This window comes from Cherax quadricarinatus, chromosome 6 (assembly GCF_038502225.1).
Source record: "Cherax quadricarinatus isolate ZL_2023a chromosome 6, ASM3850222v1, whole genome shotgun sequence".
Taxonomy (NCBI): domain Eukaryota; kingdom Metazoa; phylum Arthropoda; class Malacostraca; order Decapoda; family Parastacidae; genus Cherax; species Cherax quadricarinatus.
This window is the reverse complement of record NC_091297.1, coordinates 19,029,543-19,101,631: the sequence shown is the minus strand read 5'-3', so window position 1 is coordinate 19,101,631 and position 72,089 is coordinate 19,029,543.

Genomic DNA, 72,089 nt, shown 5'->3' with positions numbered 1-72,089 from the left:
ACTTTTTTTTAGAGCTACATCATGCACATGATTGCACTTTTTCATTTGCAAATTACAAGTTCACACTTTGAGGTCACTGTGTAAGTGTTTTTTTTTGTGTATACAATAGACTATTAGTTAAAGTGTGAGCTGTTAGCACTTTCGCTTTAACATGGTTGCAAAATTGTCTCATATTTTTTATACACCATATTAAGGAGTTAACATGGTAGGGTACATGTAGGGAAAAAATGTGGCACATACCAGGTCCTTTTCCCTCTGTCTCACCGTTTGTCTACAAGTGAGTATATTGGCTTACGGGGGAGGCCTACAGAATGTACACAACCTTCTTTTGCCTCTGTGCTCTGTTTGTACATGTCCAGCACCATACTTGGCTTGTATTAATGAATTGGTTTTTTAATCTTTTCAATGTCCTTTCTTGTCTCTGGATAGTAACCATGGCACCTAAAAGGAGTGACCCTTGAAGCACAAAAAAAAGCATAACTAAAAGTCTTGTTGTTATGAAGAAAATTGACATTCGAGATAAACTTAAAAGTGGTGCACATGTGGTGGAGACTATGAGTCTGTGGTCTGACTGAGGCATCAGTTCACACAATTAAAAAGAATGAGGTGAAGATACAAGCTTGTGCAGTTAGTAAGCCAGGTTGTGAACTGAAATGGACAAATAGGTCACAGCAGCTCAATAAAACAGTAAAATTATTGAGTGAGTGAAAAATCAAGAAAGTTGCATCACTTAATTGTGTTTTAGTATAGGAAAAAGACTTAGAGTACTATAAAACAACATGAATAAGGAAGGAAGGCCTGAACAAGAGTACTTGCTTAGCACTGGCTGGTTCCACAAGTTCAAAGTGCATAGCCTCTTGCACAATATATTTTCTGGTGAAAGTGCTTCTGCTGAGGAAGCAATTTTCCTCCTGAATTACAGGAAATTATTTCTTAGGGTTGCTGTGAGCCACAGCAAATGTTAAATGCTAATGAAACAAGTCTTCGTTAAAAGAAAATGCCAGCAAAAACTTACATCAGTCAGCAAGAAACAAGTGCACCAGGATTCAAGGTAGCAAAGGATCACTTCAGCTCACTACATTGTGGTAATGCACCAGATGATGGTTATTTACCACTCCAAGACTCGCAATGCTTTGAAAGGTGAAGATAAAAAAAACCTTATCAGTTACTTTGGAGGTCAAACCAGTCAGCATGGATGACAGAGGAATTATTTATTGACTGGTTTAGTTATCACTTTATTCCTGAAGTTATGTTTTAGGTGTGCAGCTTGGACATCCAGCAGGCTTGTGTGAGTATTAGACTGGAATGAATGGAGGCAAGTTGTTTTTAATGGACATGGTGTTGGAGTGTGAGCTTGGTAACTTTCATGAAGGGATTCGTGGAAACCAGTTAGCTAAATCTGAGTCTTGGAAGTGCAAATGGTAGTGTCTGCACTCTGAAGGATTATTATGTTATTCATGGGGAAGTGCTGAACCCCTAGGGGTCATAAAGCACCTGTGGAAATGGAAAGCATTCAGTCTCAGTTAAAAAAATTGGATCACAGGTTCAATTTCCTGGATCAAGAGCCCCTCACCAGCATCAAGGAACCTTCCTTGAGGGGTCACTCTGAAGGAGGAATGGGGATGTTACATTTGGAGGGTAATCTGATTATGATGTCGGCACACTTTGAAACTACAGTGGTTGAATGAATGACAGTGAATGCATTTTCTTTCTGGGTCACCTTGCCTTGGCAGGAGATGCACCCCTTTAACACCCCCCACCTCCCCCACACACAGCACCAGTATGGAACCCACACCTGGTCAAGCACCTCAAGAAAATAGAGAAAGTGCAATAGTTTGCAAAAAGACTAGTCCCAGAGCTAAGGGGTATGTCTTATTAGGAGAAGTTGAAAGATAAAGACGGTAAAGGTTACAATGTGTAATTACAATTTTGATTTGTTAAGTACAAAGAAAGTGACACTGGAGGACAGCAGGGATGAAGGGATGTGGTAATGACATAAAATACTGGGAGGAATTGACAAAGTGAGCAGGGACAGAATGTTTCAGAGATGGGATACAGGAACAAGGAGACACAACTGGAAGTTGAAAACTCAGATGAGTCATAGGGATGTTAGGAAGTATTTCTTCAGCCTTAGAATTGTCAGGAAGTGGAATTGTGGTTGCAGGGGTCGATTCACAGCTCCTGGCCCCACCTCTTCACTTGTCACTACTAGGTTCACACTCTCACTGCTCCATGAGCCTTATCATACCTCTTCTTAAAGCTATGTATGGATCCTGCCTCCACTACATCACTTTCCAGACTATTCCACTTCCTGACAACTCTATGACTGAAGAAATACTTCTTGATATCCCTGTAACTCATCTGAGTTTTCAACTTCTAGTTGTGACCCCTTGTTGTTGTGTTACATCTCTGGAACATTCTGTCTCTGTCCACCTTGTCAATTCCTTACAGTATTGTATATGTCATTATCATGTCCCCCCTCCCCCATCCCTCCTGATCTCCAGTGTCATCAGGTTGATTTTTCTTGACTTCTCGTCATAGGACATGCCCCTTAGCTCTGGGACTAGTCTCATTGCAAACCTTAGCATTTTCTCTAATTTCTGTATGTATGTACTCACCTAATTGTGGCTGCAGGGGTTGATTCACAGCTCCTGGCTCTGCCAGGAGCTGTGTTTGTGTGTGTGTGTATATATATATACAGTGGACCCTCAGGTAACGATGACATTGGCTAGCGATAAAATCGGATAGCGATGCGTTTTAGCATAAAAATATTGGCTCGGCCAATGATGAAAAACCCGGTTAAGGACAATCGTCCCGAATGCGTCCGCCTGTCCGTCCGGCCTGAGCGTGCCTCAGCTGCCCTGCCTTCAGGTAGTGTGCCATTGTTTATAAGCCACTGCAGATGGTTCCACGCATACATTCGATGCATTTTGTATTATTCAATTGTTTTTAGTGCTTGTAACTGCTAAATAAGCCACCACAGGCCTCAAGAAAGCTTCTAGTGCCAACCCTGTGGTAAAAAGGGTGAGGTGTACAATCAAATTGAAGAAAGAGATAATTGCAAAGTATGAGAGCGGAGTGCATGGCTCCAAGCTGGCCCGGTTGTACAACAAACCCCAATCAACCATCGTTACTATCTTGGCCAACAGAAAGGCAATCAAGGAAGCTGTTGTTGCAAAAGGTGCAGGTATGCTTACAAAACAGAGATCGCAAATACTCAAAGATGTGGAGAGACTGTTATTGGTGTGGATCAATGACAAACAGTTATCAGGAGATAGTGTTTCAGTCAATCATATGTGAAAAGCCAAGGCAGTTGCATGCGGATCTCATTAAGAAAATGCCTGGAACCAGTGCTGATGTTAGTGATTTTAAGGCCAGCAAAGGTTGGTTTTAGAGATTTAAGAATCGTAGTGGCATACGCAGTGTGATAAAGCATGGTGAGGCTGCCAGTTGTGACCAAAAAGTGGCTGAAAAATATGTGCAGGAATTCAAGGAGTACATAGACACTGAAAAATTAAAACCCCAACAAATGTTTAATTGTGATGAAACAGGCCTGTTTTGGAAGAAAATGCCAAACAGGACCTACATTACACAGGAGGAAAAAGCACTGCCAGGACAGAAGCCTATGAAAGACAGGCTTACTCTAATGTTTTGTAGTAATGCTAGTGGGGATTGCAAAGTGAAGCCTTTACTCGTGTATCACTCTGAAACTCCCAGAGTGTTCAAGAAAAACAATGTCGTCAAGGCTAATTTGTGTGTGATGTGGAAGGCAAACAGTAAGGCAGGGGTCACTAAGGACATTTTCCATGATTGGTTCTATCATGTGTTTGGCCCCACTGTGAAAAAATACCTCCTGGAAAATAAATTGGACCTCAAGTGCCTCCTAGTATTAGACAGTGCTCCTGCTCATCTTCCAGACTTGCCAGAGCGAATTGCGGGGGAGTTGAGCTTCATCAAAGTGAAGTTTTTGCCTCCTAATACTACTCCTCTCCTCCAGCCCATGAAACGGCAGGTCATTTCCAATTTCAAAAAACTGTACACCAAAGCAGTGTTTCAAAAGTGCTTTGAAGTGACCTCAGACACTGAATTGACCCTGAGAGTTTTGGAAAGATCACTTTAGTATCCTCAGTTGCATAAACCTTATAGGTAAGGCTTGAGATGGAGTGACTTGCAGGACTTTGAACTCTGCTTGGAGGAAATTGTGGCCACAATGTGTACAAGAGAGGGATTTTGAAGGGTTTGGGGCTAACCCTCAGGTGCCTATACCAGTTGTGGAATCTATTGTGTCATTGGGGAAGTCCATGGGGTTGGAGGTTAGTGGGGAGGATGTGGAAGAGTTGGTGGAGGATGACGATGAAGAACTAACCACTGATGAGCTGCAAGAGCATCTGCAACAGCAAGAGACCACAACTGAGGAAATTGCTTCAGAGGGGACAGAGAGATGGAGGAAGTTGCTTTCTTCAATGATTAAGGACATTTGTACAATGTGGACAAAGGTGCAAGCCTTTATGGAAGAACATCACCCTGACACAGCTATTGTAAGCCATGCTGGTGACTTTTACAATGACAATGTTGTGGCCCATTTTAGGAAAATCTTAAAGGAACCCCAGATACAAAGCTTTATGGGCAGATTTTTAGTGTGACAGAGGTCCAGTGACTCAAGTTGTTCCCAGTGGCATTAAAAAAAGAAGGGAAGTAACCCTGGAAAAGGACTTGGTACCTAAAGTCCTTATGGAAGGGGATTCCCCTTCCAAACAATAATACACCTCCATCATCTCCCCTCCTTCCATCTCATCACTCATCAATAAATCTTCAATAAAGGTAAGTGTCATTTATTCTTCCTGTAGTATTTATTCTTCATGTATCATTTTTTTCTGTGTAGGAAATTGTATAATTCATGTGAAAAATTTTTTTTTTAATACTTTTGGGTGTCTGGAATGGATTAATTGGATTTCCATTATTTCTTAGGGGGAAAATTAAAATTGGTTAAGGAGAAGCTCTCTGGAACGGATTAAAATCGTTACCCGAGGGTCCGCTGTATATATATGTATGTATATATATATATATATATATACATGTACAGTGGAACCTCAAATATCGAACTGCTCCTAACTCAACCAATTATGTAAGTGTATTTTTGTAAGTGCTTTTATAAGTGTATTTTTGAGGGTCTGAAATGAACTAATCTAATTTACATTATTTCTGATGGGAATAAATTAGTTTGGTAATGGCACTCGAACAGCCGTCTGGAACAAAGAAAGTTCGACATTTGAGGTTCCACTGTATATATATGTATGTATATATATATATATATATATATATATATATATATATATATATATATATATATATATATATATATATATATATATATATCTATATATATATTATTATTTTTTTTTTTTATTATCACACTGGCCGATTCCCACCAAGGCAGGGTGGCCCGAAAAAGAAAAACTTTCACCATCATTCACTCCATCACTGTCTTGCCAGAAGGGTGCTTTACACTACAGTTTTTAAACTGCAACATTAACACCCCTCCTTCAGAGTGCAGGCACTGTACTTCCCATCTCCAGGACTCAAGTCCGGCCTGCCGGTTTCCCTGAATCCCTTCATAAATGTTACTTTGCTCACACTCCAACAGCATGTCAAGTATTATATATATATATATATATATATATATATATATATATATATATATATATATATATATATATATATATATATATATATATATATATATATATATATATATATATATATATATATATATATATATATATATATATATATATATATATATATATATATATAATATATATATATATATATATATATATATATATATATATATATATATATATATATATATATATATATATATATATATAATTTATATTTATATTCTCCATGGGGCAGTGGAATATAATTCTTCCTCCGTAAGCCATGCGTGTTGTAAGAGGCAACTAAAATGCCGGGAGCAAGGGGCTAGTAACCCCTTCTCCTGTATATATTACTAAATGTAAAAGGAGAAGCTTTCGTTTTTCCTTTTGGGCACCCCGCCTCGGTGGGATACGGCCGGTGTATATGTATATATATATATATATATATATATATATATATATATATATATATATATATATATATATATATACATATATATATATAATTGAATCTTGTTTCATAAAAAGCAGTTTTGACAATAATATGAATATTTCCTTTGGTTTATATAAATTAGATCCATTTATAATTAATAGAATTTGGGAAGAATTTAATAATACACTGGACAAATAATTTTTAAATTTTCTTGAGTAGAATAGTTTGTGGGTGAGTTGTGCAAAGGACCTATCCAAGTTGGGTCGGCGCGCGTCAGGTGTTTAACCGTTGTGGGATCTGATAGTGAGGTGCTGGCCAGACCCCTTATATAGCTTCCTTGGATGCTTTACTTTCATAGTTCCTTGATAATGTGAGTAGTCACGAAAGCGCTTGGAATTTCTCTATTTTTTCAGAGCGGTTGTTTTGCATATTCCGAAATCACCTGTTTACTGTGATCTTATTGCATATATATATATATATATATATATATATATATATATATATATATATATATATATATATATATATATATATATATATATATATCTTTCTTCTTTCTTTCAACACATCGGCCGTATCCCACCAAGGCAGGGTGGCCCAAAAGGAAAAACAAAAGTTTCTCCTTTCACATTTAGTAATATATACAGGAGAAGGGGTTACTAGCCCCTTGCTCCTGGCATTTTAGTCGCCTCTTACAACACGCATAGCTTATGGAGGAAGAATTCTGTTCCACTTCCCCATGGAGATAAGAGGAAATAAACAAGAACAAGAGCTAGTAAGAAAATAGAAGAAAACCCAGAGGGGTGTGTATACATATGCTTGTACATGTATGTGTAGTGTGACCTAAGTGTAAGCAGAAGTAGCAAGACGTACCTGAAATCTTGCATGTTCATGAGACAGAAAAAAGGACACCAGCAATCCTACCATCATGTAAAACAATTACAGGCTTTCGTTTTACACTCACTTGGCAGGACGGTAGTACCTCCCTGGGCGGTTGCTGTCTACCAACCTACTACCTAAATATATATATATATATATATATATATATATACAGTGGACCCCACATAACGATCACCTCCGAATGCGACCAATTATGTAAGTGTATTTATGTAAGTGCGTTTGTACGTGTATGTTTGGGGGTCTGAAATGGACTAATCTACTTCACAATATTCCTTATGGGAACAAATTCGGTCAGTACTGGCACCTGAACATACTTCTGGAGTGAAAAAATATCGTTAACCGGGGGTCCACTGTATATATATATTTTTTTTTTTTTTTTTTTCAACAAGTCGGCCGTCTCCCACCGAGGCAGGGTGACCCAAAAAAGAAAGAAAATCCCCAAAAAGAAAATACTTTCATCATCATTCAACACTTTCACCACACTCGCACATTATCACTGTTTTTGCAGAGGTGCTCAGAATACAACAGTCTAGAAGCATAAACATATAAAGATACACAACATATCCCTCCAAACTGCCAATATACATATGTATATATATATGTATATATATGTATATATATATATATATATGTATATGAATATATATATATATGTATATGTATATATATATATACAGTGGACCCCCGCATAACGATCACCTCCGAATGCGACCAATTATGTAAGTGTATTTATGTAAGTGCGTTTGTACGTGTATGTTTGGGGGTCTGAAATGGACTAATCTACTTCACAATATTCCTTATGGGAACAAATTCGGTCAGTACTGGCACCTGAACATACTTCTGGATTGAAAAAATATCGTTAACCGGGGGTCCACTGTATATATATGTATATATATATATACATATATATAATATATATATATATATATATATATATATAATATATATATAATATATATACATGTATATATATATAATTATATTTATATATATATATAATTATATATATATATATATATATAATATATATATATATACAGTGGACCCCCGTTTAACGATCACCTCCCAATGCGACCAATTATGTAAGTGTATTTATGTAAGTGCGTTTGTATGTGTATGTTTGGGGGTCTGAAATGGACTAATCTACTTCACAATATTTCTTATGGGAACAAATTCGGTCAGTACTGGCACCTGAACATACTTCTGGAATGAAAAAATATCGTTAACTGGGGGTCCACTGTATATATATATATATATATATATATATATACATATATATATATATATATATATATATATATATATTACAGGTACGTCTTGCTACTTCTACTTACACTTAGGTCACACTACACATACATGTACACGTTTATTTATACACACTCATCTGAGTTTTCTTTGATTTTATCTTAATAGTTCTTGGTCTTATTACTTTTCCTTTTATATCCATGGGGAAGTGGAATAAGAATCTTTCCTCCGTAAGCCATGCGTGTTGTAAAAGTCAACTAAAATGCCGGGAACAATGGGCTAGTAACCCCTTTTCCTGTAAAGATTACTAAAAAGAATAAGAAGAAGAAAATTGTCAAAGTGGGAAGTCTGAATGTGCGTGGATATTGTGCAAATGATAAGAAAGAGATGATTGTGGATGTTATGAATGAGAAGAAACTGGATGTCCTGGCTTTAAGTGAAACAAAGCTGAAGGGGGTGGGAGAGTTTCAATGGAGAGGAATAAATGGGATTAGGTCAGGGGTTTCAAATAGAGTTAGAGCTAAAGAAGGAGTAGCAATAATGTTGAAGGATAAGCTATGTCAGGAAAAGAGGGACTACAAATGTATAAATTCAAGGATTATGTGGAGTAAAATAAAGATTGGATGTGAAAAGTGGGTTATAGTAAGCGTGTATGCACCTGGAGAAGAGAGAAGTGTAGAGGAGAGAGAGAGATTCTGGGAAATGTTGAGTGAATGCGTGGGGAGTTTTGAATCAAGTGTGAGAGTAATGGTGGTTGGGGATTTCAATGCTAAAGTGGGTAAAAATGTTATGGAGGGAGTAGTAGGTAAATTTGGGGTGCCAGGGGTAAATGTAAATGGGGAGCCTTTAATTGAGCTATGTGTAGAAAGAAATTTGGTAATAAGTAACACATATTTTATGAAAAAGAGGATAAATAAATATACAAGGTATGATGTAGCACGTAATGAAAGTAGTTTGTTAGATTATGTATTGGTGGATAAAAGGTTGATGGGTAGGCTCCAGGATGTACATGTTTATAGAGGGGCAACTGATATATCGGATCATTATTTAGTTGTAGCTACAGTTAGAGTAAGAGGTAGATGGGAAAAGAGGAAGGTGGCAACAACAAGTAAGAGGGAGGTGAAAGTGTATAAACTAAGGGAGGAGGATGTTCGGGCGAGATATAAGCGACTATTGGCAGAAAGGTGAGCTAGTGCAAAGATGAGTAGTGGGGGGGTTGAAGAGGGTTGGAATAGTTTTAAAAATGCAGTATTGGAATGTGGGGCAGAAGTTTGTGGTTATAGGAGGGTGGGGGCAGGAGGAAAGAGGAGTGATTGGTGGAATGATGAAGTAAAGGGTGTGATAAAAGAGAAAAAGGTAGCTTACGAGAGGTTTTTACAAAGCAGAAGTGTTATAAGAAGAGCAGAGTATATGGAGAGTAAAAGAAAGGTGAAGAGAGTGGTGAGAGAGTGCAAAAGGAGAGCAGATGAAAGAGTGGGAGAGGCACTGTCAAGAAATTTTAATGAAAATATGAAAAAATTTTGGAGTGAGTTAAACAAGTTAAGAAAGCCTAGGGAAAGTATGGATTTGTCAGTTAAAAACCTTTATTGAAGATGCAACAATGACTGATGAGACACTGTGTCCTGGGAGTGCCTTTTCCTCCTGAGTAATGTAGGTCCTGTTTGGCATTTTCTTCCAGAACAAGCCTTATCACACTGTGTATGCCAACCTTTGCTAGCCTTAAATTCACCAATATGAGCACTAGTTCCAGGCATTTTTTTCCTGCTCACCTGGGTGTTAGTCGACTAGTGTGGGTCAGATCCTGTGGGACAAGATTAAGGACCCCCAATGGAAATAAGATAGACAGTCCTCGATGACGCACTGACTTTCTTGGGTTATCCTGGGTGGCTAACCCTCTGATGTTAATTGTACAGCAGACGGTGGTGCAGCAACAGCTGACTGTGGTACAGCAGCAGCAGCAGCAGCTGACCGTGATACAGCAGCAGCTGACAGTGGTGCAGCAACAGCTGACGGTGGTGCAGCAGCAGCTGACCGTGGTATGATAGTATTTCGATAGTATTTCTCACCCTTTTTACCATAGGGTTGGCACTAGAAGCTTTCTTTGGGCCCAAGGTGGCTTATTTAGCAGTTACAAGCGCTAAAAACAATGGAATAATACAAAATTTATCAAATGTATGCGTGCAACTGTCCGCCCTGGCTTGTAAACAATGGCACTAGCTGAGCTGAGGCGCTCTAGCCAGACGGACCGTGTTCAGGACGAATGATGTAAGTTGAGTTTTTCTCCGTAGGTCGGGGAAATTTTTTTACGCTGAAATGCTTCGTAAGTCGATTTTATCATAAGACGAGGCCTTTGTAAGTCGGGGGGGTTCACTGTATATATATTATGTATGTATGTATGTTGCAGGGTATATGTGTGTATGTTCGAAGGGTTTGGGCATCCAGCAGGCACATGTGAGCATGTTAGGAACGAGTGGAAGCAAATGGTTTTTGGTATTTCACAAGTGTGTGATCAGGGTAACATTTGTAAAGGGATTCAGGGAAACTAGTTAGTCGGACTTGAGTCTTGGAGGTGGGAGGTACAGTGCTTGCATTCTGAAGGAGGGGTGAGGATATTTGCAGTTTAGAGGGACATCTGAACTGTTGTATTGGCATGCCTCTGACAAAACAGTGATAGAGTGAAGGATGGTGAAAGTGTTTCTTCTTTTTTGGGTTACTCTACCTCGGTGAGGGCATAAGTAAATGTTGCCATTTGCATTTTCTGTGCATGGAGATTTATATGCTTGTTTCCCCTCTACCTCGGTGAGGGCGTAAGTAAATGTTGCCATTTGCATTTTCTGTGCATGGAGATTTATATGCTTGTTTCCCCTCATTGCAGTTCTGTATCAGGACATGTCACTCTTGCATGCATTTGACATTTTCTGGTTACTTTCTTACATTAACTCATTCTAGGAAGCTGCAAGGTAGGTTTTCAATCTAAATATAAAGTAAATTGAAAATCAAAAATAAAAGCTCTCTGTAGTAGGCACAAAAGTTGAGTTGCTGTGCATTAAATAAAAATGTATACCTATTTTGGGGCAGTCCTCAAAATTAATGGTTTACAAAAACCCAGGTTCTTCAATGCTGGCTTTTACAGAGTTGACTGTGCAAACATTTTCAGAGCTTATTATTTATATATTGTATTAATAAATGTCTGCTATAATGACAAGAATTATAAAGGAGCATACTCGTTTCAAATCAGTGGGAGTGAATGTAAATGTGTGAAGTGTGGAGACTATAGAAAATGTATATTTTTGTTACTTTTGTAATAATGCGGACATATAGACGCTTAGACTTAGCTATATAAAATATATGCAGTATGTATAAAGTTCTTTAAGTAAAAAAATAATGCTTTATAATTAGCTAGTACTGTAATTAGTTTTATAATTTAGAATATAGTATGTATGTATATATGAACATACATGCATACAGCTTGTGCAATATAGTATTTTTTATATATATTTGTGTCTTATTTTGCTAATGTTTTATCATTTCTGTAATTAGTGAGATGCTAACTTGTTTTAATGACCTATGTATTTGCTAGGAATATTTGCAACATTTTGGCTCAGTTATGCCTTATTGTAATAAATAGAACCAAAGGAACTTTTTGGTACTGTGTGAGAGGTTGTGCATAAATAAATTGTTGAATATATACTTTTGAAAAAAGATTTTTGTGTATTCAAATTATTTCACCTATTACTGTATTCAGAATTGGGAAGTACATATGTACTTATAAAGAAAGCATCCACGAATACTTTGTGTTCTTGTTTGTTTATGAGGCGAGTTGCTGTAGTCAATGCCAAGACAAATTCTATATGTAAGGTACAAGTAAATGAGGAAACACTCATGAGGTAGCAACATAAACCAGTGAACATAATAGCAAATATTAGAAAGTGTATACCCTCGTATTATTATATTACTAGTATACTCCCTGGTGAGCATTAAACCCTTAGGGATTATCATACAGTGCCTGTGGAATGAGATTCAATTAGAGTTGATCTCTTATAGGTCTACATTGTCCACACAAATATATACACTGAGATTATGATGCCTATATGAGTACATACAGGTATATTTTGTGAGCACCTGAGCTACTGTGAATAACTATTTACCTACAATCATTGAATATACCCAGAACTCACCAGAACCTTCAAAGTTGGTTCTGTGGTGATGGTGGGAGGTTCTAGACTCAAGGAACTGGATTTATCCTCCCCTTCCTTGGATCAAACCTGATTGCTTCCCATTCTTGGATATTCTATGAGCTTATACTGGTTTACCATTTGCCAGAAATATAATAATTACAGAGGAATGGCAAAGCACCTACAATATGGTGATGAAGACACTGATTGCAGAGGAGTCTTTATTGTTACAACGTTTCACTACAAGTTGACTTTACCAAGTATGTAAAATACATCGGAAAATTATATCTTATACATATAGTATAGTAAATCCAGGCTAAGTTGTCAGTTGTTGAGCAGGGGAAGTCCAAGATGTTGGGTGATGAGTGGGAGAGGTCCTAGAAGCCTGCAGGTACTGCAGCAGGCCCACTGACCCATATTAGGCTTTTTCCTTTGTTTTAATACAATGGGTGTATTAAAATGAGTGTAGAAAAAGTAAGAACACCACTGTTTCATTTAATTATGTTAATACAGTGCAAGGAAGAGGAATCAAGACATTTGCATTTGAGCTTGTTATTTTCACAAAATTACTAATAGAGTTACCCTGTCCCAAGCCATAATGAATAAAAATAAAGAATAAAACAAGCAGCTCATGTGCTGTCACCCATTATTGCAACACTGTTTAACAAATCTGTTTTGTCTTCAACCTTCCCATCCATACTCAAGACAGCAAGGGTTACCCTGATCCTCAAAGGAGGTAATCCAACTGATGTGAACAACTATAGACCTATATCAAACTTGCCCTTACTTTCTAAAATATTTGAAAAAATAATACACAAACGACTTTACTCCTACTTTATATCCAAAAACATACTTAACCCCTGCCAGTTTGGGTTTAGACCAAAAAAAGTACTAATGATGCTATTATACAAATGCTTGACCCCACTGGAAATAAGATGAAGAATCCCTTGATGATGCACTGCCTTTCTTGGGTTATCCTGGGTGGCTAACCCTCCAAGGTTAAAAATCCAAACAAAATCTTATCTTAATGTGCTGGATACAAGCATTGAGTTGTCAAACCTGTAAGCATATTCATGTTCCTGCACATTGTACTGGGAGATTTCTGGCAGTGCTCCCAATGCAGATCTGATTACATCCTCCACAAGGTATGCTATAAATGCCTATGTCTTTTGGTTTCATGTTAGTTATGCAAATCCATGTAATGTCACTGATGATCTTGAGGATAGCAGTCCTGTTGCGTATTGTATCAGCTTTTTACTTATAATGGAATATTATATGATGAGGACTTCAGATTGAAAACAAGTATTTTTCTATGGATAGTAGTCTTGTTCTATTTTGAGAAGATCCTCAGATTCTGAGAGCTCGTACAAAGAACCTGATTGCCACATCTTTCTTGGTCTACAGATCATTATGTGAGTAGTACATGAGTTTGTTTACAATAGTGTTATGATTCTGTGAGTGATGAGTTTGTCCTTATTAGCAGGAGAGAAAGATACATGATAATATACACTTGGAAAATCCAAGAGGGATTAGTGCAAAACTTGTAAACGAAAATCACTCCCTATGAAAGCAAAAGACACAGCAGGAGATGCAACATTCCCCCAATGAAAAGCAGGGGTGCCAAGTGTACACTAAGAGACAAAATAATGTGTCACTGACCCAAGACTGTTCGACTGCCTCTCAGCATAAATAAGGGGGATTACCAATAGACCCCTGGCTGTCTTCAAGAAGGCACTGGACAAGCACCTAAAGTCAGTACCTGATCAGCCGGGCTGTGGTTCTTCCATAGGTTTATGTGTGGCCAGAAGTAACAACCTGGTTGATCAGACCTTGATCCACCACGAGGCCTGGTCTCAGACTGGGCTGCAGGGGCGTTGACCCCTGAAACCCTCTCCAAGTATACTCCAGGCTTCCTGTACAGTCTATTAATTGCTCATCCTGTTTTGTGAGTTGACATCCTGGAAACACAGTAAATTATCTGCTTATTTTTTCCTTGTTCGTTGGCATCTCAAAAGAAGATATGCATTTTATATGAATTGTATACAGCAAACCCACAGATATGATTAACCATTTGCATTACTCACTTCGTGGTCGTCAGACCAAGAAAGACATGGTGATTGGGTTCTTGTGAGCAAAACTCACCAAGGCAGAAAAAACAGGAAAGGTAAAGAAAATACAGAAGACTGGTGAAGAGGAAAGGAGAGAAGTCACAGGTCAGGTTAAGTTGCAAAAATTGTGAAGATCAGAGCATTTGACAACTTACCAAGAAAGGCAGGCATCTACAGCGACACAGCCAGGACTAAGTTTCATGTTAGGAATATTGTGTATAAGGGATGATTTGACATGACAGCTTCTGTGAAAAAAGGTAGACAGCTTTGGCAGAAGATCATATAATAGGATGATCATGATGTCTAACATAACAGAAAAGAGCACTGTTTATGTCAACAAGGGTGTTTGTTTGGCAAAAAGTATGATAGCTGAAGGATGGAATGTGTAGTGAAGATTTAGAAGATTGGAAATATAGGGAAGGTAATAAAGAGCCCTTGTACCAAATTCTCCCTCACTGTGTTACTAATCTTTTTTCTATTACACTTTACCAACAGCAGCTTGAACTTCTTGGTTTTGGTCTTTCCTTTGTCACTTCACTTGGTCCTCATGCTGGCATGGATCTGATTAGTTCTTTTGATTCCTTTCATCAGTTTTTCTCTTAAAGTACCCTTGATATGTGTACTATTCGTGCTGCTCTCATTCCTGCCTTTGACAGATTTTTTTTTTCTCTTACTACCTTCCTTGTCACTTTCAATTTGCCCTTGCTTTTCTTGTTCTAATCTTCTGAGCAGTCATTACATGATCTGAACTTTGCCTCCTCCTCTTCTTGATCTGTCTTCTGCATTTTCTTTACCTTCTGACTTTTTGCTTTATTGCTTCTTCTTCTTCCCTAGCTTGGGCCAACTGGTCTACTGCAGTTCTCTTTCCTCTTGGAGAAAGGTGTTATAGTGTTGAGATACTTCAGTCTCCATCACCTTGAAATCTAATTCACTCTTATTACTCTTCACTAGTCCTGCCTGGTGTGGGCTAGTAGATCTGCAGTACGTACTCCTCTGTTCTGCTCTTTTGTACTACTACTGTATTACATTGTATAACCTGTGTCACTACAGTTGATCCTACAGCTCAAGTCACAATGACTGATTTGTTAGGGCATAATATGAAGGTTAATATTTAACTCACACAGTATGAGTTTACCATAAAATAGGTGAACCAGAATCTTTTTATCATAGACAAAATATAACATCCAGGAAGGTAAATAGTCAAACATCAAGAAATTATTTGTAATTAGTTTAATGACTAGAGAGAAAAAGTACATACCTTTGTACATTTAGTAAATCAGTAATGATCATAATACAAAAACAGTGAGCTTAATCAGTTCTCAAGTAATAAGTTAAGTGTGTTTTCGGTATCTTATTTATAATACCCAAAGTAACCTATCCAAGATATATACATTTTGAAACAGTAGCCAATGCCTTGACACATGAGAGCAAACATGGAGCAGTAGTAGCAACTATCAAACACCCTAAGGTGGACATGCAAAGGCCCCAATACCAAAACAAAGTCCCAGTTCCAATGTTAGGAAGTGTAATTCCTATATGCTTTGACAGTGACTGTACATAGATAACTAACAACATTGAAAGTCTAGAGCAAATGTATGAAGACAGGAACATCCTATAACATCAAAAGAAGATAGCTAGGTGTATCCTATGCAAAATAAATTCACAAGCACACTTGTATACAATGATGCACCACCAGAATTCTGTAAGATATAAAAAGAAGCATGAGTAAACACTCATAAGTGAAGAGAAAAGAAGAACCAGACAAGGACAGCAACAGCACATCCAACCATTACCTCCAACTGACAGCCACATAGAGAACCCTCACTCCATGTCTTCTAGAAGCTTTTAAGATGGTGTCATGGTGAGCAAAATCCACACTCACAAAAAGCATGACAAAAGATTATTAAATGTGCAAGTAACTAATGAAAGCAGCGAGACAGGCAAGGAGGCCAATTTCCTTCACAGTGCTAGCCACTTAATGTGAATGTGGGAACAGGGAAGCCAGCTACAACTTGTAGAGCCCCCACAAAGCTGATGTCCTGCCTCATACATGAAATGAGTCATCGTAAATAAAGAACCAAATATAAAATAATTACCATCGTTTTTCTAGCAGAGGAGAATAGTAATACAGTGGTACCTTGACTAACAAGTTTAATTCATTCCATAACTGAGCTCGTAACTCAATTTGCTCATATATCATATCAATTATCATCATTGAAATTAACTGAAATATGTACCATTAATCCATTCTAGCTCCCAAAAAACACCCATTTTTTTTGTTATGGGTTTTTCAATAAGAAAAATGTATTTATAAATAAGAAATGATTTTTGCCTTTTTCACCAGGTCCCAGCAACGCTTTAGAAATGTTGGAGTATATATGAAACTCCATGCAGCACGGTGTAAGACGAGTGTCACTCCACTGCTGACAGTGCAGCAGTGGAGTGACATTTCATGACTGTGCACTGCCTTGGCTTTATTTTTCACTGTTACATACAAACATGTCTGTCTATCTATTTGTTTCTGTCTATCTGTTTGTTTCTATCTGTCTATTTGTCTATCTGTCTGCCTAGTTCTGTCTGGTGGCCTGGTGGTTAAAGCTCTCGCTTCACACAGCGAGGGCCTGGGTTCGATTCCCAGCCAGAGTAGAAACATTGGGCGTGTTTCTTTACACCTGTTATCTATGTTCCCCATCAGTAAAATGGGTACCTGGGTGTTAGTCGACTGGTGTGGGTCGCATCCTGGGACACTGACCTAATTTGCCCGAAATGTTCAGCATAACAAGGGGCTTTCTATATAGTAGTATGTCACTGATGTCAGCTATGGTCTGTATACCTTGTACATATACTTGTAGTAAACAAAGATATTATTATTATTATCTCTGTCTCAGCTGATCTGTCTTTCTGTCTGCCTGTGATTCTGTCTTCCTGTCTCTCTACTTGTCTCTGTCTCAGAGAGAGAGCCGCTCATGAACCAACAGGTATTACACACGATGCAGAGTCATCATGTAGATGAATGGTTCAGAGAACTGGCAAGTTGATAAATTAGACACATGTGCAACATTTGGGTATCTTTAACCCTTTACCAGGAGGAAACGTTTTGCCACACAGTGGCTTCATCAGTTCGTACAAAGGAGAATGGTGAAGAACAGGAGGAGCTTGAGGTAATCAGTCCCTCAGCCTTGAGTCGATGTGATCAGTTCATCAATCTTGAAAAGGTACCACCTACGACTGCTACACCTCTCCTGCCTACAGTATATAAGCCACTTCTATGCACATATGCTGTATTCTTTTCAAGATTGATGGACTGATCACATCGACTCAAGGCTGAGGGACTGATTACCTCAAACTCCTGTTCTTCACCATTCTCCTTTGTATAGACTAACAAAGTCACTGTGTGGAGAAACGTTTCCTCATTAAAGATATCCAAATGTTGCACATGTGTCTAATTTATCAAAGAGTCATCATGTCTGATTCCTGAACAAGTGAAAATGTGTATTACTCGCCAGTCATGCTTATTATGCCTTATATCTACAAGCTTAGTATAGCACTTTGCTGGATTCTTTAGGTTATCCTAGGTAATTTACACTATGTACGTATAACTGTATTAATGTGTACCTGTGAGAGACAGAGATAGACAGAGACAGAGACAGAAATCAATACAGACAGACAGAAGGAAATAGAGACAGCCAAAACAAATCAGCCAGCCAGCCAGCCTACCGAACATGTTTTACACGTTCCAGAATTTTCTCTTTACTTAAGGCATATGTTAACGAACATTCTGGCAGGATGACATTACCAGTGGTATCAAAAGTGAAAGGATGTTACACATTGGTTATTATCAAGGTTTTTTATATTTCCTTGGTATCTCCTGCAAGAGGCAGGGATTTTGGCTTGCAACTCAAAGCAAAAATTGACGGAGCGACGGCTCGTGACTCGGAAAACTCGTAAGTTGGGGCACTCGTAAGTCAAGGTACCACTGTATAAGATTTATGACTTTAGGTACAATAGTATATGTACCACCATCTATTTACAATTTATGCACCATCTATGGTATAGTTTGCAAAAGCCTCTGACAAGTGTGACCATGGTGTAATAGCACACAAAATGCATGATAAAGGAATAATGAAAAGTTGGTAGGTGGATCTATAATTTCCTAACAAACAGAACACAAAGAGTAGTAAACAGAGTAAAGTCTGAGGCAGTTACAGTGAACAGCTCTGATCCACAAGGCACAGTACTTGCTCCCATCCTGTTCCTCATCCTCATATCTGACATAGACAGGGATGTAAGCCACAGCACTGTGTCTTCCTTTGCAGATGACACCCGAATTTGTATGACAGTGTCTTCCATTAAGACACCACAAGACTCCAGGTGGACATCAACTGAATCTTTAAATGGGCCATAGAAAACAATATGAAGTTCAATGGTGAGAAATTTCAGTTACTCCAATATGGAAAATGTGAGGAAATTAAAACTATATCGGAGTATAAAACAAATTCAAACTACACAATAGAGCGAAAATATATTGTAAAAGACCTGGGAGTGATCACGTCAAAGGATCTCACCTTCAAAGACCATAATATTGTATCAGTTGTATCTGCTAGAAAAATGAAGGGATGTATAATGAGAACCTTCAAAACTAGGGATGCCAAGCCCATGATGACACTCTTCAGGTCAGTTGTTCTATCTAGGCTGGAATATTGCTGCACACTAACAGCACCTTTCAAGGCAGGTGAAATTGCTGACCTAGAAAATGTACAGAGAACCTTCACGACACACATAACTGTGATAAAACACCTCACTTACTGGGAACGCTTGAAGTTCCTCAACCTGTATTCCCTAGAATGCAGGTGGAGAGATACATGATTATATACACTTGGATTATTATTATAATCAAAAAGAAGCGCTAAGCCACAAGGGCTATACAGCGCTGCATATACACTTGGAAAATCCTAGAGAGATTAGTACTAAACTTGCACACGAAAATCACTCCCTATGAAAGCAAAAGACTCAGCAGACGATGCAGCATCCCCCAATGAAAAGCAGGGGTGCTGCTAGCTCGATAAGAGACAACACAATAAGTGTCTGGGGCCCAAGACTGTTCAACTGCCTCCCAGCATACATTAGGGAGGTTACCAATAGACCCCTGGCTGTCTTCAAGAAGGCATAGGACAGGCACCTGACCAGCTGGGCTGTGGTTTGTACATCGGGTTGTGTGCAGCCAACAGTAACAGTCTGGTTGATCAGGCGCTGATCCACCACGAGGCCTGGTCACAGACCAGGCTGTGGGGGCGTTAACCCCCGAAACCCTCTCCAGATATACTCCAGGTAGTTTATATCACCATCTATGTAGTTTGTGCACCATCTATGGTGTAATTTATTCACCATCTGTGTAGTTTATGCACCATCTATGGTGTAGTTTATGCACCATCTATGGTTTAGTTTATGCACCATCTGTGTAGTTTATGCACCATCTGTGTTTATGCATCACCAATGGTGTAGGTTATGCACCACCTGTGTAGTTTATGTACCATCTGTGGTGTAGTTTATGCACCATCTGTGGTGTAGTTTATGCACCATCTGTGGTGTAGTTTATGCACCACCAATGGTGTAGTTTATGCACCACCAATGGTGTAGTTTATTCACCACCAATGGTGTAGTTTATGCACCATCTGTGGTGTAATTTATGCACCAACAATGGTGTAGTTATGCACCATCTGTGGTGTAGTTTATGCACCATCTGTATAGTTGATGCACCATCTGTGGTGTAGTTTATACACCAATGGTGTAGTTTATTCACCACCAATGGTGTAGTTTATTCACCACCAATGGTGTAGTTTATGCACCACCAGTGGTGTAATTTATGCACCACCAATGGTGTAGTTATGCACCATCTGTGGTGTAGTTTGTGCACCACCAGTGGTGTAGTTTATTCACCACCAATGGTGTAGTTTATGTACCACCAGTGGTGTAATTTATACACCACCAATGGTGTAGTTATGCACCATCTGTGGTGTAGTTTATGCACCATCTGTGGTATAGTTTATGCACCATCTGTGTAGTTTATGCACCACCATTGGTGTAATTTATGCACCACCAATGGTGTAGTTTATGCACCACCAATGGTGTAGTTTATTCACCACCAGTGGTGTAGTTTATGCACCACCAATGGTGTAGTTTATTCACCACCAGTGGTGTAGTTTATGCACCACCAATGGTGTAGTTTATTCACCACCAGTGGTGTAGTTTATGCACCACCAATGGTGTAGTGTATGCACCACCAATGGTGTAGTTTATTCACCACCAAAGGTGTAGTTTATTCACCACCAGTGGTGTAGTTTATGCACCACCAATGGTGTAGTGTATGCACCACCAGTGGTGTAGTTTATGCACCACCAATGGTGTAGTTTATTCACCACCAGTGGTGTAGTTTATGCACCACCAATGGTGTAGTTTATTCACCACCAGTGGTGTAGTTTATGCACCACCAATGGTGTAGTGTATGCACCACCAATGGTGTAGTTTATTCACCACCAGTGGTGTAGTTATTCACCACCAGTGGTGTAGTTTATGCACCATCTGTGTAGTTTATGCACCATCTGTGTAGTTTATGCACCACCAGTGGTGTAATTTATGCACCACCATTGGTGTAGTTTATGCACCACCAATGGTGTAGTTTATGCACCACCAGTGGTGTAGTTTATGCACCACCAATGGTGTAGTGTATGCACCACCAATGGTGTAGTTTATTCACCACCAGTGGTGTAGTTATTCACCACCAGTGGTGTAGTTTATGCACCATCTGTGTAGTTTATGCACCATCTGTGTAGTTTATGCACCACCAGTGGTGTAATTTATGCACCACCATTGGTGTAGTTTATGCACCACCAATGGTGTAGTTTATGCACCACCAGTGGTGTAGTTTATGCACCACCAGTGGTGTAGTTTATGCACCACCAGTGGTGTAGTTTATGCACCACCAATGGTGTAGTTTATGCACCACCAGTGGTGTAGTTTATGCACCACCAGTGGTGTAGTTTATGCACCACCAGTGGTGTAGTTTATGCACCACCAGTGGTGTAGTTTATGCACCACCAGTGGTGTAGTTTATGCACCACCAGTGGTGTAGTTTATGCACCACCAGTGGTGTAGTTTATGCACCACCAGTGGTGTAGTTTATGCACCACCAGTGGTGTAGTTTATGCACCACCAGTGGTGTAGTTTATGCACCACCAGTGGTGTAGTTTATGCACCACCAATGATGTAGATGAGTGTGGTGATGATGAACAAACTGATGAGTGCAATATTATTAATAATTACAAAAATGATGAATCTGATAGTGGTATTTATAATCACAGTGAAGATGATAAGGGCAGTGAAGACCATCATGATAGTCATAATGATGACCTGGAGAGAGTTCTGGGGGTCAACGCCCCCGTGGCCCGGTCTGTGACCAGGCCTCATGGTGGAACAGGGCCTGATCAACCAGAGTGTTACTGCTGACTGCACGCAATCCAACGTACGAGCCACAGCCCGGCTGGTCAGGTACCGACTTTAGATGCTTGTCCAGTGCCAGCTTGAAGACTGCCAGGGCTCTGTTGGTAATCCCCCTTATGTATGCTGGGAGGCAGTTGAACAGTCTCGGGCCCCTGACACTTATTGTATTGTCTCTTAACGTGCTAGTGACACCCCTGCTTTTCATTGGGGGGATGTTGCATCGTCTGCTAAGTCTTTTGCTTTCGTTGTCAGTGATTTTCGTGTGCAAGTTCGGTACTAGTCCCTCTAGGATTTTCCAGGTGTATATAATCATGTATCTCTCCCGCCTGCGTTCCAGGGAATACAGGTTCAGGAACTTCAAGCGCTCCCAGTAATTGAGGTGTTTTATCTCCGTTATGCGTGCCATGAAGGTTCTCTGTACATTTTCTAGGTCAGCAATTTCACCTGCCTTGAAAGGTGCTGTTAGTGTGCAGCAATATTCCAGCCTAGATAGAACAAGCGACCTGAAGAGTGTCATCATGGGCTTGGCCTCCCTAGCCTGGTGGCTAAAGCTCCCGCTTCACACACGGAGGACCCGGGTTCGATTCCCGACCGGTGGAAACATTAAGACACGTTTCCTTACACCTGTTGTCCTGTTCACCTAGCAGCAAATAGGTACCTGGGTGTTAGTCGACTGGTGTGGGTCGCATCCTGGGGGACAAGATTAAGGACCCCAATGGAAATAAGTTAGACAGTCTTTGATGACGCACTGACTTTCTTGGGTTATCCTGGGTGGCTAACCCCCCGGGGTTAAAAATCCGAACGAAATCTTATCTCTTATCTCTTTTCTAGCAGATGCGATTGATACAGTGTTATGGTCCTTGAAGGTGAGATCCTCCGACATGATCACTCCCAGGTCTTTGACGTTGGTTTTTAACTCTATTTTGTGGCCGGAATTTGTTTTGTACTCTGATGAAGTTTTAATTTCCTCATGTTTACCATATCGGAGTAATTGAAATTTCTCATCGTTGAACTTCATATTATTTTCTGCAGCCCATTGAAAGATTTGGTTGATGTCCGCCTGGAGCCTTGCCGTGTCTGCAATGGAAGACACTGTCATGCAGATTCGGGTGTCATCTGCAAAGGAAGACACGGTGCTGTGGCTGACATCCTTGTCTATGTCAGATGCTGGAAAATCCTAGAGGGACTAGTACCGAACTTGCACACGAAAATCACTCACTACGAAAGCAAAAGACTTGGCAGACGATGCAACATCCCCCCAATGAAAAGCAGGGGTGTCACTAGCACGTTAAGAGACCATACAATAAGTGTCAGGGGCCCGAGACTGTTCAACTGCCTCCCAGCATACATAAGGGGGATTACCAACAGAGCCCTGGCAGTCTTCAAGCTGGCACTGGACAAGCACCTAAAGTCGGTTCCTGACCAGCCGGGCTGTGGCTCGTACGTTGGTTAGCGTGCAGCCAGCAGCAACAGCCTGGTTGATCAGGCTCTGATCCACCAGGAGGCCTGGTCACAGACCGGGCCGCGGGGGCGTTGACCCCCGGAACTCTCTCCAGGTAAACTCCAGGTAATATGAGGATGAGAAACAAGATGGGAGCAAGTACTGTGCCTTGTGCAACAGATCTTTTCACCGTAGCTGTCTCAGACTTTACTCTGTTGACACTACTACTCTTTGTGTTCTGATTGTGAGGAAATTATAAATCCATCTACCAACTTTTCCTGTTATTCCTTTAGCACGCATTTTGTGCGCAATTACGCCATGGTCACACTTGTCGAAGGCTTTTGCAAAGTCTTTCCTTGTGGCTTAGCGCTTCTTTTTTGATTATAATAATAATAATTTTGCAAAGTCTGTATATATTACATAAGCATTCTTTTTGTCTTCTAGTGCATATAGGACCTTGTCGTAGTGATCCAATAGTTGAGACAGACAGGAGCGACCTGTTCTAAACCCATGTTGCCCTGGGTTGTGTAACTGATGGGTTTCTAGATGGGTGGTGATCTTGCTTCTTAGGACCCTTTCAAAGATTTTTATGATATGGGATGTTAGTGCTATCGGTCTGTAGTTCTTTGCTGTTGCTTTACTGCCCCCTTTGTTTTTAGTAACTGTGGGACGATCCCCTTGTCCATGCTCCCTCTCCATTGGATGGAGAAGGCTCGTGATAGGGGCTTCTTGCAGTTCTTGATGAACACGGAGTTCCATGAGTCTGGCCCTGGGGCAGAGTGCATGGGCATGTCATTTATCGCCTGTTCGAAGTCATTTGGCGTCAGGATATCATCAGATAGGCTTGTGTTTACCAAATTCTGTGGCTCTCTCATAAAAAATTCATTTAGATCTTCGACTCAGTCTGGTTAGCGGCTTGCTAAAAACTGAGTCATATTGGGACTTGAGTAGCTCACTCATTTCCTTGCTGTCATCTGTGTAGGACCCATCTTGTTTAAGTAGGGGCCCAATACTGGATGTTGTTCTCGACTTTGATTTGGCGTAAGAAAAGAAATACTTTGGGTTTCTTTGGATTTCATTTATGGCTTTTAGTTCTTCCCGCGATTCCTGACTCCTATAAGAATCCTTTAGCTTTAGTTCGATGTTTGCTATTTCTCTGACCAGTGTCTCCTTACGCATTTCAGATATATTGGCCTCTTTTAGCCGCTCAGTTATTCTTTTCCATCGCCTGTAAAGGGAGCGCCTGTCTCTTTCTATCTTACTTTACTCCTTTTTCTTAAAGGAATAAGCCTTGAGCATACATCGAGTGCCACAGAGTTAATCTGTTCTAGGAATAAGTTGGGGTCTGTGTTGCTTAGTCTATCTTCCCAGCTTATATCGTTTAGGACTTGGTTTACTTGGTCCCACTTTATGTTCTTGTTATTGAAGTTGAATTTGGTGAAGGCCCGGTGGCCTCGTGGCTAAAGCTCCCGCTTCACACACGGAGGGCCCGGGTTCGATTCCCGGCGGGTGGAAACATTTCGACACGTTTCCTTACACCTGTTGTCCTGTTCACCTAGCAGCAAATAGGTACCTGGGTGTTAGTCGACTGGTGTGGGTTGCATCCTGGGGGACAAGATTAAGGACCCCAATGGAAATAAGTTAGACAGTCCTCGATGACGCACTGACTTTCTTGGGTTATCCTGCGTGGCTAACCCCCCGGGGTTAAAAATCCGAACGAAATCTTATCTCTCTCTTAAGGCTCCCTCGTGACTAATCTCATTTTGTCGGTCTGGGGCTCCGCCCATACATCTCTGAACCTTGATTACCTGGAGTTTACCTGGAGAGAGTTTTGGGGGTCAACGCCCCCGCGGCCCGGTCTGTGACCAGGCCTCCTGGTGGATCAGCCCCTGATCAACCAGGCTGTTGCTGCTGGCTGCATGCAAACCAATGTACGAGCCATGTTGTGATCTGAATATATGTTTTTGATATTGTGACATTTCGTATCAGATCATCATTGTTAGTGAAGATGAAGTCTAGTGTATTCTCCAGTCTAGTACCTGGTTACCTGGAGGTTATTCCGGGGATCAACGCCCCCGCGGCCCGGTCCATGACCAGGCCTCCCTATGGATCAGGGCCTGATCAACTAGGCTGTTACTGCTGGCCGCATGCAGTCCAACGTACGAGCCACAGTCCGGCTGATTCGGCACTGACTTTAGGTATCTGTCCAGCTCTCTCTTGAAGGCAGCCAGGGGTTTATTGGCAATTCCCCTAATGCTTGATGGGAGGCTGTTGAACAGTTTTGGGCCCCAGACACTTATGGTGTTTTCCCTTAGTGTACCAATGGCGCCCCTACTTTTTATTGGGGGCATTTTGCATCGCCTGCCCAGTCTTTTACTTTCGTAGGGAGTGATTTCTGTGGGCAGATTTGGGACCATTTCTTCCAAGATTTTCCAAGTGTAGATTATGATATATCTCTCCCTCCTGCGTTCCAACGAGTACAAGTCAAGTGCTTCCAAGCGTTCCCAGTAGTTAAGGTGCTTGACAGAACTTATACGTGCAGTAAAGGATTTCTGTACACTCTCTAGATCTGCGATTTCACCTGCTTTGAATGGAGATGTTAATGTACTGCAGTATTCCAGCCTAGAGAGAACAAGTGATTTGAAAAGGATCATCATGGGCTTGGCATCTCTCGTTTTGAAAGTTCTCATTATCCATCCTATCATTTTCTTTGCACGTGCGATCGTGGCACTGTTGTGATCCTTGAAAGTGAGATCCTCAGACATTACTACTCCCAGGTCCCTTACATTATTTTTCCGCTCTATTGTATGGCCGGAGTCAGTAGTATACTCTGTTCTAGTTATTATCTCCTCCAGTTTTCCATAACGGAGTAGTTGGAATTTGTCCTCATTGAACATCATATTGTTTACCGTTGCCCACTGGAAAACTTTGTTTATATCTTCTTGGAGGTTAACCGCATCCTCAGCAGATGACAGCCTCATGCAGATCCTAGTATCATCCGCAAAGGATGATACGGTGCTGTGGTGTATATCTCTGTCTATGTCTGATATGAGGATAAGGAATAAGATGGGGGCGAGTACTGTGCTTTGTGGAACAGAGCTCTTCACTATGGCAGACTGTTGACCACTACTCTTTGTGTTCGATTTGTTAGGAAGTTGAAGATCCATCTCCCCACTTTCCCAGTTATTCCTTTAGCATGTATTTTATGGGCTATTACGCCATGATCGCATTTGTCAAGTGCTTTTGCAAAGTCTGTGTATATTACATCTGCATTCTGATTTTCTTCCAGTGCATCCAAGGCCATGTCATAGTGATCCAGTAGTTGTGAGAGGCAGGAGCGACCTGCCCTGAACCCATGTTGCCCTGGATTGTGCAGATTTTGGGAATCCAGGTGATTTGTAATCCTGCTTCTTAGCATTCTTTCAAAGATTTTTATGATGTGGGACGTCAGAGCTATTGGTCTATAGTTCTTAGCTAATGCTTTGCTGCCACCTTTATGGAGTGGGGCTATATCCGTTGTTTTAAGTGGCTGTGGAATTTCACCCATGTCCAAGCTCCTCCTCCATAGTGTACTTAGGGCACGCAAGAGGGGTTTCTTGCAGTTCTTAATGAAAACAGAGTTCCACGAGTCTGGGCCCGGGGCTGAGTGCATAGGCATGTTGTCAATGGCTTTTTCGAAATCTATCGGAGTTAGGGTAATGCTGGAAATCTGGCATACATTTATGGAGTTTTGAGGCTCATTCATGAAGAAATCATTTGGGTCGTTGATCCTCAGACCGATTAGTGGTTCACTAAACACAGAGTCATACTGGGATTTCAATATTTCACTCATTTCCTTGTTGTCATCTGTGTAAGTCCCATCCTGTCTGAGTAAGGGCCCGATACTAGATGTTGTATTTGCCTTGTTTTTGGCATATGAAAAGAAATATTTTGAATTTCTTTCAATTTCACTAATAGCTTTAAGCTCCTCCTGCCTCTCCTGGTTCCTGTAAGAGTCATTTAACTTAAGTTCGATAGTTTCCACTTCCCTGGTCAGCGCCTCCTTTCGTGTATCAGATATTCTAGCACTCCTGAGGAGCTCAGTGACTCTTCATCGTCTTCTGTAGAGGGAGCATCTTTCTCTCTCCAGTTTACTCCTGCTCTTCTTCTTTCTTAGGGGAATATGCCTAGAACATGCTTAGGCTGCCAGGAAGTTGATCCTTTCAAGGCACTGGTTTGGATCCATGTCATTTAAGACATCTTCCCAACATGTTTCGTTTAGGACATGGTTTACCTGGTTCCAGTTGATGTTCTTGTTGTTGAAGTTGTATTTTGTGAAGACACCTTCACAGGTACATGCATTCTGCTGATCAGGACCCCTATGCATGTACGTCTGGACTTCGATTAGGTTGTGATCGGAATTAGTTGTTTTTGATATTCTTATGTCTCTTATCAGGTCCTCATTATTTTTGAAGATAAGGTCAAGTGTGTTTTCTAGTCTTGTTGGCTCCACAATCTGCTGGCTTAAGGTGTGTTTTTCGCAGAGACTTAGTAGCTCATGTGTGTGTGACCTTTCATCTGCGCTACCTCCGGGGATTGTTTCAGCTATAACATTATTTGCTACATTCTTCCATTTTGTATGCCTTAGGTTGAAATCACCAAGCAGTAAGATGTTTGGGGATGGAGCTGGAAGGTTTTCCAAACAGTAATCAATTTTCAGTAGCTGTTCCTTGAACTGTTGTGAGGTTGCATCTGGTGCCTTGTATACAACCACAATGGCTAGGTTTTGGTTCTCGATCTTTATTGATAAAACTTCAACTACCTCATTTGTGGTGTTCAGCAACTCCGTGCAGATAAGGGACTCTTTGACATACAGGCCAACCCCCCCTTGTTGCCTGTTTTTTCTGTCGCATCTAAAAAGGTTGTAACCACTTATCCATATTTCACTGTCAAAGTGATCTTTTGTGTGAGTCTCTGTGAAGGCTGCAAACATTGCATTAGACTCCTCTAGAAGTCCACTGATAAAAGGTATTTTGTTGTTGGTGGATGGCTTAAGGCCCTGTATATTAGCAAATATGAACGAGGTTGTATTCTGTGTTTGATGGGGGGATTTTGTTATTGGCATCAGTAGTTGTAATTCTGGAGGGCCATGGGTGGCCACTGGCTGCGCCTCCAGTCCAACAAGGCTCCAAGGTGGTGGACTATTTTTATTTCCTTCCATTTTCTTTTTTCGTTTCCTGCCACTAAAAAATCACATGGAGTTGGGTTGTCGTAGCTACTATTGTTTGTCTTGTGGGGTCTGTGCCTCCTGGTCCCTTTTAGATGGTATGCAGGGAAGTCTATGCTGTAACACTGGTTCTGGAGGACCGAGGAGTGGCACATTTTTGGGTGAAAGAAAGTGCAGGAAGAAGAACGACACACTCCTTTAGACAGGAGGTTGCTACATTTTTTGGGATGCTCAAAGTTGCATGTCCCATTTTTTTCCCTGTTACTCCATGCTTACATATGCCCCAAACATAATATTTGCACAAATTCACCTTTGGTTGAGAATTGTTGGGAGGTGTGTTGTCAATTTCTGCAGGTTCTGGGACTGCACTATAATCCTCAGTATCCAAGCCAGGGCCACCCTGTCCTGGATTCCATCTACTTTCCCCAGTAGAGGAAGAAGGAGGAGACTCCTCTCCAACATCTGTACTGTGGACCACGGTCTTGTGCAATGATGGTTGTATATTTACGGTTTTAGATGGTTGTATATTTACTGTTTTTGTGGTGGTTTTGGCAGTGTCCCTAGGAGAGTCTGGGCTGGCAGTAAGGGTTGGGGCTGGGTCTGGGTCAGCACTGGGGCTGGGGGCTGAGCCTGGGCCAGCGGCTGGGCCTGGGCCAGCACCAGCACTGTGGATATTAGTGCTATGACTGGGGGAGCCTGGGCCAGCACCAGCACTGTGGGTATTAGTGCTATGACTGGGGGATGGGTCTGGCTTAGCACCATGTGGGTGACTAGATAGTTTCGAGTCATCTGTTGTGGTATGGACATTCTGCATTTTTTGATACACTATCTCTTGCTCCCATGTTTTATATATTTTTGGTAGACTATCCAAGAGGTCATCCTTGTTTTCTTGATTATTTTTATCATTTATTACTCTCCTTAGTACCTTTCTGATACCTGCCCAAAGTTCTACATCTTTATTGCACAACCAGAAGCACCTTGCTAGTTCGAGGTCATTTTTTGAGGCTGTATTTAGTCTAGTACAAGAGATATGGTGTTTGGAAGAGCATAGATTGCATGTGATTCTGGATTTCCTTCCAAGGATTTTTTTACATGTCCCACAGATATGCTGTGCTGACATCCTGTCTGTATCCTACTACACTCTGTATGCCATGGAAGAAAACTGATTTCCACTTTACCTTTCTCTTGCTGGTACCAGTAATATGCAAGATGTATTCATACGAACCAAGTTTGCAGTATGTGGGTGGTGGTGTAGGGTGGCTGGTGGTGTAGGGTGGGTGTGAGCCGGGCAGGACTTACCCACACTGCCACACTTCACTATTATTTTTATTATTATTATTATTATTATTATTATTTAAATTCCTTTTATGTAGTGCTGTACACTGTTTATCTCAAGGATATACACTGTATTCTTTCAAAATACACTTTTCACTGTGCTATACTGGGATCATTGCTTTATTATTTACACAGCAGCTAGGCCTATGCTAACTTTCCCCTACACTTCTAAGGAAAAGATTATTTCCTATTTAGTAGAGGTAACGGTTGTATGCTCAATTTATGTATGCTGTGATTCCCTGCATCTCAATGCTACCACCACTCGTTTCATCTCTTATGACTATAGTAGTTACTTATCCGTTATTAACACTTCACTGGACCTCTGGCAATAGTTCGCTAGTGCCAGTCGCTTGTAAGATATTCCTCTATCTACACTATATATTGTACGCTATACTGGGAGAGACCTGGAGAGAGAGATACCTGGAGAGAGTTTCGGGGGTCAACGCCCCCGCGGCCCGGTCTGTGACCAGGCCTCCTGGTGGATCAGCGCCTGATCAACCAGGCTGTTGCTGCTGGCTGCACGCAAACCAACGTACGAGCCACAGCCCGGCTGATCAGGAACTGACTTTAGGTGCTTGTCCAGTGCCAGCTTGAAGACTGCCAGGGGTCTGTTGGTAATCCCCCTTATGTGTGCTGGGAGGCAGTTGAACAGTCTCGGGCCCCTGACACTTATTGTATGGTCTCTTAACGTGCTAGTGACACCCCTGCTTTTCATTGGGGGGATGGTGCATCGTCTGCCAAGTCTTTTGCTTTCGTAGTGAGTGATTTTCGTGTGCAAGTTCGGTACTAGTCCCTCTAGGATTTTCCAGGTGTATATAATCATGTATCTCTCCCTCCTGCGTTCCAGGGAAAACAGGTTTAGAAACCTCAAGCGCTCCCAGTAATTGAGGTGTTTTATCTCCGTTATGCGCGCCGTGAAAGTTCTCTGTACATTTTCTAGGTCGGCAATTTCACCTGCCTTGAAAGGTGCTGTTAGAGTGCAGCAATATTCCAACCTAGATAGAACAAGTGACCTGAAGAGTGTCATCATGGGCTTGGCCTCCCTAGTTTTGAAGGTTCTCATTATCCATCCTGTCATTTTTCTAGCAGATGCGATTGATACAATGTTATGGTCCTTGAAGGTGAGATCCTCCGACATAATCACTCCCAGGTCTTTGACGTTGGTGTTTCGCTCTATTTTGTGGCCAGAATTTGTTTTGTACTCTGATGAAGATTTAATTTCCTCATGTTTACCATATCTGAGTAATTGAAATTTCTCATCGTTGAACTTCATATTGTTTTCTGCAGCCCACTGAAAGATTTGGTTGATGTCTGCCTGGAGCCTTGCAGTGTCTGCAATGGAAGACACTGTCATGCAGATTCGGGTGTCATCTGCAAAGGAAGACACGGTGCTGTGGCTGACATCCTTGTCTATGTCGGATATGAGGATGAGGAACAAGATGGGAGCTAGTACTGTGCCTTGTGGAACAGAGCTTTTCACCGTAGCTGCCTCGGACTTTACTCTGTTGACGACTACTCTCTGTGTTCTGTTAGTGAGGAAATTATAGATCCATCGACCGACTTTTCCTGTTATTCCTTTAGCGCGCATTTTGTGCGCTATTACGCCATGGTCACACTTGTCGAAGGCTTTTGCAAAGTCTGTATATATTACATCTGCATTCTTTTTGTCTTCTAGTGCATTTAGGACCTTGTCGTAGTGATCCAGTAGTTGAGACAGACAGGAGCGACCTGTTCTAAACCCATGTTGCCCTGGGTTGTGTAACTGATGGGTTTCTAGATGGGTGGTGATCTTGCTTCTTAGGACCCTTTCAAAGATTTTTATGATATGGGATGTTAGTGCTATTGGTCTGTAGTTCTTTGCTGTTGCTTTACTGCCCCCTTTGTGGAGTGGGGCTATGTCTGTTGTTTTTAGTAACTGAGGGACGACCCCCGTGTCCATGCTCCCTCTCCATAGGATGGAAAAGGCTCGTGATAGGGGCTTCTTGCAGTTCTTGATGAACACAGAGTTCCATGAGTCTGGCCCTGGGGCAGAGTGCATGGGCATGTCATTTATCGCCTGTTCGAAGTCATTTGGCGTCAGGATAACATCGGATAGGCTTGTGTTAATCAAATTTTGTGGCTCTCTCATAAAAAATTCATTTTGATCTTCGACTCTCAGTCTGGTTAGCGGCTTGCTAAAAACTGAGTCATATTGGGACTTGAGTAGCTCACTCATTTCCTTGCTGTCATCTGTGTAGGACCCATCTTGTTTAAGTAGGGGCCCAATACTGGACGTTGTTCTCGATTTTGATTTGGCATAGGAGAAGAAATACTTTGGGTTTCTTTCGATTTCATTTATAGCTTTTAGTTCTTCCCGCGATTCCTGACTCCTAAAGGATTCTTTTAGCTTAAGTTCGATGCTTGCTATTTCTCTGACCAGTGTCTCCCTGCGCATTTCAGATATATTGACCTCTTTTAGCCGCTCTGTTATTCTTTTCCGTCGCCTGTAAAGGGAGCGCCTGTCTCTTTCTATTTTACATCTACTCCTCCTTTTTCTTAGAGGAATAAGCCTTGTGCATACATCGAGTGCCACCGAGTTAATCTGTTCTAGGCATAAGTTTGGGTCTGTGTTGCTTAGTATATCTTCCCAGCTTATATCGGTTAGGACTTGGTTTACTTGGTCCCACTTTATGTTTTTGTTATTGAAGTTGAATTTGGTGAATGCTCCCTCGTGACTAGTCTCATTTTGTCGGTCTGGGGCTCCACGCATACATGTCTGAACCTCAATTATGTTGTGATCTGAGTATATTGTTTTTGATATGGTGACATTTCTTATCAGATCATCATTGTTAGAGAAGATGAGGTCTAGTGTATTCTCCAGTCTAGTAGGCTCTATTATTTGCTGGTTTAAATTGAATTTTGTGCAGAGATTTAAAAGCTCGTGTGAGTGTGAGTTTTCATCAGAGCTGCCTCCTGGTGTTATTACTGCAACAATATTATTTGCTATATTCCTCCATTTTAGGTGCCTTAAGTTGAAATCCCCCAGGAGCAAGATGTTGGGTGCAGGAGCTGGAAGATTTTCCAGACAGTGGTCAATTTTTAACAGCTGTTCCTGGAATTGCTGGGATGTTGCATCTGGAGGCTTGTAGACTACCACAATGACTAGGTTTTGGTTCTCGACCTTTACTGCTAAAACTTCCACTACGTCATTTGAGGCATTAAGCAGTTCTGTGCAAACAAGTGACTCTGCAATGTACAGGCCAACCCCCCCCTTTTGCCTGTTCACTCTGTCACATCTGTATAGGTTGTAACCTGGGATCCATATTTCGTTGTCCAAGTGATCCTTTATGTGGGTCTCAGTGAAAGCCGCGAACATTGCCTTTGCCTCTGCAAGCAGTCCACGGATGAAAGGTATTTTGTTGTTTGTTGCTGGCTTTAGACCCTGTATATTTGCAAAGAAGAATGTTATCGGACTGGTGGTATTGTTGGTACTGGGGGGGATTTTTTTTCGGCATTAGTATCTGTATCTGTTGGTTTGGAGTGGAGGCCATCGACTGTGGTTCCACTCCAGGAATGACTGGATTTGGTGTACGATTTCTGCCATTTCCTGCCAGTTTTTTTTCCTTCCTGGCACTAAAAAACCTCTCCCTCTTGAGTGGCTGTGGCTACCCAGGTTTTCCCATGGCCTGGATGTTTTGTATCTTTTTGTCCCCTTTAGATGGTATGCCTGGCAATTTAAGTTATAGCACAGTCTTTCCTGTACTGAAGAGGTACACATTTCAGGGTGAAAAAGCTTACAGGAAGGGAGTTTGCATTTTCCTGTTGTCATATGGGCATGGCATTTTCTAGGGTGGTCATAGTTGCATGTCCCATCTGTTTTTCCAGATTTCCCATGCCAGCAGATACCAAGTGCATAGTATGTGCACAGGCTTGGTTTCCGCTTGCCTTGGGTTTCTGTGACTGTATTCCCTGTTGGTGCATGTTTCCCTGTCTTACTTCTATCCTCCCTAGCACCAACAATGGAGCTCCCACCAGTTGTTTTTGGTAATTTATCCTCACTATTGCTATTGGAGTCCTCTTGTTTGCTATTTCCTGCGGTATTTCTAGTTTGCAATATTGGTTTTATCTTATCTTTGACTATACTTGTTTCCCTACTATGGTTCCTGTCCCCTATGAGGTCATTTATATGTATTCCTTCCTGCGTATAATTCCCGACTACCTGGACAAAATCTCTAGCTTCACCATTACTGTCTCCCAGGACAGTATCTCCAGCTTCACCATTTCTGTCTCCCAGGACAGCACCTCCAGCTTCACCATTACTGTCTCCCAGGACAGCACCTCCAGCTTTACTATTACTGTCTCCCAGGACATCACCTCCAGCCTTACAGTTTGTGACTACATGGCCAGTATCAAGGGCAGTACCATTCAGCCCAGACTTTTTATGTTCCCATCTGTTGTAGAAAGCTTCCAGGTTTTCTATGAAAGCAGCTTTGATGTTGTCCTCTTTTAATACCCTTGTGATTTTAGTCCACAGATTTTCCTCATTTGGGCATACCCAAAAACACTTCTCTGTTTTAATACTGCTTGTAGCTAGTTCTGGGATATCTGCACAAGGGGCGTGACACCAATTTCCACAAAAATGACAATTTATCCATGTGGAAGCCCGTTTGTTTGACTGACCACAGACTACACACAGCTTCATAATGATTTGAATGGTTGATTTACTGCAATTCTACTAGCAACCTCTTGAATATTATATTAATAACCTTAAATGAAGCTCTAGCTATTTGTATTTCTGTTTCTAACTCTTTTTGTATATTGGACAGCTTACCGTCACGTTCCTGATTTTTAATGTTTGTGTTTATAAGGGCGCCTACAACCCCATCCGTTTACAGTCTGCTTTATTGTCCAACGAAACTGTTTGAAACCAGTCCCGGGTTCGGACCAGTCAAGGGTTCGGACCAGTCGATCTGCTCTGATCAGTGGGTCACTTATTTAAAACATACTGGTCGGTGATTTGAGCTAACACATGAAGGATCTACTGGAAATTATCTACCCGAGTAATATGTGATTTGACTGATACAAAAGTATAACTTGCGTGTTGAAGAGCCGGTGATATCTGGCAGCTCCTACAATGACGAACGGTCGACCTCCTTGTTATCAATCGCTGTATCTGGCTTTTCTATTTTTTTTTTTCCGTCTCCACCACAATAAATGCTATATTATCACTATAGTTGACTGGTGCAAATTTTGGAGGAAGGACGCTTTTTCTGTAGTAATAATTGCTTCTCGTTGTGTATATTGCGACCGCTGGTAACTACAGGTTATATGAAATTCACAGTAACGTCTCATATTTCAAGAAAAAGAAACTAATGAAAGTCACTCCACTCCACTAAGTACCATTATAATACTCTTATCTACAATTTCGTTCACTATGTCACTGCACATATATATCCTTGTCACTCACTATATTACTTATAGATAGATCAATATTTGTTTATTTCCACTTGTGTCGACATCCGGCAATAATTCACTAGTGCTGGTCAGGTCTATTTCCCACAGTAACCGTTTCTCCACTGGCACTCTCCATGTGACACTATAATCCATATTTTCTTATTTAGTGTTCACTGATATTCCTTTTTTTGTTTGTTCAAAGGAGTATATGCACTTTATGGTTGCACATGCTTATTTCCCGCATTCTGTTCCCTCTGCTACTATCAAGACACACAGTTTTTGACGGAGCACAAACGCGCACGACTGTCCCCTCTGTCCCCTCAGTGATTAAAACTAGTAGGCTCTATTATTTGCTGGTTTAAGTTGAATTTTGTGCAGAGATTTAAAAGCTCGTGTGTGTGTGAGCTATCGTCAGAGCTGCCTCCTGGTGTTATAACTGCAACAACATTATTTGTTATATTCCTCCATTTTAGGTGCCTTAAGTTGAAATCCCCCAGGAGCAAAATGTTGGGGGCAGGAGCTGGAAGATTTTCCAGACAGTGGTCAATTTTCATGAGCTGTTCCTGGGACGTTGCATCCGGAGGCTTGTAGACTACCACAATGACTAGGTTTTGAGTCTCGATCTTTACTGGTAAAACTTCCACTACATCATTTGAGGCATTAAGGAGTTCTGTGCAAATAAATGACTCTGCGATATACAGGCCAACCCCCCCCCCCCCCCTTTTGCCTGTTCGCTCTGTCGCATCTGTATAGGTTGTAACCTGGGATCTATATTTCGTTGTCCAAGTGATCCTTTATGTGGGTCTCTGTGAAAGCCGCGAACATTGCATTTGCCTCTGCAAGCAGTCCACGAATGAAAGGTATTTTGTTGTTCGTTGTATATTTGCAAAGAAGAATGTCATCGGACTGGTAATATTGGTCGCACTGGGGGCGGGGGACTTTTTTTTCCTGCACTAATATCTGTATCTGTTGGTCTGTACGATAATGACGTTTGCATAGTTCTGTACAGGAAATGCTTTGCTTCCTGCAACTGCATACACTGCAGCTGAATTGCACGAGCTTGTAATACCATGAGAGAAAGAGCATAATTACTTGCGTCCTCCAGCAATGAAGACATGGATCGGATTTCCCTTCAAGGAGAGTTTCTGGACACAGCGAAGGGGCTCTCGATTTGAGGAATTAAACCTTTCGTACCCTTCCTTAGTTCGAATCTCAATACCTAAAAACATAAAAGTCGAGGAACGGAGAAGCAGGCCTACTGGCCCATATCAAAACTAATTAGCTGTATTTAGGACAGTTTCTCAATGTAAAATTTAGCTCCTAAACAGAGAAACAGGATCATTATTGACCTTGCTCCCACGTTAACTTCAATGGTAGTGCTGTAGTGAAATGGAAATTATCTGGGGACGTGCTGCTGTATAGCCCTTGTGGCTTAGCGCTTCTTCTTTTTGATTATAATAATGGGGACGTGCTGAGTGGTCCTCGGGTGACTCTTGGAGGCTGACCTCGCATGCCTTCGGATGACAGAAGTATTACTGGATATTTCTGAAGGTGGCATATCATCGTTATAAGAGCCCATCTTCCTGCCTGTGCTTCAGATTCATCAAGCTTACGGTGTCTGGTGGTCTGGTAGGCAACGCTCTCGCCTCACACACACACAGTGTTCGTGGATCGATCCCCGGCAAGGATGGAACATTTGGCCTGTTTCCTTACACCTGTTGTCCTGTTCACCTAGCAAGCAAGTAGGTACCTGGGTGTAAGTCGACTGCTGTGGGTCGCATCCTGGGGGACAAAATTGAGAACCCCAACGGAAATAAGACAGTCCCCTCGATGACGCACTGCTTTTCTTGGGTTATCCTGGATGACTAACCCTCCGGGGTTAAAAATCCGAACAAAATCTTATCCTAACACCTGCTCCTAGGCTGAGGGACTTATTAACTCATCTTCCATTGTCTTCCGCTTATATCCAGGGCAAAACGTCTACAAAGATACCCAGATGTTGTATATGTGTCTAATTCATCACACTGTCGGTATCATATACCAATGATAACTAATTAGTCTCATACATTAAAGGAATACTGTAATGGTATTACACTTCCGACAAGCTGATAAATACGACACATGAGCAACATTTTGATATTTTTATTGTTGAAACGTTTCGAATTGAATAAAGATGTGATTAACTGGTAGTAACACAACGGGAAACAAACCAGGGAACGGGTGAAGTTTGAACCCATGGCGAGTGAATCGTAAAACTACAGGCCAGTGCGTAAGCCACTGGGCCAGCTGGCTGAATCTTATTGTAGTCAGCTGGCCCAGTGGCTTACGCACTGGCCTGGAATTTTACGACTCACTCGCCATGGGTTCTAACCTCACTCGTACCGTGGTTTAGATGTGATTAATATACCGGAGACTGTGGATGAAGTGGAGAGGTAATTTCAGGGCACTCAGTTCCTCGAAAAGTTCATAGATGTTCAGTCCCTTAGCTTTAAGATAAGATTTCGTTTCGATTTTTAACCCAGGAGGGTTAGCCACCCGGGAAAATCTAAGAAAGGTAAGTGCGTCATCGAGGGACTACCTGTCTCATTTCCTCTGGGGTCGTCAATCTTGTCCCCCAGGATGTGACCCACACCAGGCACCTACTTGCTTGCTAGGTGAACGGGACAACAGGTGTAAGGAAACGCCCAGTTTTTCTACCCTTGTCGGGGATTGAATCACGGACACTCAGCGTGTGAAGCGAGAGCTTTGTCTATCAATTGTTCAGTCTTGAAGAATTTATAGGTGTTCAGTTCCAGCCTTGATTTAAATTAACCTCGAATATTGAGTACTTTTTGATGAATGTCAATAACATTGTTCCAGATTCGTAATCAGACTGTTGACTATTTTAGCCCTTAAAACAGTTCTGTAATAGTACTAATATTTTTTAATTCGTACTGTGACAAACAGGATAAGAAGCATCCTGTGTGGTGATGTATCCTGTGGGAAAGAATATCATGATTTTATAAGTTGCTCTCGGCTAACTCACATTAACTGTTGTACTCTGGTGATATGATAAAGACAAACTAACATCTATGTCGTTAATTAAGCTGTGATGAGAGCGCTTACGCATGTCTCCTAACATTATTGAAAATTGGTACAGGAAGTGCGCATGAGTGTTACTCATTAACTGTTATAGTTCATTAGCATATTACTGGCCATAGACGTCACCGTATTGGAGCTGAATTAGATCATCATCGTCATCATCATCATCAGGAGAGTATGGTGTGGGGCAGGTGTGTGCTGGTGGTGTGCCTTTGGGTGGCAACATGCACACCCCCCCTCGCCAAAACCAAAGGTCAGCTATACCAATTTAATAAACAATAAAGATTTTATTTCTTTGCAAATGTTACAATGTGCAATAACAGTTTTGATTTGTTAAGTACAAATAAAATCACTATTATGTCGGGGTATTTCGTGACCTTCATTCATTTGAAATATATACTTACAAGCTGGCAATGATGGCTATGTATATACATATTATTATTATTATTATTATTATTATTATTATTATTAGTAGTAGTAGTAGTAGTAGTAGTAGTAGCAGTAGTAGTGGTAGTAGTAGTAGTAGTGGTAGTAGCGGTAGTAGTAGTAGTAGTATTAATAGTAATAGTAGTATTAGTAGTAGTCGTAGTAGTAGTAGTAGTAGTAGTATTAGCAGTAGCAGCAGCACCAATTGTAGTAATAGTAGAAGTAGTATTAGTACGGAGAGTATTATACTGAATCCGTAAGTGTCATACAGTAGAATAGGAAGTAATCATGTTCACTCCAACGAAGACGAGGATGGATTCAATTTCTTGGAGAAGAATCCCTTACCAGCATAAGGAAGCTGTGGAAAATTACATTTATCTGTATGTAACTCATAATGTACATACCAGTAAATAACAAAGATAATTATTATTTATCAGATTTACATAGACAAGTAGGAATTTGGGACACCTAGGTCACAAAAAATGTCCCCCTTCGATACCTACCACTGTCATATCCACAAGTTGCTCTAGACCTATTAATTACAAATGAAATATACATCACCAGGAATTCTGGTAAATATATAAATTTGTGGACTCTATATTAAATTAATAAAGGATTATATATATACACATATACATAACAGAAGGAGAATATCTTAACTCACTCACCAATTTGACTGGAGATCAAGGTGTATCATACTCAGAAAACCTCACTGTCTATACATGAAAATAACACTGGCCAGAGTTAAAACATCACAGACTTATCTGAGGTTCCTGGAGCTGTCTTGTCCAGTCGCCTGATATCTCAAGTTATGCAGGAATACACATCCAACAATTTCGCCTCCTATTTGAGAGGTGTCAGCCCAATTTTAACCTCTAGAGCACGAATATTCTTCCCATTATTCACTAATGTCTGTTACTCAATTCAAACAAAAATGGCGAGTATCTTCTGCGCAGGCACAGGCTTCCCATTTTTTTATAAAATTTTTTTATTAAATACAGTATGGCCATCTATTTACATATAACTACTGTATTTCTGGCAAATATATACAGTATTTTCCACACTGCGGCCGGGTGGAGTTCGTTGCTAAATGACTCAAATTGCTCATTTAGCAATGATGGAGGACCTGGGTACATATAGGATCTGGCATCCACACGGCGACATATTACACAAGAGTTAATCATCCTTTTTACACTTTGCCATCCTTGTGGAATCCAGAAAGTTTCCCTAATACAATTTAAGGTATCTTGTACCCCACCATGCATTACATTTTTATGGGCATTTAGAACAATTAAATTTGTTAGATGATGAGTTTTGGACAGTAAGATAGGGTGTTTAGCATAATCACCCAATTCAGCATTTTGTAACCTACCTCTGCACCTAATTACATTGTTCTCTAAATATAATCCCAATTTCTCTATTATGGAACCTTTCACAATTTTTCTTTCCATCATCAATTTAATCTCATTTCCATAGATTTCTTCTTGTACCCTCTTTATCCAATATTCAAGAGGATGTGAAAACTTATATGATATATCCATCTTGTTTAGAAATTTAAACACCAACTTAGTTACATTGATTAGTTTGGGTAAAGAAGAATACCTATTTATATCAATGGCTAAGGGAGGACAAACTATTGGAGCGGTGGTCACAGTAATTTTAACAGGAGCAATATATGCCTTTTGTACAGGCCAATTAGCTTTATTTACCAACCAGCTCGGTCCTTTAAACCATGATACAGCATTTACAAATTTAGCATAAGGTAAACCTCGAGACAAGAAATCAGCTGGATTCTCCTCACCAGGTATATGATTAAATGTTAACATATGCTGACCCAAACTATTATACTTCTCTTGCATCTGATTAATTTCAGTGACTCTGTTTTGTACGTACACAATTTTACTGTTTCCATTATGAATCCATTGTAAGGATACCTCATTATCAGACCAAATTACAGTGTCGCTAATATTTATCTCCTGCAACTTATTTCTTATAAAATTAGCTAATTTGACACCTACATAAATGGCTGTTAATTCCAACTGAGGCAAGGTACATGATTTAATTGGAGACACTTTAGCCTTAGACATAACAAGAGAAATAACACTATTACATTGAAGGTAAGCAACTGCTCCATATGCCAATTTTGAAGCATCACAAAAAATGTGGAATACATTTTTCCATTTGGATTGGCCACCTGGCGTGGGAACTCCAACATTGGAATTTTCTCATAATCACCAATTAATTCATCCCACCTGTTAATGAATTCCTCAGGTAGAATTTCATCCCAAGCACATTTAAGTTTCCATGCTTCCTGAATTAATAATTTCCCTCTTATAGTAAGGGGTGACACTAAACCTAGTGGATCAAAACATTTGGAAACTCCAGCAAGCAAAACTCTCTTAGTTAATTTATTGGGCATACTGTAATTATTAGGTTTTAACATTAACAAATCTCTCTCAGTATCCCAAGTTAAACCCAATACATTACTACATTTTGGCACTTCATCTCCATGGAAATCTTTACTTATTTTGTCCTTTAATTTGGACGAATTACTATTCCATTCCCTCAGAGGCATATTTGCATTTTGCATTATTTCATTAGCCTCTCCATAAGTCATTAACAGTTCCTCTTCAGTTGACGTCACACCCAGTAAATTGTCCACATAAAATTGTTTGCTCATTACTTTACTCAATGGACTTTCCATACGTTTAAGGTGTGCATTTATCGTCGCTTGAAGTAGGAACGGACTGGATGTGGCACCAAATAATACACTCCTAAAGCGAAAGGTTTTCAGAGGGCTAAGTGGGTCACTAGGATTCTCAGGCCATAAGAAGCGGGTACAATCCTGGTCAGCCTCTTGTAAACCCACTCTTAGGAAAGCTTTACTTATGTCAGCCGTAAAGGCATAATGCTTCACTCTGAAATTTAATAAGATATCTCCTAATTTTTCCGTCAACGACGGACCTGTCATCAAACAGATATTTAAACTAGGTACATTTTTGTTACTCCTGGCACTACAATTAAACACAATTCTCAGAGGAGTGGTCTTAGAATCCATCTTCACTCCGTGATGTGGCAAATAGTGACCATAAATTTTGGTTTGCTCAGGAGGTACCTCTTCTATAAATTTATTAATTAATTGTTCAGCAATTATATCATTATAGGCAGTTAACAATTCTGGTGTCTTACTCAGTTCGTGGAGCTGAGCCTTTAATTTTCCATATGCCATTCTGTAATTAGTGGGCAATTCTGGATGGTTCAGTCTCCACGGAAGTCGTACCCAGTATTGTCCAGATTCAAATTTTACATCTTTCAGGTACTGCTCCTGAGTAAAAGAATCGTCTGGACTTTCTTCATTTACATTTATTCCAATGCTGTCTAATTCCCACAATTTATGCACTGGCTCAACACCATCCTCTATTGAGGAATTATACTGGGGCACGATTTCATGAGTAAGACATACAGTTATGGTATTTGTAGTTTCCTCTAGTCATGAATTATTATTACGAGGAATCCTACCATACATTACATGTCCTCCTGCAGTCTTCAAAAGGGTGACACCACATTTCTTTACCATATCCTTTACAAAGGAGGCATAATAGTCACTACCTATCAAAATATTTATTGGGCTTACAGAATCATCACTTACACCAGAAGGTGCTAAATTTACATTATGTGAAAGTCTTTCTGTAGCTTTACCAAGCCCTACTGTAGATATTTTCTCTGGAAGTATATCTACAATTACTGCATTAACACGTTTTTTCTCGTTGCCCAGCCTAACAGTTACATAAACAGTGTCATACAATTGAGCCCTTTTATCCGAGAGAAAACCAGATAATTTTAAAGTTGTGGGATCTCCCATCTGTACTTTCATACCATCAAGACATTTACGTTTTATGAAAGTACGCTGGGATCCCTGGTCCAATAATGCATTTACATTTTTTTATTTATGCCTTTTATCATCAAAACCATCATTATTAACATTAGCAGCAATTTTTACATTAGCTACTGTTGTGTCAGGATTGTCAACATTATCATTATTATCAACATTATCATATAGACCTTTACACATGACTATACGGTGTCTTTCTTTGTGACATTGATAACAGTTGTTTAATTTGGCATGATAATCCTTTACATTGTGATTACCTAAACACCTAATACATCTGTCAAGTTCCTCCAATCTTTCAACTTTATCATTCCATGAATTGTATGCATTGCAATTCTTAGAAAAATGAGTACCCTTGCAGAAAAGACGATCTCTCTTTTCTTTGACTGGGCTACTCTTAGGAGGGTACTTATTCTTCTTATCTTGTGGAGAATCATTATTTCTGATTCCTGCTACTTGATATGTACCTATGCAACTATTTTTAGAAAATGAATTTTGATTATTAACATTGGGATAATTTTTCCCTTTGTGAAACTTGACAGATACCTCAGAGTTATTATGTGTTGTATCTTTAAAATGAATTAGTTGGCTGGTCTGCAACTGCACAATTAATTCTTGTAGACCTAGTCTTATTTCCTCCAGTCCAAAATAACCCTTGTGATATTTGTTGGAGAGCACAGTCTGATTCCTTCAGATTATATTTATTACTTAAAGTTTTGAGAGTGCTCTCCAGTTTAACTCTGAACTGCTGTAAACCTTTGTAAGTGTGATCTGGAGATTTTAAATTAACAATGATATTCACTAGATCCAACCTACTTTGTTCTATATTACCATAAGTGACCTTTAACAAGTCAACTGCTTCCTTGTAAGAGTCATTTACATTGGGAAAGGCTTGTATGAGTATGTGAGCATCTCCTCTTACCTGTCCTTTGAGGTAAAATAATTTAGTTACACAGGCTAGATCACTCCTATTATGCACAGCTGCTTTAAAAATTGACCAAAACTCCTCCCAATTTTCTCCTGGATTAAATACAGGTAAACATAATCCTGGGAGTTTTGGCAAAGACATCTTATTTGTTGGAGCAGACTGACCAACTGCCTGGTTTACACATTTTAATTTATTCAAGGCCTGACTTTTACAAGAAAGAATCTTTTCCTCTAATTCATAATACTGATTAATCATAAGATCTACTTCAGTCTCATCTACACAGTTTACTAACAAATCTCCTTCATATTTGTTGTAATATAATTTGTATGAATCATATCTATTCCCTAAAGCATCTAAATACAATTTTAAATAATCAGTATTCACAGTTTCTTGATTCATTAACTCCAAACATTTATTATATGCCTTGGTTACATGACCCTTTCTAGCCTGTAGTGATGCTTTCTTTGCTCTATATTCCATATGTTTGTCTTCTACATTAATTTCCTCATTTTCAGCCATGATGCAATGTATTAAATTCAACTTAATTAATAACACTGATTACAACTTACAACACTGATACAACTTACCTTTGAATAAATCCTAGCTACACTTGAGCTTTGCAATTACATGTAAGAGAATTGTAATATAAATTTTAAATACACATTAATAATGTTAGCTACACTTGAGCTTAGTAATTACACATGTAAGAAAATTATATAAATTTTAAATGTACATTAATACTGTTAGCTATACTTGAGCTTAGTAATTACACATGTAAGAAAATTATATAAATTTTAAATGCACATTAATACAAACCTTTAGCCAGACATGGCTCATCAAAATTAATATTATACAAATTGATATAAATCCTTGCCAGAATTTGGCATAACAAAATTAATATTATACACATTAATATAATTAGCTACACTTGGCTTATCAATTACACATACACTGATATAAATCTTGGCCAGAATTGTCTTATCAAATTATTATTATACAAATTAATGAAAATCCTTGCCAGAATTTGGCATAGCAAAATTAATATTAAACACATTAATATAATCTTTAGTCATACTTGACTTGGCTTATCCAAATTAATATTGTAATAATTATAATCCACTACACATTAAGTAATTTGTGAACTTAACATCCACCTCCTTCTGTCATTTCACATATAATTATTAAGTAATTAACTAATTAATGACTTCACTAATTACCTCCGGTTCAAGAAGGACCAACGGGCAAATTAAATGTGGAAAATTACATTTATCTGTATGTAACTCATAATGTACATACCAGTAAATAGCAAAGATAATTATTATTTATCAGAGTTACATAGACAAGTAGGAATCTGGGACACCTAGGTCACAAAAAATGTCCCCCTTCGATACCTACCACTGTCATATCCATAAGTTGCTCTAGACCTATTAATTACAAATGAAATATACATCACCAGGAATTCTGGTAAATATATAAATTTGTGGACTCTATATTAAAAATTAATAAAGGATTATATATATACACATATACATAATAGAAGGAGAATATCTTAAACTCACTCACCAATTTGACTGGAGATCAAGGTGCATCATACTCAGAAAACCTCACTGTCTATACATGAAAATAACACTGGCCAGAGTTAAAACATCACAGACTTATCTGAGGTTCCTGGAGCTGTCTTGTCCAGTCGCCTGATATCTCAAGTTATGCAGGAATGCACATCCAACAATTTCGCCTCCTATTTGAGAGGTGTCAGCCCAATTTTAACCTCTAGAGCACGAAAATTCTTCCCATTATTCACTAATGTCTGTTACTCAATTCAAACAAAAATGGCAAGTATCTTTTGTGCAGGCTTCCCATTTTTTACAACATAAATTTTTATTAAATACAGTACGGCCATCTATTTACATATAACTACTGTGTTTCTGGAAAATATATATATATAGTATTTTCCACAGAAGCCTCCTCTGCTGGGATATATATGTATATTTATTTTATTAACACATCGGCCGTCTCCCGCCAAGGCAGATTTTAGATTTTGCCACCGAAGTGGCTAGTTTATTGTGCACCCCATATCCATCCTGTGGACGGTAGTGCAAGAACATATGGATACACAAAAGGCCTAGGAACTAGGCCCCAAAAGGGTTAACATGTGTACATATTGATTTATATCTACATATCTATAGTTCACTTATCTGTTACAAGCAAATTTAGGAAATTTCCTTAGTATATCTGGTATCTTATTTTCACTAATAAGATATCTTGACATGTCACATTATTATACTGTTATTATACTGTCTGTCTCTGTATTCCTCAATAAGTGGACAATTAAGCACATAGTGTTCAAGAGAGTGACCATATGCCTGATCACATAGTTTACATTTAGTTTGATCATCATCTGTGTGTCTCCCAAACTGCCAGAAGTACTTGTAACCAAGCCTAAGCCTGGCCACTACAACATCAGTCAGTCTGTTCACATTGCAAGTTGCTCCATAAACATACTTATCTACGTTCATGTTATCATAGTGGGTTATAGATCTACTCAGGCTTCTAACTGCATTCCTATAACAATCATTTTCATTATTTACTTCTCTCCTAATATTATTCCTAATGCTAGACACAGATACCTTTACCTGGAGAGAGTTCCGGGGGTCAACGCCCCCGCGGCCCGGTCTTTGACCAGGCGTCCTGGTGGATCAAAGCCTGATCAACCAGGCTGTTACTGCTGGTTGCACGCAATCCAACATACGAGCTACAGCCCGGCTGGTCAGGTACCGACTTTAGGTGTTTGTCCAGTGCCTGCTTGAAGACACTCAGGGGTCTATTGGTAATCCCCCTTATGTATGCTAGGAGGCAGTTGAACAGTCTCGGGCCCCTGACACTTATTGTATGGTCTCTTAACATACTAGTGACACCCCTGCTTTTCATTGGGGGGATGGTGCATCGTCTGCCAAGTCTTTTGCTTTCGTAGTGAGTGATTTTCGTGTGCAAGTTCGGTACTAGTCCCTCTAGGATTTTCCAGGTGTATATAATCATGTATCTCTCCCGCCTGCATTCCAGGGAGTACAGGTTCAGGAACTTCAAGTGCTCCCAGTAATTGAGGTGTTTTATCTTCGATATGCGCGCCGTGAAGGTTCTCTGTACATTTTCTAGGTCAGCAATTTCACCTGCCTTGAAAGGTGCTGTTAGTGTGCAGCAATATTCCAGCCTAGATAAAACAAGCGACCTGAAGAGTGTCATCATGGGCTTGGCATCCCTAGTTTTGAAGGTTCTCATTATCCATCCTGTCATTTTTCTAGCAGATGCAATTGATACAATATTATGATCCTTGAAGGTGAGATTCTCCGACATGATCACTCCCAGGCCTTTGACGTTAGTTTCTCGCTCTATTGTGTGGTTGGAATTTGTTTTATACTCTGATGAAGTTTTAATTTCCTCACGTTTACCATATCAGAGTAACTGAACTTCATATTGTTTCCTGCAGCCCATTGAAAGATTTAGTTGATGTCCGCCTGGAGCCTTGCAGTGTTTGTAATGGAAGACACTGTCATGCAGATTCGGGTGTCATCTGCAAAGGAAGACACGGTGCTGTGGCTTGCATCCCTGTCTATGTCAGATATGAAGATGAGGAACAAGATGGGAGCGAGTACTGTGCCTTGCAGAACAGAGCTTTTCACCGTAGCCGCCTCAGATTTTACTCTGTTGATTACTACTCTTTACCTGGAGTTTACCTGGAGAGAGTTCCGGGGGTCAACGCCCCCGCGGCCCGGTCTGAGACCAGGCCTCCTGGTGGATCAGAGCCTGATCAACCAGGCTGTTGCTGCTGGCTGCACACAAACCAACATACGAGCCACAGCCCGGCTGATCCGGAACTGACTTTAGGTGCTTGTCCAGTGCCAGCTTGAAGACTGCCAGGGGTCTGTTGGTAATCCCCCTTATGTGTGCTGGGAGGCAGTTGAACAGTCTCGGGCCCCTGACACTTATTGTATGGTCTCTTAACGTGCTAGTGACACCCCTGCTTTTCATTGGGGGGATGGTGCATCGTCTGCCAAGTCTTTTGCTTTCGTAGTGGGTGATTTTCGTGTGCAAGTTCGGTACTAGTCCCTCTAGGATTTTCCAGGTGTATATAATCATGTATCTCTCCCTCTGCGTTCCAGGGAATACAGGTTTAGGAACCTCAAGCGCTCCCAATAATTGAGGTGTTTTATCTCCGTTATGCGCGCCGTGAAAGTTCTCTGTACATTTTCTAGGTCGGCAATTTCACCTGCCTTGAAAGGTGCTGTTAGTGTGCAGCAATATTCCAGCCTAGATAGAACAAGTGACCTGAAGAGTGTCATCATGGGCTTGGCCTCCCTAGTTTTGAAGGTTCTCATTATCCATCCTGTCATTTTTCTAGCAGATGCGATTGATACAGTGTTATGGTCCTTGAAGGTGAGATCCTCCGACATGATCACTCCCAGGTCTTTGACGTTGGTGTTTCGCTCTATTTTGTGGCCAAAATTTGTTTTGTACTCTGATGAAGATTTAATTTCCTCATGTTTACCATATCTGAGTAATTGAAATTTCTCATCGTTGAACTTCATATTGTTTTCTGCAGCCCACTGAAAGATTTGGTTGATGTCTGCCTGGAGCTTTGCAGTGTCTGCAATGGAAGACACTGTCATGCAGATTAGGGTGTCATCTGCAAAGGAAGACACGGTGCTGTGGCTGACATCCTTGTCTATGTCGGATATAAGGATGAGGAACAAGATGGGAGCGAGTACTGTGCCTTGTGGAACAGAGCTTTTCACCGTAGCTGCCTCGGACTTTACTCTGTTGACGACTACTCTCTGTGTTCTGTTAGTGAGGAAATTATAGATCCATCGACCGACTTTTCCTGTTATTCCTTTAGCACGCATTTTGTGCGCTATTACGCCATGGTCACACTTGTCGAAGGCTTTTGCAGTCTGTATATATTACATCTGCATTCTTTTTGTCTTCTAGTGCATTTAGGACCTTGTCGTAGTGGTCCAATAGTTGAGACAGACAGGAGCGACCTGTTCTAAACCCATGTTGCCCTGGTTTGTGTTCAACTTTTCCTGTTATTCCTTTAGCACGCATTTTGTGCGATATTTTGCCATGGTTACACTTGTTAAAAGCTTTTGCAAAGTCTGTGTATATTAATTATATCTGCATTCTTTTTAACAAGTCACTAGAAACTAGCACTTTCCCTACACTACTCAAGACAGCAAGGGTTACACCAATACATAAAGGTGGTGACCCTACAGACGTAAACAACTATAGGCCAATATCAAACTTACCATTGCTATCCAAAATCTTCGAGAAACTCGTGCACAGGAGACTATATTAATTTATAACGTCACAAAACATACTCAAGCCCTGCCAATTTGGATTCAGGAAAAATCAAAGCACTAATGATGCAATTATAAAAATGCTAGACCTGCTTTACACAGCATTGAAAAATAAGGAATATCCGCTAGGAATTTTTATTGACCTAAGAAAAGCGTTTGACGCATTAGACCACGGCATCCTACTCCACAAACTTGACCACTATGGTATAAGAGGCCATGCGCTTGCTTATTTTAAATCCTACCTTTCTAATAGGTATCAGTATGTCACCATTAAAGGCACAGCCTCATCAATACGGCCACTTGAAACTGGAGTTCCTCAGGGAAGTGTCCTTGGACCCCTGCTCTTCCTCATTTACATCAATGATCTTCCAAACATATCCCAACACCTGAAACCCATTCTCTTTGCTGACGACACGACTTATGTCATCTCCCACCCTAATCTTGCCACCCTCAACACCATTATTAACGAGGAGCTGCTCAAAATATCGACTTGGATGACAGCTAATAAACTTACACTTAACACTGGCAAAACCTACTATATTATGTTTGGTAGCAGAGTAGGTGTTGCGCAACTTAACATTAAGATCGACAACACTCTAATTGCCAGACATAATGAGGGCAAATTCCTTGGCCTATACCTCGACAGCAACCTAAATTTCAGCACCCATATCCAACACATAAAAAAAAGTATCCAAAACGGTGGGGATCCTCTCCAAGATACGATACTACGTGCCGCAAACTGCCCTTCTCACACTATACCATGCACTTATATATCCATACCTCACCTTTGCTATCTGTGCTTGGGGTTCAACTGCAGCAACACACCTAAAGCCAATAATAACCCAACAAAAAGCCAGAGTAAGAATAATCACTAAATCCCATCCCGGGCAACGCACTCCCCCACTCTTCATAGATCTAAACTTACTCTCTGTTCAGAACATCCACACTTACTACTGTGCAATCTATATCTACAGGACCTTAAATTCCAATATTAACCTTGACCTAAAATGCTTTCTTGATAGTTGTGACAGGATCCACAGGCATAACACCAGACACAAACATCTCTATGACATTCCCCGTGTTCGACTAAACCTTTACAAAAATTCAATGTATTTCAAAGGACCTAAAATCTGGAACACCCTACCTGAAAACTCTAGAACTGCAGACACATTCATCACTTTCAAAACTACAGTTAGAAAACATCTTATCTCCCTGATCCACCCCGACAACTAACTACATGATAACCACCTGGTGGTTCACAATTACACTCACTCACCCACTGACTATAAACCCAGAAATACTAATCTTAATCTTAAAATAATAAATCCTAACTAGTCATAAGTTTGCCTATGATACTCCAATATAAACACTTTGTATTGTGCCAAAACAAAAGCATTCACATTGCTAAACTCACAAATTATGAAGTAGTCACTTAGCCTTAATACAATAATCTGTAAGGATTTAATGTTAAGAATTAATCTAAGTCTGCTCGAAATGCCTAGTTAGGCTAGGTCTCCTAGTGGTCCCCTCTGTAATTAGTATTTTGTAACATGTAAACCACACAATACCCAAAACCTGTAAACCCCACATTGTAACCCTTATAGAGAATAAATTTGAATTGAATAATCTGTAAGGTTTTAATGTTAAGAATTAATCTAAGTCTGCTCGAAATGCCTAGCCATGCTAGGTGTCCTAGTGGCCCCCTCTGTAATTAGTATTTTATAACATGTAAACCACACAATAGCCAAAACCTGTAAACCCCACATTGTAACCCTTATAGATTATTATTATTATAATCAAGGGGGAAGCGCTAAACCCGTAGGATTATACAGCGCCTGGGGGGGATGTGGAAGACATTCAGGCTTAATTCGGGGAACTGGAGTTTACCTGGAGAGAGTTTCGGGGGTCAACGCCCCCGCGGCCCGGTCTGTGACCAGGCCTCCTGGTGGATCAGCGCCTGATCAACCAGGCTGTTGCTGCTGGCTGCACGCAAACCAACGTACGAGCCACAGCCCGGCTGATCAGGAACTGACTTTAGGTGCTTGTCCAGTGCCAGCTTGAAGACTGCCAGGGGTCTGTTGGTAATCCCCCTTATGTGTGCTGGAGCACAGATCCAATTCCCTAAATCAAGAGCCCCTCACCAACTTCAAGGAATCTTCCCTGAGGGGAACCCTTATAGAGAATAAACTTGAATTTGAATATGAATTTGAATTCTAGTGCACCTAGGACCTTGTCGTAGTGATCCAGTAGTTGGGACAGACAGGAGCGACCTGCTCTAAGCCCATGCTGCCCTGGGTTGTGTAACTGATGGGTATCTAGATGGGTGGCGATCTTGCTTCTTAGGACCCTTTCAAAGATTTTTATGATATGGGATGTTAGTGCTATCGGTCTGTAATTCTTTGCTATAGCTTTATTGCCCCCTTTATGGAGTGGGGCTATGTCTGTTGTTTTAGTAACTGTGGGACGACCCCGTGTCCATGCTCCCTCTCCATAGGATGTTAAAAGCACATGATAGGGTCTTCTTGCAGTTCTTGACGAACACAGAGCTCCATGAGCCTGGCCCTGGGGCAGAGTGCATGGGCATGTCATTTATCGCTTGTTCGAAGTCATTTGGCATCAGGATAATGTGAGATAGGCTTGTGTTTACCAAATTCTGTGGCTCTCTCATAAAAATTCATTTAGATCTTCGACTCTGTGTCTTGCTAAAAACTGAGTTATATTGGGACTTGAGTAGCTCACTCATTTCCTTGCTGTCATCTGTGTAGGACCCATCTTGAAGTAGGGGCCCAATACTGGATGATGTTCTCGACTTTGATTTGGCATAAGAGAAGAAATACTTTGAGTTTCTTTTGATTTCATTTATGGCTTTTAGTTCTTCCTGCGATTCCTGACTACTGTAAGATTCCTTTAGCTTTAGTTCGATGTTTGCTATTTCTCTGACCATCTGGAAAAACAGAAGGGACGTGCAACTATGACCACCCTAGAAAATGCCGTGCCCATATGACAACAGGAAAATGCAAACTCCCTTCCTGTAAGCTTTTTCACCCTGAAATGTGTACCTCTTCAGTACAGGAAAGACCGTGCTATAACTTAAATTGCCAGGCACACCATCTAAAGGGGACAAAAAGATACAAAACATCCAGGCCATGGGAAAACCTGGGTAGCCACAGCCACTCAAGAGGGAGAGGTTTTTTAGTGCCAGGAAGGAAAAAAAACTGGCAGGAAATGGCAGAAATTCTACACTAAATCCAGTCATTCCTGGAGTGGAACCACAGTCGATGGCCTCCACTCCAAACCAACAGATACAGATACTAATGCCGGAAAAAAAATCCCCCCCCAGTACCAACAATACCACCAGTCCGATGACATTCTTCTTTGCAAATATTCAGGGTCTAAAGCCAGCAACAAACAACAAAATACCTTTCATCCGTGGATTGCTTGCAGAGGCAAAGGCAATGTTCGCGGCTTTCACTGAGACCCACATAAAGGATCACTTAGACAACGAAATATGGATCCCAGGTTACAACCTATACAGATGTGACAGAGTGAACAGGCAAAACGGAAGGGGGGGGGGGGTTGGCCTGTACATTGCAGTCACTTGTTTGCACAGAACTGCTTAATGCCTCAAATGATGTAGTGGAAGTTTTAGCAGTAAAGGTCGAGAACCAAAACCTAGTCATTGTGGTAGTCTACAAGCCTCCGGATGCAACATCCCAGCAATTCCAGGAACAGCTGTTAAAAATTGACCACTGTCTGGAAAATCTTCCAGCTCCTGCACCCAATATCTTGCTCCTGGGGGATTTCAACTTAAGGCACCTAAAATGGAGGAATATAGCAAATAATATTGTTGCAGTAATAACACCAGGAGGCAGCTCTGATGAAAACTCACACTCACACGAGCTTTTAAATCTCTGCACAAAATTCAATTTAAACCAGCAAATAATAGAGCCTACTAGAATGGAGAATACACTAGACCTCATCTTCACTAACAATGATGATCTGATAAGAAATGTCACCATATCAAAAACAATATACTCAGATCACAACATAATTGAGGTTCAGCCATGCATGCGCAGAGCCACAGACCGACAAAATGAGATTAGTCACGAGGGAGCATTCACCAAATTCAACTTCAATAACAAAAACATAAAGTGGGACCAAGTAAACCAAGTCCTAACCGATATAAGCTGGGAAGATATACTAAGCAACACAGACCCCAACTTATGCCTAGAACAGATTAACTTGGTGACACTCGATGTATGCACAAGACTTATTCCTCTAAGAAAAAGGAGGAGTAGATGTAAAATAGAAAGAGACAGGCGCTCTCTTTACAGGCGACGGAAAAGAATAACAGAGCGGCTAAAAGAGGTCAATCTATCTGAAATGCGTAGGGAGACACTGGTCAGAGAAATAGCAAACATCGAATTTAAGCTAAAGGAATCTTATAGGAGTCAGGAATCGCGGGAGGAACTAAAAGCCATAAATGAAATCGAAAGAAACCCAAAGTATTTCTTCTCCCATGCCAAATCAAAGTCGAGAACAACGTCCAGTATTGGGCCCTTACTTAAACAAGATGGGTCCTACACAGATGACAGCAAGGAAATGAGTGAGCTACTCAAGTCCCAATATGACTCAGTTTTTAGCAAGCCACTAACCAGACTGAGAGTCGAAGATCAAAATGAATTTTTTATGAGAGAGCCACAGAATTTGGTTAACACAAGCCTATCTGATGTTATCCTGACGCCAAATAACTTCGAACAGGCGATAAATGACATGCCCATGCACTCTGCCCCAGGGCCAGACTCATGGAACTCCGTGTTCATCAAGAACTGCAAGAAGCCCCTATCACGAGCCTTTACCATCCTATGGAGAGGGAGCATGGACACGGGGGTCGTCCCACAGTTACTAAAAACAACAGACATAGCCCCACTCCACAAAGGGGGCAGTAAAGCAACAGCAAAGAACTACAGACCGATAGCACTGACATCCCATATCATAAAAATCTTTGAAAGAGTCCTAAGAAGCAAGATCACCACCCTGCACTACGTAGCAGAGTTTACTGCCAGAGGGGAATCATAGGCCTGTGTCCCGTGTGGAAAAAAATAATAATAATTGAACTTTTCATGTCAGAGGAAAGAAAGTCTCCCTGATAACATTGAGTATACATAGTGTATAGTGTATACTACAGTGGCTCCCTAGTATATTGATGATAAAGGCTAAAGTGTCATTTGAAAACAGGTGAATTTGTAAATGAAGTGATAAGCCTATAGAGGAAGGTGCCAGAAGTCGCCAGAAACTTACCACAAGTCAGCTGTTTTTAATAATCTTACTGGCCTGCTAGTGTACTCGCATATAATCTAGTGATACCAGTGAATAGCAGAATACAGTGTTGTAGTAGCAACTAACCAGTATTATAATGGTACTTAGTGGAGTGGAGTGACTTTCATTAGTTTGTTTTTCTTGAAATACGAGACGTTACTGTGAATTTCATATAACCTGTAGTTACCAGCGGTCGCAATATACACAACGAGAAGCAATTATTACTACAGAAAAAGCGTCCTTCCTCCAAAATTGCACCAGTCAACTATAGTGATAATATAGCATTTATTATGGTGGAGACGGAAAAAAAAAAATAGAAAAGCCAGATACAGCGATTGATAAACAAGGAGGTGACCGTTCGTCATTGTAGGAGCTGCCAGATATCACCGGCTCTTCAACACGCAAGTTATACTTTTGTATCAGTCAAATCACATATTACTCGGGTAGATAATTTCCAGTAGATCCTTCATGTGTTAGCTCAAATCACCGACCAGTATGTTTTAAATAAGTGACCCACTGATCAGAGCAGATCGACTGGTCCGAACCCTTGACTGGTCCGAACCCGGGACTGGTTTCAAACAGTTTCGTTGGACAATAAAGCAGACTGTAAACGGATGGGGTTGTAGGCGCCCTTATAAACACAAACATTAAAAATCAGGAACGTGACGGTAAGCTGTCCAATATACAAAAAGAGTTAGAAACAGAAATACAAATAGCTAGAGCTTCATTTAAGGTTATTAATATAATATTCAAGAGGTTGCTAGTAGAATTGCAGTAAATCAACCATTCAAATCATTATGAAGCTGTGTGTAGTCTGTGGTCAGTCAAACAAACGGGCTTCCACATGGATAAATTGTCATTTTTGTGGAAATTGGTGTCACGCCCCTTGTGCAGATATCCCAGAACTAGCTACAAGCAGTATTAAAACAGAGAAGTGTTTCTGGGTATGCCCAAATGAGGAAAATCTGTGGACTAAAATCACAAGGGTATTAAAAGAGGACAACATCAAAGCTGCTTTCATAGAAAACCTGGAAGCTTTCTACAACAGATGGGAACATAAAAAGTCTGGGCTGAATGGTACTGCCCTTGATACTGGCCATGTAGTCACAAACTGTAAGGCTGGAGGTGATGTCTTGGGAGACAGTAATAGTAAAGCTGGAGGTGCTGTCCTGGGAGACAGTAATGGTGAAGCTGGAGGTGCTGTCCTGGGAGACAGAAATGGTGAAGCTGGAGATACTGTCCTGGGAGACAGTAATGGTGAAGCTGGAGATGTTGTCCAGGTAGTCGGGAATTATACGCAGGAAGGAATACATATAAATGACCTCATAGGGGACAGGAGCCATAGTAGGGAAACAAGTGTAGTCAAAGATAAGATAAAACCAATATTGCAAACTAGAAATACCGCAGGAAATAGCAAACAAGAGGACTCCAATAGCAATAGTGAGGATAAATTACCAAAAACAACTGGTGGGAGCTCCATTGTTGGTGCTAGGGAGGATAGAAGTAAGAAAGGGAAACATGCACCAACAGGGAATACAGTCACAGAAACCCAAGGCAAGCGAAAACCAAGCCTGTGCACATACTATGCACTTGGTATCTGCTGGCATGGGAAATCTGGAAAAACAGATGGGACGTGCAACTATGACCACCCTAGAAAATGCCATGCCCATATGACAACAGGAAAATGCAAACTCCCTTCCTGTAAGCTTTTTCACCCTGAAATGTGTACCTCTTCAGTACAGGAAAGACTGTGCTATAACTTAAATTGCCAGGCATACCATCTAAAGGGGACAAAAAGATACAAAACATCCAGGCCATGGGAAAACCTGGGTAGCCACAGCCACTCAAGAGGGAGAGGTTTTTTAGTGCCAGGAAGGAAAAAAAACTGGCAGGAAATGGCAGAAATCGTACACCAAATCCAGTCATTCCTGGAGTGGAACCACAGTCGATGGCCTCCACTCCAAACCAACAGATACAGATACTAATGCCGGAAAAAAAATCCCCCCCCAGTACCAACAATACCACCAGTCCGATAACATTCTTCTTTGCAAATATACAGGGTCTAAAGCCAGCAACAAACAACAAAATACCTTTCATCCGTGGACTGCTTGCAGAGGCAAAGGCAATGTTCGCGGCTTTCACTGAGACCCACATAAAGGATCACTTGGACAACGAAATATGGATCCCAGGTTACAACCTATACAGATGTGACAGAGTGAACAGGCAAAAGGGGGGGGTTGGCCTGTACATTGCAGAGTCACTTGTTTGCACAGAACTGCTTAATGCCTCAAATGACGTAGTGGAAGTTTTAGCAGTAAAGGTCGAGAACCAAAACCTAGTCATTGTGGTAGTCTACAAGCCTCCGGATGCAACATCCCAGCAATTCCAGGAACAGCTGTTAAAAATTGACCACTGTCTGGAAAATCTTCCAGCTCCTGCACCCAACATCTTGCTCCTGGGGGATTTCAACTTAAGGCACCTAAAATGGAGGAATATAGCAAATAATATTGTTGCAGTAATAACACCAGGAGGCAGCTCTGATGAAAACTCACACTCACACGAGCTTTTAAATCTCTGCACAAAATTCAATTTAAACCAGCAAATAATAGAGCCTACTAGACTGGAGAATACACTAGACCTCATATTCACTAACAATGATGATCTGATAAGAAATGTCACCATATCAAAAACAATATACTCAGATCACAACATAATTGAGGTTCAGACATGTATGCGTGGAGCCCCAGACCGACAAAATGAGACTAGTCACGAGGGAGCATTCACCAAATTCAACTTCAATAACAAAAACATAAAGTGGGACCAAGTAAACCAAGTCCTAACCGATATAAGCTGGGAAGATATACTAAGCAACACAGACCCAAACTTATGCCTAGAACAGATTAACTCGGTGGCACTCGATGTATGCACAAGGCTTATTCCTCTAAGAAAAAGGAGCAGTAGATGTAAAATAGAAAGAGACAGGCGCTCCCTTTACAGGCGACGGAAAAGAATAACAGAGCGGCTAAAAGAGGTCAATATATCTGAAATGCGCAGGGAGACACTAGTCAGAGAAATAGCAAGCATCGAACTTAAGCTAAAAGAATCCTTTAGGAGTCAGGAATCGCGGGAAGAACTAAAAGCTATAAATGAAATCGAAAGAAACCCAAAGTATTTCTTCTCCTATGCCAAATCAAAATCGAGAACAACGCCCAGTATTGGGCCCCTACTTAAACAAGATGGGTCCTACACAGATGACAGCAAGGAAATGAGTGAGCTACTTAAGTCCCAATATGACTCAGTTTTTAGCAAGCCGCTAACCAGACTGAGAGTCGAAGATCAAAATGAATTTTTTATGAGAGAGCCACAAAATTTGATTAACACAAGCCTATCCGATGTTATCCTGACGCCAAATGACTTCGAACAGGCGATAAATGACATGCCCATGCACTCTGCCCCAGGGCCAGACTCATGGAACTCTGTGTTCATCAAGAACTGCAAGAAGCCCCTATCACGAGCCTTTTCCATCCTATGGAGAGGGAGCATGGACACGGGGGTCGTCCCTCAGTTACTAAAAACAACAGACATAGCCCCACTCCACAAAGGGGGCAGTAAAGCAACAGCAAAGAACTACAGACCAATAGCACTAACATCCCATATCATAAAAATCTTTGAAAGGGTCCTAAGAAGCAAGATCACCACCCATCTAGAAACCCATCAGTTACACAACCCAGGGCAACATGGGTTTAGAACAGGTCGCTCCTGTCTGTCTCAACTACTGGATCACTACGACAAGGTCCTAAATGCACTAGAAGACAAAAAGAATGCAGATGTAATATATACAGACTTTGCAAAAGCCTTCGACAAGTGTGACCATGGCGTAATAGCGCACAAAATGCGCGCTAAAGGAATAACAGGAAAAGTCGGTCGATGGATCTATAATTTCCTCACTAACAGAACACAGAGAGTAGTCGTCAACAGAGTAAAGTCCGAGGCAGCTACGGTGAAAAGCTCTGTTCCACAAGGCACAGTACTAGCTCCCATCTTGTTCCTCATCCTCATATCCGACATAGACAAGGATGTCAGCCACAGCACCGTGTCTTCCTTTGCAGATGACACCCGAATCTGCATGACAGTGTCTTCCATTGCAGACACTGCAAGGCTCCAGGCGGACATCAACCAAATCTTTCAGTGGGCTGCAGAAAACAATATGAAGTTCAACGATGAGAAATTTCAATTACTCAGATATGGTAAACATGAGGAAATTAAATCTTCATCAGAGTACAAAACAAATTCTGGCCACAAAATAGAGCGAAACACCAACGTCAAAGACCTGGGAGTGATTATGTCGGAGGATCTCACCTTCAAGGACCATAACATTGTATCAATCGCATCTGCTAGAAAAATGACAGGATGGATAATGAGAACCTTCAAAACTAGGGAGGCCAAGCCCATGATGACACTCTTCAGGTCACTTGTTCTATCTAGGCTGGAATATTGCTGCACTCTAACAGCACCTTTCAAGGCAGGTGAAATTGCCGACCTAGAAAATGTACAGAGAACTTTCACGGCGCGCATAACGGAGATAAAACACCTCAATTACTGGGAGCGCTTGAGGTTTCTAAACCTGTATTCCCTGGAACGCAGGAGGGAGAGATACATGATTATATACACCTGGAAAATCCTAGAGGGACTAGTACCGAACTTGCACACGAAAATCACTCACTACGAAAGCAAAAGACTTGGCAGACGATGCACCATCCCCCCAATGAAAAGCAGGGGTGTCACTAGCACGTTAAGAGACCATACAATAAGTGTCAGGGGCCCGAGACTGTTCAACTGCCTCCCAGCACACATAAGGGGGATTACCAACAGACCCCTGGCAGTCTTCAAGCTGGCACTGGACAAGCACCTAAAGTCAGTTCCTGATCAGCCGGGCTGTGGCTCGTACGTTGGTTTGCTGCAGCCAGCAGCAACAGCCTGGTTGATCAGGCGCTGATCCACCAGGAGGCCTGGTCACAGACCGAGCCGCGGGGGCGTTGACCCCCGAAACTCTCTCCAGGTAAACTCTCCAGGTAAACTCCATCTAGAAACCCATCAGTTACACAACCCAGGGCAACATGGGTTTAGAACAGGTCGCTCCTGTCTGTCTCAACTATTGGATCACTACGACAAGGTCCTAGATGCACTAGAAGACAAAAAGAATGCAGATGTAATATATACAGACTTTGCAAAAGCCTTCGATAAGTGTGACCATGGCATAATAGCGCACAAAATGCGTGCTAAAGGAATAACAGGAAAAGTCGGTCGATGGATCTATAATTTCCTCACTAACAGAACACAGAGAGTAGTCGTCAACAGAGTAAAGTCCGAGGCAGGCATGGTGAAAAGCTCTATTCCACAAGGTACAGTACTCGCTCCCATCTTGTTCCTCATCCTCATATCTGACATAGACAAGGATGTCAGCCACAGCACCGTGTCTTCCTTTGCAGATGACACCCGAATCTGCATGACAGTGTCTTCCATTGCAGACACTGCAAGGCTCCAGGCGGACATCAACCAAATCTTTCAGTGGGCTGCAGAAAACAATATGAAGTTCAACGATGAGAAATTTCAATTACTCAGATATGGTAAACACGAGGAAATTAAATCTTCATCATAATAATAATAAGGTAAAAGGACCCCAATGGAAATAAGTCACTGACTTTTTTGGGTTATCCTAGGTTCTCTACACATAGGCTGCTATGTATGATAATTCTATGTAGCTGTATTTGTGTATACCTGAATAAACTTACTTACTTACTTACTTAATCAGAGTACAAAACAAATTCTGGCCACAAAATAGAGCGAAACACCAACGTCAAAGACCTGGGAGTGATCATGTCGGAGGATCTCACCTTCAAGGACCATAACATTTTATCGATTGCATCTGCTAGAAAAATGACAGGATGGATAATGAGAACCTTCAAAACGAGGGATGCCAAGCCCATGATGACACTCTTCAGGTCACTTGTTCTTTCTAGGCTGGAATATTGCTGCACACTAACAGCACCTTTCAAGGCAGGTGAAATTGCCGACCTAGAAAATGTACAGAGAACTTTCACGGCGTGCATAACGGAGATAAAACACCTCAATTACTGGGAGCGCTTGAGGTTCCTAAACCTGTATTCCCTGGAACGCAGGAGGGAGAGATACATGATTATATACACCTGGAAAATCCTAGAGGGACTAGTACCGAACTTGCACACGAAAATCACTCACTACGAAAGCAAAAGACTTGGCAGACGATGCAACATCCCCCCAATGAAAAGCAGGGGTGTCACTAGCACGTTAAGAGACCATACAATAAGTGTCAGGGGCCCGAGACTGTTCAACTGCCTCCCAGCATACATAAGGGGGATTACCAACAGACCCCTGGCAGTCTTCAAGCTGGCACTGGACAAGGACCTAAAGTCGGTTCCTGATCAGCCGGGCTGTGGTTCGTACGTTGGTTTGCGTGCAGCCAGCAGTAACAGCGTGGTTGATCAGGCTCTGATCCACCAGGAGGCCTGGTCACAGACCGGGCCGCGGGGGCGTTGACCCCCGAAACTCTCTCCAGGTAAACTCCAGTGTCTCCCTACGCATTGCAGATATATTGGCCTCTTTTAGCCGCTCTGTTATTCTTTTCCGTGCCTTTTCTGTGCCTTGGATTTAATACATCTTATACGATGCATGACTCGGTCATAGTAGATGATCTTCGATCTGATCACTTCCCTAGACTCACAACTGTCAATCTTGATTACATCTCCAGTAATCAAGGAGCTAAATACTGAAGGAGGAAACTTATTCTGAATCCAGAGCACAGAGACAACTTTATTAACCACTTGGATCAATGGTATAAGAATTACGATCCCATTGGCAGACAATAATTCAATGACGATTTAGTTGCCACTATTGAGACTGTCCTCACAGATCATGTGGGCAGGAAAAGAAAACATAGACCTTCCACTATAACTGACAAGAAAACCCAATGTAAATACTATAATGATCCAGAGCTACGCAATCTAACACATGCAGCGGCTGGGAGGATTGGTAAAGCATACCGTGAATGTAGAACCCCAGACCTACTCAGAACGTTCCAAGCTGCACTAACAAATGCAAGGAATAGAAAGCAAGAACTTAGGCAACAGGAATGGGAACAATTTGTTAGTGGATTAAATAGGTCCACCCCTTTAAGTTTGGCTTGGAAAGGTATAAATAAAATAACCAGGAAAAAGACTGGCAATGTTGCTCATCCCTTTTCTCTCAGAAAAGCAAATGACCTCATAAATGACTGGTCCAAAACATCCAGGCATGAAAACCTTCCATCTTATATTAAAACAAATTTAGAGAGTACTTCTGAAGAAATGTTGAAACTGATTAATTTTATGAGCCAAAATACTGATGAGAGTGACTGCCTCTTCACCGAGTATGAATTAGATAATGCATTAACTAAAGGTCGATAAACTGCTCCTGGAGAGGATGGTATAACTTATGATATTCTCAGAACTCTAAGGCAAGTGCCTGATAACCCTTTGTTGGCACTGTATAAACTCAGTTACATTGAGGGCGTTCTTCCTACTTCCTGGACCAATAGTCTCATTGTGCCTATCCCTAAGCCCCAACAGCCTGATACATTTAGGCCAATCTCCTTAACTAGTTGTCTTTGTAAAACTTTTGAAAGAATGATGCTTAACAGACTGTACTACAGAATCAGACACCAACTTTCCCCCTACCTCTATGGGTTCATTAAAGGTTAAAGTGTGCAGAACTGTATTTCCACCTTTCTCACTGCACACACCTCTACTAGTAGTACCACATTTCTTGATCTAAAATCTGCATTTGATATCGCGAACAGAACCGTTATACTATATGAACTAGCCAAAATGAATATGGGTGGTAGCTTACTCTGCTGGATAATAGGACACCTGTCAAATAGAGTATTCTCTGTCCTCTACCAAGGCTTTAGAAGCGAGTCTAAAGAAATGTCCCTAGGTACACCACAGGGAGGAGTTCTCAGTCCCATGCTATTTAATATTCTGATTAATGCTCTCCTAAATACTCTACCTTCCTTACCTAAATATATAGTTATAAGCTATGCTGATGACATCATGATCCACACAACAGGGCATAAGAAGATGAGTACTATTCTTAATGAATTTGTAATCGAATAGGCCTCATAATATCTTCCTCTAAAACAAAGATCTTAACAAGCAAACGACATCCCCCACCCAACTATTTGCAGGGTGAAAACATTAGCTACGTTAAAACTTACAGATATCTTGGTACCCTTTAACAAATCCACTATACCACAACTAAATAAGAAATGCAAAGATAGGCTAAATGCTCTCAAAGCTGTTACTGACTACAGCCCCAACTATGGTGCTAATGTGAGAATCGTGAGAATGATGTACATAGCCTATGTTAGATCCTTAATTGATTATGCTGCTCCCATGTTGATATTAGCTAGAGAAAGTTCTCTCCGACCCTTGGAGTTAATGCAAAATGAAGCTCTCAGAATTATTCTTGGTTGTCCCAAATCTACAAAGGTTCTTAATATGAGGAAGGAGCTTTGTATTTCTAGTATCAGTGATAGGACTGTTGAGATTAACACAATACCCGGTATTAGAATGTTAAGAAATGATCCAGACACTGTCACAATGAACCTTACTAAATGTCTAGAAGTAAATACACACAGATTTAAATGGACTGTGAAAACGTGCAATTGCATTAAGTTTTGTAAGCTTTGTATTTTTACTGTGAACAAGCTTATCCTGCATAATGTTCCACTTCATGAATACTTTCTTACTTGAGTAATTCGGTTACCTTTCAACTGTGTTAAGCAAGAGTCAGCCTGTTAACATCTATGTTCCTTGCCATCTCATCTAGTGGGTCTAGCGCCTAGTTAAAATTGTAATAGTAACAATTTGCAATCATTATACTTCTAGTTATACATTGTGTAAATTGTTTTAGACTATTTGATCAACTGGATTGTAGTGTTTAACTTCTGATACACCAATTTAATGACTGCAGACACGCACTGACACATAATAAACACATTAAAACGCTGGTACCTCTCCAGAAGCTGGGCCTAGTGTGTGACCTTGAGAATTGAGTGTGTTTATTACGGCCAGTGGTGTACCACTCTCACCTATATTTACATCAACACAAGTGTATTCTAAGTGATAAAGTGTACACTTGGTGTACTTGGTAACACTTGTCATACATAGTAACGTGTGTGTGAGATTGTTTAGGTACTGGTTCATCTATCTACAGCTGCACACTTATGCTTGCATACATGTATAACATAGTAATGTGTGAGTTACCCAGGATGGACCAAGGAAGTCGACCAGAGTGATTTATCTCTGTCATTGTAACATTACCTATTTTTTTTTTTTTTTTTTTTTTTTTTTTTTTTTTTTTTTTTTTTTTTTTTTAAGTAATACTGTTTACAATCTATGGTTGGGGTAAGGGGTTGTCTTCAGCATTCATTGTGATGTCTGCTATATTATTATTTCAGTGAGGTACATTAGGTGGCAGTAGCCTGAACTAACTCAAGTGGAAGTTATCATTGAATTTGAACCTCTTGTTTAATGTGATGTATGTCAGAATTCTAATTTTATGCTCAATATTACCTACTTTCTCTCTCTCTCTCTCTCTCTCTCTCTCTGTTCATCTTTGTAATTTGTGATATGGTGTAAGACCTCGCCTGTACCATCCATTATATCATTATATGTACCATATTATTAACACACATACAAGAGGTCTCTGAGTGTGTTTTTGGTGGGGTGTGTGTCGTATTGAGTGGTGGTGGTCTGGGTTGAGTATGGTTGGAGGTGTTCATTGAACTTGAGCACTTGTGTCTTGTGATCTATTTTGGACTTCTGACTTTGTAGTGAATATTTGCTCTTGCATAAGCTATAAGGGAAAGATAAGCGAGGAATTCTTGTGTTGTGAGTCTTACACCAGATATCATCACTGGCAAACATGGCAACTGTCATAGAGGAACCTATTTCTGCAGGTGATGGAAATGATGATAGCTTCCAGACCTTTAAAAGTAAACAAAAGAGAAAAAGTGAGAAAGGGCTAGAGCGTCGACGTAGTCAGACTCACTTGACTCGTACACAATGTGATACTAAACGTCCTTGGTGCACAGAGGCTGCAAGAAGTCTTTCTTCAAAGGAAGAATGTGTTAAGCTGAACTTCCCTGACAACACCCCGCTGCCTGCTAAGTGTGCATGGCTAATGGAAGCTGTAAACAAGCATCCTAACTCAAGGATCCAATTTAGGAAAAACACACACAACTTTGTGTTTGTGGAACAGAATAAAGAACTGATCAATGATCTACTTAGTACACCTTATGGGGATATTAAGCTGCTCCGACCTCCATCAGACACTCACCACTTTAAAAAATGGGTCAGTATCATAATCTTTGGATACCCTCTCTGCATGGACCCATCCCATCTGACTCTAAGTGAGCATATCATCAAGCCTAAAAGACTTAAAGGAAAATCCCAAATTATTGCCAGTTGGGTGGGTCCTGTGCCCCTCCCCCGGAATATCTGGGTGCATGGTTTACGTTTCCTAAACATCGAAGTGTACCTACCCCCTAAACGTAGGTGTTACAAATGCCAGCACTATGGCCATGTTGCAGTAGACTGTGGAATACTACATTCTTGGTGTGGTAAGTGTGCTGGGAAACATTCCACTAGAGAATGCACAGTAGGCCCTGACAGCCAAAAATTTAAGTGTATTAACTGTAAAGAAGTTGGGGTTACAGTTTCCCACAAGGACTGCAGTCAGAACCCAAACAACCTTCGATGTAAACCTGATAACAGTCCTTTAATGGTAACTGAGGATGGGGCCATCCAGTCTACCACAGCCAGATCTGAGACTGAACCTCTGCAAAGTGTGCAAGAACCCCACCTCACTGCAAATGATTCTGGTGATACCAGAATGCCATCACACACACCAGCTGTGGAGGAGCTAGCCATCCCTGCTAGCACATATGGAACTACTGGTCTGCCACTACAGATACCTATGGCTACACCTGAATATGGGGATGAGTTTGTCATTTCTCCCAATACACACAACTACAACAGTCAGACGGACACCACACAGGTAACCTCCCTGGAAATTGGAGATGAGTCAGATGCACAGGACCTACCTGCAATGAATGATGAAACAGAGAACACTAATGTAACCATGGTACCTGTTAAGGTGATAGGTGTTAAAGAAAGCACTAACCCAGAAGTGCCATCCTCCGGAGAGGCATTGGATTCGCCTGACCTTCCTCATATTATAACAAATTTCCAGAAAAAAATTGAGCATCTTGAACAGATCCTGACAAGTTTAATAAATATATGTAATCAGGATGATGCTCTTGAGCATGGTGATGATGTCAAAAGTGCAGCAATCTCCGTTCAGCTTCCAGCAATTTGTGAGAAAGAAGCCCATAACTCTTGCCTTCAAGACTTGCCTTATAACTGGCTGCCAAAATGCCGAAAAATGCTTAAAAATAAAGGTCCTGAAGATAAAGACGTACAAACTATGCTATTTGCTCTTAAGTATCTGCACACTGTAGTCAAAGCATAATAGTTTTACCATCTTATGAGCAAGAGATTGTAATAACTCACTACAATGGATACATTACAAATCTTTTCATGGAACATTGCTTCCATCAGGAAGCGGTTGCCTGACTTACATCATATTAGTGCAACCAAGAATATTGATGTCATCTGTTTGCAGGAATGTAGATTGAAAGATGGAGCACCTCCACCAAACTTGCCTGGATATGCAGCTTATAACCTAAGGTCAACCAACTGTTGTGTGATGTATGTCAGAAAGAGCTTGCCACATTCACTCCTTTCCTTGCAGAGTCGAGTTAACATGCAGTATCATGGTGTCAAAGTATATGCAGGCGATTTTTCCATAAACATTTTTAATCTCTATGCCCCAGCGAACCAGCTTCGACCTGATGCTTTACCAGATCGCATCAATAGTGAACCTACCATCATTCTTGGAGATTTTAATGCCAGACATAAGAATATTGGTGGGTCTATAACAAACACCAATGGAACTAAACTAGTGAGATTGCTAAATGAGCATGATAATGTTCGAATTGTGGGCACTACTGAGCCTACTCACATATATGGTGGCATACTAGATCTGTGTCTTGGATTTAATACATCATATACGATGCATGACTCTGTCATAGTTGATGATCTTCTATCTGATCACTTCCCAAGACTAACAACTGTCAATCTTGATCACATCTCCAGCAATCAAGGAGCTAAATACAGAAGGAGGAAACTTATTCTCAAACCAGAACACAGAGACAACTTTATTAACCACTTGGATCAATGGTATAAGAATTACGAGCCCATTGGCACACAAAAATTTAATGATGATTTAATTACCACTATTGAGAGTGTTCTCACAGATCAAGTGGGCAGGAATAGGAAACAAAGACCCTCCACTATAAATAACAATAAAAACCAATGTAAATACTATAATGATCCACAGCTACGCAATCTAACACATGCAGCTAGGAGGATTGGTAAAGCATACCGTGAATGTAGAACCCCAGACCTGCTCAGAACGTTCCAAGCTGCACTAACAAATGCAAGGAATAGAAAGGAAGAACTTAGGCAACAGGAATGGGAACAGTTTGTTAGTGGATTAAATAGGTCCACCCCTTTGAGTTTGGCTTGGAAAGGTATAAATAAAATAACCAGGAAAAAGACTGGCAATGTTGCTCATCCCTTTCCTCTTGAAAAAGCAAATGACCTCATAAATGACTGGTCCAAAACATCCAGGCATGAAAGCCTTCCATCTCATATTAGAAAAAATTTAGAGAGTACTTCTGAAGAAATGTTGAAACTGATTAATTTTATGAGCCAAAATATTGATGAGAGTGATTGCCTCTTTACCGAGTATGAATTAGATAATGCATTAACCAAAGGTCGATCAACTGCTCCTGGAGAGGATGGTATAACCTATGATATTCTCAGAACTCTAAGGCACGTGCCTGATAACCCTTTGTTGGCACTGTATAATCTCAGTTACATTGAGGGCGTTCTTCCTACTTCCTTTGTGTAGTGATACTGGTCCTGTGGGGAGCAGCAGCAGGATAATACTGCACCACCTCTAGGGGCCCTTAACAACAACAACAGTTTGGTGTGTGTCATGGGCACCAACACATGGTGTGTGATTCTCTCCTACTTTATCCATTTATCAGCGATGCAGATTACATGGTGAGTTTAAATATGTGGCCTGTAGTTATAACTTTTCTCTTGACATATGCAAGACATCACCATCCCTGTAGAAGCCATTATTAGATGTACTAGTCATTATATTTTGTTGTTGCAGAAGTACTATGAAGATTCTATGTTCAATAAAGCCTAGAGATAAGGCCTGTGTTTCTATCACAACAATTTATTGAACATAGAATCCTGGGCTACCTGGTGGTGATCCTGCGCTAGACTACATCACAACATGGAGCGTTTACTGAAACCTGAGAGGCTAGACTGTGACCCCAGCTTATCAACGGCTGCTCAGGAATGGAAGCACTGGTTTAAGACTTTCGAAAACTTCTTGGGAGCCCTTCCTAAAGAAGATCTAGATAAACTAAGTCTGCTCATCAATTTTGTGTCACCTAAGATATATGAGGCTATTTCTGAGTGTAATACCTACGAAGATGCTATCAAAACCCTCAAGTCTCAGTATATTAAACCTACAAATGAAATCTTTGCACGCTATCGCCTTGCAACTCGCCGCCAGCAGATTGATGAGTCCTTAGAGGAATACTTTCAAGCACTGAAAATTTTAGGTAAGGACTGTCACTTCCAAGCAGTGACAGCTGCTCAGTATTGTGAAGAGTCCATCAGGGATGCTTTTATCAGTGGCCTGCAATCACCAATAATAAGGCAGCGTTTATTGGAGAATAAAACTCTCGACTTAGCCGCTGCCTTTGACCAGGCAAGAGCTCTAGATTCAGCCCAGAAGAATTCTGAAGTATACAGTACCACTCAGCCTTCTCGAGTGGTAAGTGCTGCAATTCCTGACCAAGACTCTTGCAATGAAGTTACTGGGGAACCTGCCTCAGTGACAGCAGCAGCAGGTACGGTGTGTTTCTTTTGTGGTTTTTCAAGACATCCACGTCCAAAGTGTCCTGCTCGTGAAGCAATGTGCCATAAATGCCACAAGAAAGGTCACTTTGCTAAAGTATGTCGTGCTAATGCATCAACAAGAGCTAGTGCCTCCACACATTCCAGTGATCATGCGACTCTAGCAACAGTGACTTCTGCGGCTACTCCAAATTCACTGTCAAAGGCAGTTGTGAAAGTATTCATCAAAGGAACAGAAGTAGATGGTCTTATTGATAGTGGCAGCTCAGAGAGTTTCATCAACCTTGACTTAGTTAAACGGCTCTCCTTGACTCTACATCACTCATCAGGTACCGTTTCCATGGCATCAACATCTCTCTCTATTCAGACCTTAGGGTTTTGTAAGGTAAATCTCAGAGTTAATGGAAAGGATTATCAAGATGTACATTTAGCTATTCTGCCACAACTGTGCTCTGATGTTATCCTTGGTCAGGACTTTCAGAAGCTGCATGGTAGTGTCACCTTAACATATGGAGGTGAACTGCCTCCTCTTGTTGTCTGTGGACTTAGCACTTTAAGGGTAGACCCACCAAAGCTGTTTGCAAATCTTACCGCGGATTGCCATCCTATATCAGCTAAGTCACGCCGCTATTCTTATGAGGATCGGATGTTCATTGAGAAAGAAACTCAGAGGCTGCTGAAGGAGGGTATTATAGAACCGAGTGATTCCCCTTGGCGTGCACAGGTTGTTGTTGTTAAAGATGGTTATAGGAAACGGAGACTGGCTATCGATTACTCTGAGACAATCAACAAATTTACACTTCTTGATGGGTACCCTCTACCTCGAATTGACGATACAGTGAACAAAATTGCTCAGTACTACGTGTTTAGCACAATTGATCTGCAGAGTGCCTATCATCAAGTCCCTATAAGGAATGAAGATAAACCATACACAGCGTTTCAGGCTAGTGATGGCCTGTATCAGTTTACCAGAGTCCCTTTTGGAGTCACCAATGGGGTAGCCTGCTTCCAACGAATTATGGATTCACTCATTCAGGAAGAGCAACTCATGGGAACCTACGCGTATTTAGATAATGTTACCATTTGTGGCAAGACCCAGGAGGAACATGATGCAAACCTTGATAAGTTTTTGGAAGCCGCCAAGAAGAAAAATATCAGTTACAATGAGGAAAAGTGCACTTTTTCAACTAAAAGGCTTAGCATCCTTGGTTATGTAGTGGAAGGAGGTTCAATATTCCCAGACCCTGAACGACTACGACCTCTACGGGAACTTCCAATGCCTCAAGACAAAAAGTCACTCCGAAGAACTCTTGGTCTCTTTGCTTATTACTCACAATGGATCTACAACTATTCAAGTAAAGTCCGCCCATTGAGTGCTACCACATTTCCTGTGACAAAGGAAGCAGAAGCCGCTTTCCATACTCTCAAACAGGACATTGAAAACTCAGTAGTTCAAGCCATTGATGAGTCCCTACCATTCGAAGTGGAAACGGATGCATCTGACATTGCCATTGCTGCAGTCTTATCTCAGGCAGGACGACCAGTAGCCTTCTTTTCGAGAACTTTTCAAGGATCAGAGAAATGTTATGCTGCTGTAGAAAAGGAAGCCCAGGCCATCATAGAAGCAGTTCGCCACTGGAGGCATTATTTAACTGGTAGACATTTCACCATAAGGACTGACCAACGGTCCGTGATGTATATGTTCGACAAGAGGCACAAAAGTAGGATAAAGAATGACAAGATATTACGCTGGAGGATGGAACTATCGTGTTATGACTTTGATATTCTGTACCGACCGGGTCAAGAGAACATCTCACCTGATGCATTCTCTAGGTCCCACTGTGGAGCAGCATGTCATGATTTGCAATCACTCTCAGCTCTCCACAAGGCTTTGTGTCACCCAGGAGTTACACGCCTGTACCATTTTGTCAAATCAAAGAACATGCCCTACTCAGTGGAAGATGTGCGACAAGTGATCAGAGCATGCAGAGTATGTGCAGAGTGCAAGCCAAACTTTCATCAGCCAGAGAAGACTCATCTCATAAAATCCACCCAGCCTTTCGAAAGATTGAATATAGATTTCAAAGGACCTCTACCAAGCACAAATCAGAATAGGTATTTCCTTAACATAGTAGATGAATATTCAAGGTTTCCCTTTGTATTCCCCTGTGCAAATATGGCTGCTTCAACTGTTATTAGTTGTCTTTCACAGTTGTTCTCTATTTTTGGTATGCCAGCTTATATCCATTCAGACAGGGGATCCTCGTTCATGAGTAACGAACTTCAGGAGTTTTTGGCTAGCAAAGGTATTGCCTGCAGCAGAACAACAAGCTACAACCCTCAAGGCAATGGTCAAGTGGAGCGGTTCAATGGTACTATATGGAAGGCAGTTACAATGACATTAAAGTCGCGCAATCTACCTGTTCAACACTGGCAAACTGTCCTACCTGATGCTCTTCACTCTATTAGATCACTGCTGTGCACAGCTACTAATGCAACCCCTCATGAAAGACTCCTCAACTATTCACGTCGTTCCTCTACGGGAGCCTCCGTGCCCACTTGGTTATGTCATCCTGGACCCGTTCTCCTGAAGAGTCACCGTAGGATGAACAAGACGGATCCTTTAGTGGAAGAGGTAGAGCTCCTGCAAGCTAATCCACATTACGCCCACATTCGCTACCAAAATGGTGAAGAGACTACAGTATCTACAAGACATTTAGCCCCAGTTGAAATCCCTATTAGTGTGGAATCTCAAGATACACCAATAGATGTGAAAGATGCTTCGTTTTCTCCTGGAAAGCCCCTTGAGACTACCCCTATGGAAATAGAGGATTCTGCTCCAGCAGTTAATCAAACCCCGCTGGAAAATATCGAACCTGGTGAAGAGGCTCAAGGGCTACGAAGGTCGGGACGTGTACGTCGCCCACCTAACAGTTTGGGAGATTACTGTCTCTGATATTTTAGAAGGGGGAGATTGTAGTGATACTGGTCCTGTGGGGAGCAGCAGCAGGATAATACTGCACCACCTCTAGGGGCCCTTAACAACAACAACAGTTTGGTGTGTGTCATGGGCACCAACACATGGTGTGTGATTCTCTCCTACTTTATCCATTTATCAGCGATGCAGATTACATGGTGAGTTTAAATATGTGGCCTGTAGTTATAACTTTTCTCTTGACATATGCAAGACATCACCATCCCTGTAGAAGCCATTATTAGATGTACTAGTCATTATATTTTGTTGTTGCAGAAGTACTATGAAGATTCTATGTTCAATAAAGCCTAGAGATAAGGCCTGTGTTTCTATCACAACACAGTGAGTCTAAAGAAATGTCTTTAGGTACACCGCAGGGAGGAGTTCTTAGTCCCATGCTATTTAATATTCTGATTAATGCTCTCCTAAATGCTCTACCTGCCTCACCTAAACATATAGCTATAAGCTATGCTGATGATATCATGATCCATACAACAGGGCATAAGATGAATATCATTCTTAATGAAGTTCAAGCAATTTG